Genomic DNA, 59,612 nt, shown 5'->3' with positions numbered 1-59,612 from the left:
AAAAACATTGCTCTTATAAACAGGACAGACATTTATGTGTTTGTCACATTTTGTAACATTTGCGATGTTTATTCTGCTTTTTAATTGTATTTGATAAACCCAGAGCGTTGGCTCGCAGGAGGAGTGTTTGAATGGGATATGTAGAAAGGAGAGTAAAGGGAACATGTTTGCAGTATGCAGTATAAGTACAGCTGTAGCTGTATTTAGAAAAAGAAAAACTCTTAGACAGAAAAGGAAAAGTAAAGCAGTAAGTTTCGTTTTACAAGAAATAAGCGTGAGGGAGTGTTGGTCTACACTCTGCCGAAGTCTGTCAGACAGAAATGGCAGAACATTTTTTTTCTGTTCATAGAAGACAAACATATATAACAGCTTATATTTGGTGGCCCTCTAGAGGTAAGAGGTCAGATAGACTGCTCTTATAAATAGGACAGACATTTATGTCTGTGTTTGTAACATTTATGGCGTTTACAGACGTAGACAAAATTGTTGGCACCCCTCGGTCAATGAAAGAAAACCTCACAATGGTCACAGAAATGACTTTAATCTGACAAAAGTAATAATAAATAAAAATTCTATAAATCTTAACCAATGAAAGTCAGACATTGCTTTTCAACCATGCTTCAAATGAACTATTTTAAAAAATAAATGTATGAAACAGGCCTGGACAAAAATGATGGTACCCACAACTTAATATTTTGTTGCACAACCTTTTGAGGCAATCACTGCAATCAAGTGATTCCTGTAACTGTCAATGAGGCTTCTGCACCTCTCAGCAGGTATTTTGGCCCACTCCTCATGAGCAAACTGCGCCAGTTGTTTCCGGTTTGAAGAGCGCCTTTTCCAGTCAACATGTTTCAGCTCCAAAGATGCTTAATAGGATTGAGGTCAGGGCTCAAAGACGGCCATTTTAAAATAGTCCACTCTTTTCCTCTTAGCCATTCTTGGGTGTTTTTAGCTGTGTGTTTTGGGTCATTGTCCTGTTGACCTGCGACTGAGACCAAGCTTTCTGACACTTCATTAAAAAGCATCTTCACTGTTATCACCCTGTCTAAATCTGTCCCCGTGCTTCTTTCCTCCTGTTTCTGCATGAACACATGTAAAAACTGCCTTCAGTACCTTCACCTCACTTCACTTGGCACAGCTTCTAATAACCCTGGGACTATGTGTGAACAGCATGAGGACAGGGTGTAGTTGTCCTCATGCTGTCTGTCTCTGCTGAAGCAGGCTGCTCTGTGCTTAATCATTTTCAAACCTTCAACACAGTGATGAGTCACATTTTAAGAATCCATTGAGCATTAAACTGCATCAGAGCTGACTGGGGATATGAATTTGGCAACAAACCCTTTCTGATTCTGAATTATCAGATATGTTTTTGTTTGTTCTTCAAACTGTTTTCTTTTCTTTTCTCTTGTTGTTTTCTTCATTTGGTGATAAATTTACTCTCCACATTTAGACTTTCAAGATAGCATTTTTGACTGAACAGTAATATTTATTTTTCTTACTGAGACTAAATAATTTAATTCACGACTCCATGACTTTACTAGTGCAAAAAAACCCCACTTAAACAAGCAGCAGTTTGTTATGTGCATTAAAGCTATATATAAATTTAAAAGTGCAAATGCAAATTCCTGGCTGACAGTTTAACCAAAAGGAATTTCCAGTGGAACTGGGCAGACATGTCCTGAGCATAACCATATATAATATCCACAGAACTTAAAAAGAGGTTATATTCACACGATACGGTAACATTATGTTGAAGAACAGTATGTATTACTACACGAGGCTCCAGCTGTAATGCTACAACAATCCACTTACCGACTTACCAAAGTCGTACTAAAACATTTTTTGAAGGATTTTTGAGCGCCGTGTACCACATAAAATCAGTCCGGGGTCAGTGAGCACAACCAGAATTCATACATAAGGCACACCGGATTATAAGGGGCACTGTCTATTTTTCAGAAAATCAAAGGATTTTAAGAGTGCCTTATTTTCCAAAAAACACGGTAACAACGACGGCCTGCTTGCATGTTCTACAAAAAATTATGCTTTGTTGGGTATCTGACGGACAAAAGCCAAACCATTTCCACATCACTGAAGTTGCAGCATTTTTACAGACCAATTCTGGTTCATCTGTTTCATTCAATGATCCGCTTTCGCCCTTCTCATTCTCCGTTCCTGCCATGCTTTTTCCGCCATGTGCGTATGAAAACAAAGGCACTGCCCATGCGTGTTTTACCCATATTCTATCGCGATAATTCATTTTCTTATCATTGCCTAACATTACACCAGTATTACCATGAACGGAATGATATGGCCCAGCACTAGTCTGAATTAGTCTTCAGTATGGGCGTGACTTTAATTTAATGGAATTCACTGAACACCATTTTTAAACTCAGTGTTTTCGGGTGCTGGTGACAGAGCTCCACCCAGCACCACACATGTCTGAAACATCCAATAAAAGTGGCCCTGACGTGTGTAATGCTTCGTTGTTTATAATTTAATACCTATCAGAAAGGTATGAAGGGCCCATTTGTTAGAGTTGTGCAGACCTTGAAGCACATGGATCAAGTCCACATTCAGCGGGCTGAAGTATGATGTAACAGGAGTGCAGTGATCATGATTAATCAGAGGATGATCCCTGCAGCTCCAGGCGCAGCTCGCACAGAGCAGACAGGTACTCTTCATTGTCCTTGTCACAGTTCAGAGCTTCCTCATAAAACTCAGCAGCTTCCTTCCTGTTGCCCTCAGCTCTGGCCACCTGACCCAGCAGAGCGAGAGCCTCGCCATCACCTGGATTCCTTGACAGACGTTTCTCAGCGATCTGCTTGAGTTTCTGCAGGAAAGATGGAGGAACAAAGAAAGATGAATTTCTGTGGATTTAAAGTAACCGACTTTCATTTTCAGAGACTTTCTCAGACCAGGACTTAAAAAATATTTAATGTCTAAATATTAAATATTTAGACAGCAGCTCCCAACCTTAAACCACAGAACAGGACTGATTCCTGCTGGTTGGCAGGTGAGAGAAAGGACAGCTGTGGAAACGATCCAGACCCCACTCCCTCAGTACTGTGTTGAGACGATGTGTGGAAACGGTGTACACTGAGTCTGCTTAATCAGATTACAGCCAGGGTCTATATGAAGGTCATGGAGAGCCAGTCCCTGTTCAGCAGGTGGGGGTTTCTGCTGAAGTACTCAAAATACGCGCAAATAGCCGGATCTTGTTTGTGTTAGTCAATTTTGACCCTACACAGAGATAAAGGAGTAATCCTTTTATGGACAAACCAAAGATCACATACAAAGTTTTCTGCAAAGGAAGGAGTCTAAAATCATCGTCCACCACCTGGACTGCTGAAAGCTTCCACCTGACAGATTAGCCTCCCTCTGACTTCACGTCCTGCTAATGAAAATGGTCCAGAGGTGCAGCAGACAGGAGACTTGGTCTCAGCACATTTTGACATAAGCCACTGATTAGACTTTAATCACATAACCTTTAGTGCTCACCTTAGCACACAGTTCCTTCTCATATTCCTTCACAGGAATCAGGAGACCCTGCAGACAGGGTAGCTCCACCTTCATCATCCTTTGTCCAGTACTTCCATCAAGACGAGCTACAGCAAGGACTTCATTGGTTTTGCTTATTTGATATAATAACACGTAACTTGTGTGGATTTCAGGGGTCAACCTGTAGTTTTTTCAACTTAGTGCTGTCACAGCTGCAGTGGCAGACGTGTGGTGTGTGTGAGAGAGGACCCAAACGCTGGCACTGGCTTGGATGTGAGCAAGGCAGGAGACTGCAGGCGACGCCGTGGGAGCCGCAGGTGGTGGCGCTGCAGGTGACAAAGGCTGGATGGGCATGCACAGCAGGCACAAGGTCCTGTGGCAGACATGAAGGTAGCTGGAGCCGTGCAGGGCACTGGCTCTGCCCAGGCAGCGATAACACGGTGCAGTCCTCAGTTTGCTTCTTAGCCTCCAGGGGTCCAGAATCAGCTGTGGGCTGAACGCAGCCTCTGGGGAGGCCCTTGAGGGAGTTACTGTCTCTAAGCTAGCCAGTTCCATGAGATCACCTAGGGTTATAATGAGGCTTTCTTCCTGCACAGAATGGATGGGTGAGAATGATGGCTGAAAGGGTGGCTGAGCTACAGACTGAACAGCAGACTCAGCTAGTGGCAACACAGGAGACTGAACTAAAGGATGCTGAGCAGGAGCCTGAGCTAGCGGGGACACTGGAGACTGAGACTGAACTAATAACTGAGATAATGACTGAGCTGATAACTGGGCTGCAACCTGAGCTAAAGGTAGTAGTGAGGGTTGTAAAGCAGGTAGTGGAGTAGAAGACTGAGCTGAAGGCTGGAAAGTTGGCTGAACCGAGGGCAGCTGGACATTGACAAGCAGAGGAGCAGGTTCAACGACAACAGTGTGTGTGACACCGGTTTCAGGTATTGAACCTGCCAGCCATTGGTTCAGGTATGTGGATAACACCTGGGTGAAAATCAAATCTCAGGACATACCACATTTCACAGATCACATTATCTAGGTAGACTGACACATCAAATTCACGTGGGAGGATATGAAAAGTGGCAGGTTAGCCTTCTTAGACTGTGAGATTTCCATCAGTAAAAGCTGACGTGTACTGCAAACCTACTTATACTCAGAATTATATTATGGGAAACCCAGCCCAACCAGCATGTCTCATTTAAGAAAAGGCAGCGTTAGTCTTTAACAACGATTACAGATAGTCTAAAAACTCTGTGGAAGCAAAAATGTACGAAGCTGCACATCTTTCACAGCCTTCTTTGGAGCTGATATAGGGTCAGTGTGCATGCTTTACCATCTTTAAATAAAGGATCTTCGTGGATCTGTGCACTGACTCTTATATTCCATGACCCTGGAAGAATCACATTATCTGTGGCTGCATGAGTAATAAGCATTTACAATATCCAAATTCAGACTTACATGATTACGAAAGTATTTTCCTATGTAGCGGCTGACATGAGGTTTATCAGGATCAGTTTTCAGTGCTTTCTTCAGCAGACACTCAGGCTCTTCGTATTTCTTATAGGCTCCAAGCTTCACGATCTGATTGGTGTACATACCAGTGTGTCCTCGACTCTCTGACAGTAGCTTTGTGACTGTGCAAAGTCTCCAACATGATATTTCAGCCAGGCCATGTCTCCATACGTCACAATGAGCCGCTTCTCACTCTCATCACCGTAACTCTCCCTGATGGTCTCCTCTGATTGGTTTAAAAGTGACAGCGCTTCCTCTCGTTGATCCTGAAGAAACCTGAGGACCAACAGGTCAGCAAAACATGCGTATAATTAAATCAAGTTTTTCTGGAATCATACTTCAGATGTCTACACCTGGCCTGGTCTTCAATAACAGTCCTGCAGCAGGTCTTTATTTGGTTGACATTTAGCTAAGGTTCTAGACCCCATGGGTGTTAAGATGAATACTCTACCTGCATTTCCACCAAAATAATCAGTGCAAACAAGTTTTAGGAGGCAGATTTATATTAAGATTGTACCCACATACAGGATAGGTGGGTACTGTCAGGAAATTCAGCCACAACAACTGACTGATACAATCCATACTGTTTGAGATAAGTTCATGTCATGGATCACCACTTCTACTGTCTCCTGGAGTGCTGACTATCTGTTAGAGAGGTCTCAGTTTGTCTGTTGTGGTGGTTAGTAATACTGGGGCACCAGAGGGGGCGGTCCTATCTCCATTTCTGTTTACCTTGTGCTCCTCAGACGTCCAGTATAACAGTTAAACATGCTGCCTGCAGAAGTTCTCTGATGACACTACAGGGGTTGGGTGTATTATGGAGTACAGGAACTTTGTAAAGCGGTCCATAATAAATCACCTCTCTTTGAATGTCAGCAAGACAAAACAGATGGTGGTTGACTTCCAGAGGGAAAAAAAACTGTGACTAGGTTCATCAACACGATCATCAGTGCCAGAGATGGAGCAGGATCAACAAACTAATCCGCTTTTACTGGAGTATTTTTAACACTAGTACTTCTACCACCTTTGCTAATAGTAGTACATGTATCTGTAGTATTTGTGGTAGTTTTCGAAAGTCGGAAATCAGCTGTGAAGCTAATGCGAACTCACGTCATGTTACAGGAAACAGTCCTCCTCTTCCTCAGAGTACACACCGATGAAGATGAAGAAACGATTATGCGCCGACTGATCGGTCACTGAGTGGTCGTTCAGTGAGAACCGCTGACCTCAGATCAATCATTTACAGATCAATGGCTGATCAGTGATCTTTGGAGACGCTCTCAGCTGAGATGCAGAAACGAAACCTAAGGTCCCCTTGTGGTGCCTTCATGTACCTCTCATATAAAACAGAAAGCCCAGCCTTCTGATCGGAAAGCTTTTCTCCTTTGTGAAATGTGTGCCTTCCGTCTCCTAACATAGTTTATATTTATGGCTATTAAGTTCTCGAGAGGACAGGAGAGGAGAGGATGAGCGATCTGAGCCATCAGCAGATGAATTCTCCCTTTTACCTGTTTTCAGCGAGGCCCTGAAGGCACCACGAGAATAGGTAGGTGTGTGTGGTTTGTGTGACAAAGGTGACAGCTTCACAGATCGGTCCACGAACTCTTCGTGTTCAGTCATCAGTTTGCTGTGTCTAAGGAGGAGGAGGTCTCTGTTTGCTCCAACATGAGGTCAGTTTGCCAAACCTCTGATCAATAATCGATCATTTATCAAAAAGTGAACCACCTGATGGACTTTAAATGCAGCAGTAGTTTAGCTTGCTTGGCGCTCAGGTGCACGCAGAGAGATACAAAGTAACACAGTCTGTCTACCTGTGCATGTAACAGGGGACTGATATCAGAGGAAGAGGAGAAAGTGGAGATTAACAAATTATAAACCTTGTATGTGAAAATAATAACTTGTGCTGCAGCAATCAAATATTTTAGTAATCAAATATTCTATCAGTTATTTAATTGATAAATCAAATAACAAATACTTTTGTCTTATTAATGAGTAATAAATATTTATAATAAACATTTAAAAGAGAAAAACAAAAATGTGTTTTTATAATGAGCTGCTCGTTGGTTTCATATTTTTGAAATGTTAATGTTTGATTAACGGATATATGACATCACTGTTTTTACAGCCACAATAATATGGTCTGTTATCACACACACACACACGCACACACACACACACACACAGAGAGAGCGAGACATTTACATTATATGTGCTGTTTACAGATAATGTTCTGATCAGTATTGATCATAGTTAACTATCAGTAAATTCACACATGAATCAAGCTGCTATTATTGTTCAAAAGTATAATGATGAGTTAGAGACGCCCATCGTTATCTTCTCAAACTCAGACATGAATAAAAAGGTTGATGATGGATCATTTATGTCTTCACACACAAAATCTAAACATTAGAATAAACATTCTCACTACTCAGACTACATGTCTCTGCTAATCTATTGATCAGACTTTTGATTAAGATTAAATTTGATCTACTTACTACACTAATCTCTGGTTTAGCACTCTGACCATCCACACATTTTTAACACATAAGGCTGAGTGTCAAGCTCAGCCGTGACAGATGCAAGAAGCCTTTCACTTCATGAGGGTCTCACAGTGATTTATTAGAAAATATTCCAAGTCTCTCTGCATATTGGGCCAAAAGAAACCTTAATCAGGTTTATCCTTTCTTTGCCTAATTAGCCTTTTTTTTTAATCAGCTCAACTATAAAAGTGGACGTACACTTCTGAGAGGATGAGGCGACTCCCTTGTTACTTGTCAAAGGTTGCACTAAATCTTTAACCTCAGGACTCTCACCCTTCAGTTCTTGTGCAGTCGACCCTTTATTTGTTGTTTCATGATCATGCATAGAGAGTCTGTTCAGTGACTGAACAGTGTCAAGCAAACAATCTCAGTTCCTGGAGAGAAATGCATGGCACTGCACTAAGGAGTGCACAGAGTGCTGCACACTTAGTGCTGCTTGGAATGCACTTCATTCATTCTACTACCAGCCTAAACTTCCCAACCTTCAACATCACTGCAATGTTGAGATTTGTATCATGTGCACATCGATCCTTGGGTATCAAAATCCACACAATTAAGCCCAGTTTGCTCACAACTACCTAGCATGTACGCACAAGTCCATGTTCCTGCTGGCCTTCTTCAGTGCTCACCTCTTCAACAATATTAATTCCAGATCATGAGCACTGGTAACTGAAAAACATGGGCAACTCATGCATCTTACATCAATAACTAGACATTTTAACACTGGAATGTGCTCAAATGAGTTAAACGAGAACAAATTGTGTGGTCTCATATCCAAAAAATATTTTACAGAACAATATCAAAAATATTCCACAAGTACAAACCTGTGTATCACAACAATAGCTCTCCCCTAACACAAACTCCGTGTTTGTGTCTAACTCCATATCTAAGGTTTCTTCTGGTTCCTCAGTGTGAGATTCAAACCACATCACTGATTTCACTGATTGATTGATCACACAAACTGAATTTTCTCAAGGACAGGAGCTGGGAGGTCTGGGTGAGCTGACATGTGCTGGTCGTAGAAACAGGATCCTCAGGTGTGTCAGAGCACTGAGTGAGCCTGACACACCAGTCCAGGTTTGATGCTCTCACTCTGATGGTCCTCACAGCTTTTTCTTTGTGACTCTCTTACAGTGAAGATAGCAGCGCTCTGCTCAGCAGGCTGCAGCAGTTGCAGTGTCACTTCACCTGGGATCTGGACGTGCTGGACGTGGACCTGGAAACCCTGAGCACCCGACTACAGATTGACATAGATTTTCATCAGAGTCAGCATGAGGGAGAGAGTTGCACCTACAGCCTCTTGGCTTATTTCAGGTACAGTTTCTGTAGCTGTCTTATGAAAGAAAAGCTAAAGTGGATTTATTCTGCTCATTCAAATCTCAACATTTTTATTTCTGGGACTCTGCTACAGAAGAGAAGAGCTAACATTAGCCAGACTTAGCAGCAGGATTTATACTTGAATGATAGAGAGATTGTTTTGTTTTCAGGATCAGATCCAACCCTGAGCTGTCTTTCTTCTGCTAATGTTACCTACCAGCAGTGTTCCTGCTGCTAACACAAATGAATTTAATTTCACATTCCAATATTTTGTCGGGAGTAGATATGGCTGCTCATGTTCAACTCACTTCATAAGTTAACAACATGAATGAGCCATCACCAGATTTATCCAGCATAGCAAAGCTACAGCTAGAAGAAAAACATCAGCTTGCTTTAAGTTTACCTCATTATTTCAACCTTAATACAAACATGTAATATGAAGAGAAACATTATTGGAGTATTGGACTAAAGTTTCTGATTCTTTAAGAATCTTGATATAATCTGTTTCCTGAAGCTTGTTTGGACTCTTGTTTTTCTGGTGGAAATGCAGTAATTATCTAACCCTGGAGTCATGAACCTCAGATAAAAACCTTAATGAATCATTAACAAGTGTTAGTTGAACTCTCAGGTCAGTTTCTTGTCAGGTGTTGTAAACACCAGCTGTGGAACATCTGTTGATGACCTGTTGGTCCTCAGGCATCTTCAGGATCAACAAGAGGAAGCGCTGTCACTTTTAAACCAATCAGAGAAGACCATCAGGAAGAGTTATGGTGATGAGAGTGAGAAGCGGCTGATTGTGACGTATGGAGACATGGCCTGGCTGAAATATCATCATGAAGACTTTGCACAGTCACAAAGCTACTGTCAGAGAGTCGAGGACATACTGGTATGTACACCAATCAGATCAAACCTTATGATCACTGCTGTTGAACCTCTGACGCTTCCTTCTCCCTCTGCAGGTGAAGTATGCCACTGGTTCATCAGGAAGTTTCCTTCCAGAGGTGTACGGGGAACAAGCCTGGACCTATTTCAAGGTGTCGAGGTCTTTTCTCTCAGACGCCATCGACTGTTTTCGTAAAGCACTTGAGGTACAGCGTCATGACACCGAGTGGAATGCCGGCTACGCCATCGCTCTCTTTTGCAAAGAACAGGTCAGTTTTATGATAAGAATGAAGAGTATTTGGATATTTCTCTAGACAGCACCAAATGATAAACTTAAGGCTCCTTCAGTGTCAGTATGATTTTTAGAAGTTTCAATGACTAATTTTTTTTATTCAAGCGAAATAAACTGCAGACTAACCAGTTTCTCATCTGCAGTGGTTTGCAGAAAACAAACAGGAAGATGGGGAATCCCAGGCCACCAAACAGCTTCGCTTTGCATTGGAGATCAGCCCAAATAACGCTGCTCTGCAGTCTATGCTGGCTGTGAAGCTGGTGACCTATAAGAAATACGAAGAGGCTGATGATCTGGTGATGAAAGCACAAAAAAATGATCCTGACAACCCTCATGTCATTCGCCACTCAGGAAATTACTTACTTAATCGGGTAAGTCTGCAACCTTGGTCTAATTAATTCTTACTTCTGCTTACTGGGTCTTGGGCCCAGTAGCAGTAGACTAAACCAAAGTCAAGAAATCCATCTGTAGAGACTCATCCTCAGTTGTCTTCCATTTTCTTTGTTAAAGCCATCTTACAATATTTATAGTATGTCAAGGCACCTGCAGTATTTTACTTAGAAATTAATTCATTGTTAACAACTTGGTGACAGTGGGGAGAAGAGACCACCAACAGAAAACCGTCCTTTATGCCACTGGCTTCTGGTTTTACATATAAAAAACGCAGTAACTGAAGGCACATTCAACATCCACTTTAAGACATCCTCAACCATAAAAGCCCTTATAGAGTATCATCAACAGCAGCCAGGTCAACAATGTTTGGTGTTACTTCATCTTGGAACCTTGAGAGGTTTTAGATTGCCTCTGAGAGCGCTGAACATGCTGGTTGGCTTCAGAATTTGACCTTCCTTTTTTTCCCTATTTAATAATCCTGAACTCTCTTTTTATATACCGAAAACAGCTTGAATGTTTTTGCTCTCCTCAATCATTTTGACTGATTCAGGGATAGTAAAAACCAGCCATGAAAAGGTGGACTGAGTTGTTTAACTGCCTCAATAACCTCACGCCCGGTGATGGACAAATTGTTCCCCTCGTCCCCCAGACTCTGTTTCCTGTACTGAAGGTGTGTCAGTTGGATTAAGGAGCTCCTCAAAGTATTACTTCCACTACCCAACAATATCCTCAGTCGAAGCCAGCAGTGCTCTGCTACACTATACACAGTGCAGGTAGAGCACTGCTTTCCATTTTGAGTAGTCTGATGGGCAGGGTGGGACTCAATTAAAAAAATTAATCTAACTAATTAGAGGCTTTGAACTTAATTAATCTTGATTAATCACATTTAATCACACAAGAAAATTTGCCCCAAATTTAAAGACTTTTAGTGAGCTGGGGTCTATCACACCAGGCAAGACCCCAGGTGCAGTCTGTGTAAAGATGCCCCTGAGACAATCCAGCACATAACAGCAGGGTGCAAGATGCTAGCAGGCAAGGCATACATGGAACGCCATAACCAAGTGGCCGGCATGGTATACAGAAACATCTGTGCTGAATATGGCCTGGAAGTCCTGATATCAAATGGGAGACATCCCCTAGGGTGGTGGAGAATGACCGAGCTAAGATCCTGTGGGACTTCCAGATACAGACGGACAAAATGGTGGTGGCTAACCAACCAGACATAGTGATGGTGGACAAACAGAAGAAGACGGCTGTAGTGATCGATGTAGCGGTTCCGAATGACAGCAATATCAGGAAGAAGGAACACGAGAAGCTGGAGAAATACCAAGGGCTCAGAGAAGAGCTCGAGAGGATGTGGAGGATGAAGGTGACGGTGGTCCCAGTGGTAATCGGAGCACTTGGTCCGGTGACTCCCAAGCTAGGCGAGTGGCTCCAGCAGATCCCGGGAACAACATCGGAGATCTCTGTCCAGAAGAGCGCAGTCCTGGGAACAGCTAAGATACTGCGCAGGACCCTCAAGCTCCCAGGCCTCTGGTAGAGGACCCGAGCTGCATTTTGCACCATCTGTAAACCTCTAAAACCTTTCTTTGGTAGCCCAGAAAGGAGAGCGTTACAATAATCAATACGTGAAGACACAAATGCATGGAGACAGACCTCTGCAGTGTTGCTTGATAAATGATGTCTGATTTTGGGTATGTTCCTTAAATGATAAAAGGCAGTCTTTGTTGTCTCTTTTACATGGGACTCAAAGGACACCACCATGTAGAACCACACGCCCAAGTTTTTAACCTTGACATAGTCATCAATTTTCAAGATGAAATTTCGGGACAAGTATGGCTTTGGAACAAAGATTCTAAAGGACAAGGTGGAGTTATTGGACTCTAGCAAGTTTAACAAGTTCATTTATACCAGTGACATCACATCACTCCACCAACAAACGCCTCAGTGGCTTCAAGCGTAGGCTTAGCCTCTCTCCTTATATATTTGTATCTGACTGGTGTTTTTAAATCTGTTCCAGAATCGACTGGATGAGGCTATTGATGTGCTTAAGCAAGGCCTGAGAAGGGGCGATCAATTACCTTCCTTCAACTACCAGATGGCTATGTGTTACAAGCAGAAGAAAATTGCTGAAGAGCGCCGCGGGCCCTGCAGCAACACAGGTACACAGAAATATACTGCATGTTATCCTTTAATCAACACAACTCAAATCACCCTTTAATGCTCCACAGAAGAGGTGGGTAAGTGGAGGCGTTGCTGTATCAGTCACCTTGAAGAATCTGTGAAGATGAAACCATCCTTTGTCCGGGCGTGGGCTGAACTGGCACCGTTGTACGCAGAGGAAGGGGATTTGAGCAGGTACTTGTCTAAACAAAGATGCACGATTTCCTCCTTTGGCTGTAAATTCCTAAACATCTCGTTGTTTCTCAGGGCTGAGGAGACTTTCAAGCACTGCTTGGAGAAGTTACCAGAGTTGAAGGAGAAAAGGGTTTGTCAGATTATCCATCAGCACTACGGTGACTTTCTTCATTATCACAAAAAAAATGAGGCTCAAGCCATCGCTCACTATACCAAGGTAAGTTTCTAGGTGCCAGACTCTGATTGGTCCTCACTGACGAGGAAATGTATGAAAGTGTAAATTATACCAAAGTGAGGCAGCTGCATGTACAGTGTTAGACATGCAGCTGCCTCTTAATGTTCCATGGTTCATCTAAGGATGGACCGATCCAAAATACAGTATTGGTATCAGTGCGATGCTGACCTAAATTACTGGACCAGATATTGGGTAGAAATTAAAAATGTAACCCAATCCATCAAATATCACAAAAGCACCTCACAAAAGTTGTGACATGGTGTAACCCAGGTGGTCCCCTTATCATGTTGGAGCAGTTTGCGTCATGTGATAGAGCGGCTGTTGTGTACAAGACCTGTCGGTGGTCTGGAGTCACTTCACACTGAAAGCATTTGGAGCCTCGTTACGTGCTGACAAACCAGCATTTCATCTCCAAGCAAGCCATCCCAGAAAAATAAAGCAAGTGTGTAAGTTCATCTCTGAATGTTTGTAAAGCATTCCTACATTAAACTTATCAACCTAAATGTGAAGCTGGGACATCTGTCATTGGTAAGTCTGACCGTACAATGGATAGACTCGAGTTTTACTTTGAAAAGAACTGTGTTGCAGGCTAAACAGTTCTGTGGTTCGAAAGAAAAACAACAACAACAAAACAATGAAAACACTTTTTTTCATACGTGTTAAGTTTTGTATAGAAATTGCACAAAATTCAATCTCAGGTTAAATGTGATAGAAACAGCTCACACTGACATCCATCTTGATAAAAGATGAGAGTCATGAAGCCGTGTTTGCATTGATTTGTACTGCTTTCCACTCTGGATGTCTATTTATGTTCAACTTTAAGTATAAAAGGGTCCATTCTACAACCTCTTTTATTTTTTTAAGTTGTTGAATTATTTTGTGCTGATATTGCACTTCTTTTTTTTCAGAACCAAAGATTTGTTGAAATCTACATAAAATTGCATTTTAAATTACTTTTCAATATTACTTTAAATACTTTAAAAATCTGCTAAAAGTTTAAGTAAAAGATCAGTATTGCTGAACTGAAGTATTTTGGGTGCAGTGGGGTTTTTGCATCCAAGTACAATAGAACAACTTTAGTGTTTTGGCTTTTTAAACATGAGTATGAACTTATACAAAATGCAGCAAATATTAAAAAAAACAAACAATTTTATTGATTATAAAATAGACAATATCGGATTCATATCGGTATCAGCAGATTTTCAAATTTATGATATCGGTATCAGACTTAAAACAAGAGGTATCGTGCCATCTCTAGTTTCAACCCAAGAAGAACAATGAAAGAAGATAAACTAACAGGCCTTGTTTGGAGGGTGGAGGTGTCGGGGCAGTAATGTGAAACATTTCAACACTCACATCTACCACATGAACTTAGTATGGATGGATTTATCTTCATGATAGTTTTCTGCTCTTTTCTCTCTGCAGGGGCTGCTGATACCACTGAAAAAATATGAGTGGAGACAGTGTGCTAAGGTGAGCACTAGAGACATAACAAAGGTTATGTGTTATATAAACTCAGTGTTGTTACTAACTCATGGGGTGTGAGCAAAACCTCATATCAAACCTCGCTTGATTTAAATGATTTGTTCAATAGCACCTACTTGTGCACCTGAGGACTGTTTTCAACTTCATATTTGAAAAATACTGGTGACTGCCAGTGGTACTGTCTTTCACTAGGTCATGTGAGGAGATGTAGCATCAGTCCCACTTTGGATGGTGCACCTGTCATTTCTAAAAATCTTGTAAAATTGTAAAACATCGTTTTGTTTTGTTTTGTTTTAAATTAAAGCATAAAGGCCATAATGTTTTCTCCCACTGAAAACGTTACGTCCAGATGAACAGAATCTACTTCTTTGGAACAGAAATTAATATTTCGTTGTTATGTATGTTTGCACTGATTGCCGATCACGCTTCAACTGAGTCGTCCTCGGTCAGAAGGAATGGCACTCCACAGTGATGTAGTTCAAGTAACTTTAATAAGGAGGTGGCAGATGACATCAACAGGATGTACAAGCGTCGGTGGGGAGGCGATTGCATTACTGTATTCAAAAATGCAGGTGAAGGGGTGTGAGTGTGTATATGAGTGTGTGGTCATCTGTCAACAGAAAGAACAAACATTTGTATTAACCCCTATGAATAGCAGGGTACCGCTTATACAGCACTGTGGGTTTCCAGCATAAGGTTATATGATCCGCCCTAACCTCGTGGCCACTAGATGGCACCCTAAGACCATAAATGAATTTCTAGCTGGTATATACATTAGCAAACAGGATCTCTACAGATTACAACGATTCAGATAATAAACACAGTAAATAGTTACATCCACCTCCAACCACAATGCTTGACCGTAGGTCGTATATTAAATGAGATATCAGCTGCAACCAAGGCTGCCTGTAGTAGGCCAACAACGTAGCTTAGCGATAGCAACGGGACTAGCTTCTTACGTAGCAAATTACACAGAGCAGATTACACAGATAAAGTCAAACAATCATCACTCTCATCTTATAATACTCACATGATAAGCACGCACACAGGGTTAACACACACAGGAATGCAAGGAAAAACGTTAATCCTCCGACACCTCCAACACACCTCTCATCTGTGCAGAACTGCGCTGAACACGTTCCCAACCGGAAGTACAGATACCGAGGTGCATCATGGGTAACATAGTCTAAACAGTTAAAGTGACCAAGCGGACTTTTAACAGCCGCCCCTGTATTTGTATGGAAATACACACATGCTAAAGTCCTTCTATTTTGAAACAGTATCATCTGAGTCCTCAGGAACTTTGGGAAGTTCCACCAGCTTAGTTACCAGGCGAACATAGATACTGTCTTTAACCTTGACTCGGCAGCTCGAACAATGCCATCAGTCCCTGGAAAAACTTGGGAAATGGTACCCACAGGCCAAAGGCCTCTAGGCAGATTAGCGTCCACAATCATAACAGCTTGTCCCACGGCCATGTTGTCAGTGGACTTCCTCCATTTCTGTCGGAGTTGCAGTCCTGGGAGGTAGTTCTGTATGAACCGCTTCCAGAAGTGGTCGCTGATGACCTGACTGTGTCTCCATCGTCTGGTTGAAAGAGTGCCTGAGGGGCCGTAAACTGCCTGGGGCAGTGCTGAATCATGCCGCCCCATCAAGAGAAGATTTGGTGTGATGGGATCTGGGTCAGCTATGTCAGCTGATGCATAGCCGAGTGGTTTTGAGTTCAAAATGCCCTCAATCTCTATGAGGGCTGTGAGTAGGACTTCTTCGGCCACAACTTGGTCCTTCAGGACTACTTGCAGAGCTGACTTCACTGCTCTGATTTCCCTTTCCCAGGCTCCTCCGAAATGAGGAGAGTGTGGGGATTGAAGCAGAAGTTGATAGTCTGCTTGGCTAGCTGCTGCTTGAGGTCAGGCTCCATGTTTTCAAAGCGCCGTTTGGAGTTCTCTGTGACCACCTCTGAAATTGGTCCCTCGATCAGACCACATCTCGTATGGCTTTCCTCGGCGATGCGATAAATCGGGCGTAATGACATAAGGAAGGAATCGGTGTCAAGACTAGGGAGGAGATCGAGGTGCACGCATCTGGTTGTAAGACACTTGTAGATAATTCCCCAGCATTTCTCTCTTCTCGACCTATCTTTATAGGTACGGCCCAAAACAGTCTCGCCCGTTGACCAGAGCGGGGGCTTATAGAGTCTCAGCCGTGATGAAGGTAAGTCAGCCATTTGGGTGTAGAAGGTGAGGCGCGCCATCTCCTACAGTCCACACACTGGTGCTGGTGTTTCTTAATGGCTTGAGCGTCCTCTGAGAATCCAATAGGTGCGCCCGTATTTCCATAAACAGCCTCTCTGCACCTGGATGAAGGAGCTGGTCATCATAAGTTTTTATGATGAGCTTCGTCAGGGATGTTCAGCTGCTAATACGATGGGATGAATACTGTCTGGATCTAAGTCTGCGGCTCGACGGAGGCGGCCTCCAACTCTGATGAGACCGGTAAGACTGTCATATTCAGGGGACAGCACGCTAAGGCGGCTGTCCGAGCGGACTGGGTGACTGATCTGGAGGGCTTTGGCCTCCTCTGGGAAGCTGTCAGTCTGAGCCGAGCGAAGCAGCATGGTCTTGGTTTCTAGTTGCTCCGCTGCTGTAATAGAGTGTCGGCTGCCCGTGTAGGGTCCGGTATGTAGCAGCAATCAGCTCATCTAGTGTGGCATACTGTGTTGGATCCGGTAAGGTCGGGGATACAGAAGCGTGCCCACAGAATGCAGTCTTCCTGAGCTCTGCCTCACTGCATGCCGGGAACTCTATTGGCAACTTAGGCCAAGTGTCAGCAGTTTGTGACAGGAAGGGTGGACCATGTGACCAACGATTGGGGACTGTTAGGTCGGCGAGATGTTTCCCTCTGGTGATGTCATCAGCGGGATTGAGGTCAGAGGTCACATACTGCCACTGTTCAGGTGATGTCAGCTCCTGTATTTCACAGATTCTAGTCCCCACAAATACCTTATAGCGACAGGAACTAGACTGGATCCACTGCAGCACCGTCGTAGAATCTGTCCACAGGTAGATCGACTGCAGGAGGATGGTGAGCTCTGTCTGGAGTACTTTGGCCAATTGGGCTCCTGTGAGTGCTGCGCAAAGCTCCAACCGGGGCATTGACACCTGTTTGCGTGGGGCCACTCTGGGCGAGCCATCAGGAATGATGTGGCGATGGGCAGTTGTTGCTCGATTACCGAAGATAAGCCACAGCCCCATAAGCCTTTTCTGATGCGTCGCAGAATATATGAGCCTCATATGTCGCATTGCTGGAGTTGTGAGGAGGAGCGTAGCAGCGGGGAATGGTGACGTGCTGGAGGTGTGACAGTTCACCTTCCCACTCAAGCCAGGACTGAAGTAGATTCTGTTAAGGTTCAAAAATATAGGGAAGGAAACACAGGAGGAATGCAAGTAACCACACTGGTCCAAAAGGTAAAGACGATGATTTTAATGAAATGACACGCGTGGGAGAATGAGCGGACTCTGTAAGCAGACAGCCCCACAATCTCATCCTCCTAACATCAAAATACAGTTTTATATGCATCAGAGTATATTTAGTGACGCCCCTCATTGCGTCATCACATACATCAACTTCAAAACCACAAATGTTCTATTCGACAACTTAAGGCACAATTAAAAGTACACTGGCTTCCATCTTCTCCCGGTGGTTTCCGTAAGCCAGCTCAGCTCTCGCATCGTGCATCTACTGCTTCATCAGTCAACTCTCACCTACACCCTAACAGTGTGTGTGTGTGTGTCTCTCTCTGGCGTGCACAGAGTGTGCATCTGCTCTCTGCACCTTAGTTGACCTCACTTAGGCAACCAGGCTAAGGCCATCCTGTGTTGTGATGATCTTAACTTCTATGTAAAATGTATAAAACAAATATTTCAATCTACTACAACTACTTAAAACTTAATCAAAGCTTAATCAGACGTATAAATGCATAAAAGATGATAATAGCATCATCAAAACTCTGGTTTTGGTTTCACTTTTGCAAAACATGCTCTGCAGACGCATTTCCTGTCAGCCTGCAGTCCGCTTCTCCCCCACTGAAGACTATGTGTAAGAATATAAAAACATTCAGAAACCTTTAAATTATAGATTCAACTGATTATAACTGAACCTGTAATAAAGACTAATATAATACCAATATATTTTGAACATCTGAGTGCATCTATGAAAGCAACATCCCTATTAACATGAAATGTTAATGATGATTATAAAATAGCAGCAAATAATAGCAATAAAATATTTCTATTCCCCACACTCCCACTCTCGACCTCTGGACCACCAGAGGTCGCAATACATTTATGTTGGGTCACTCCTTGGCCCATTCAACTGCTTCCCTGTCCACCCCTGACGTCATGGACATTTAGGATCACTGTTCTTAGCTCTGACCCTCTCTTGGCATCCTGTGACTTAACAAATCAGACAACCTCATGTCATCTAGGTGGTCTTAGTTATAAAATGCCCGCTCCCACTTGAGAACACTTCATGCTTAAGTGGTCTCTGCTCCTCTTCTGGGTCCCACTCTAGTGGAACTCTGGCCACCTGCAAAGGAAACAAAACACTTTCTCCCTAGTACGGCTTCCCTGCCTTATGTCCCTCAGTTGTCTTCTTTATTCAAACCTAATGTTACTCAACCTAATGTTACTCAAAACATGAACCTAATTACGTATTTGGTTTTTGACTTTTATTTTCAAATCTTAATCAACCGTACTCAGCATTTGTAAAACTCTTCAAGCACTGCCTTTAAGAGAATCGAAGGAAGCACGTCTCTGCATGTGCTTCCTCTTTGCTCCTTATCTGATCATCAACATCCTATGCACAAAACTGTCACAGCTCTGGCCTAAAATCACCTTTCACAAGAAAAATCATCATAACCACTTATTCTACACAAGGATCAAAGAAAAACAACCATTTTACTCAGCTAAGTATAAACATATGATCATTAGCTCTAAATAACTTTCATCATAGCTAAAAGCTCCCTAGGAACAACTTCTGTGTGTTGACACTAACTTCATTGTAACACTCACAGTTCCTGTGTTATAACCTGTTTTAATATATCATTTTATTTCAGTTTACTACTCTTAATGTAATGGTACATTCTAATTATATTTTATCAGTCATTATATTTTATCAGTTTTAACCAAAATACATAAGCTTTTTCCCCCCTTGGACCTGGTTTAAAGCAAAAACTTGATCCCTTCAACAAGTATTTGTTATCCTGTAACTGCATTTTATATAAGAGGACTAATTTAGAACTGCATGTGTTATCTCCATATTTTACATGTCACCCAATTTAGTTACAAACGAAACTCCTATTCAGTTAAATGCTAAATGGATTTCAGGCCTTTTGCCTGGAATCAATACTGTCAGGTCTTAATGAGCTCTATATGTCTGTAAGCGTGTCCAATCCTTCAATAACTCAGGTCATTCTCACAGTAGATTGGCTAATCATGACGTTAACTAAAAGTCTGTGACCCTCAAGAGACGATTCTCTGAGCCACAACTCCGTTAAAGGCACAAAATGCAATGTGTATAAAAAATCCTTTCTACATATCTAATCTCCAATATTATTCATTTAAGTCAGCGAGACTTTCAACATCCTCATAAAAGCTCTCCTCTACCCTAGAAATAAATCTATTTACTATCTGTTTCTAAAGCCTACATTATGTCACTGTTACAACTTATCCTAAAAATCAAAAAGAAATCACACTTTTTCTACTCATAAAATCTTCACTATTTTCCCCAAAGCATATCCTTTATTCCCACAGTTTCCCCTTTAAGTTTTGTATACAACTTCTTATTAACACCAGCAATTTATCTTCTAAACAGAATTCAGTTCATTTTACTCCTTTCTTTAGAATTAACAATCTCTGCCTCCGTTTTACCATATCTAAATTATCAAACAACCCCAATCGTTATAAAATCATACTAAAACCCCTTTCAAATTAAACAAATTAAATCTTAAACCCCTCTCTTTTTGACACATCTCATGTGGCAAAAAACTCAAAATGCTCCACCCAAGCCTAACCACTTAAAAGGAAAAAAGGTTAGTCATTTCATTTCTCAGAACAGCTCAGCAATTGTCCTCTCCGGTATTTTGCTCCAGCCCTGAAAACCTGTGTTTAAGGAATAAGATCAATTTAATTATTATGTCAGATCTTCTCAAACTCGTTGCTCCATCGAACTCTGGATCCTTGGAATTTCCTGAAAACAAAACCTGTACTTTACATTTCATACTCTCCCTCTATGATCCAATCTGTGTCATGACAAAAACAAACTTAAACAAAACAGTTATTAATCATGTGTCACCTCAGTTCATGGTAACTTAAGTTACACCAAACAATGTTTCCCTTTTAGCATTTTATAATGTAATAACATAATCCAACCCCAGTAAATAATTTTCTCAAAGCACACATCAATATCCCAAAATCAGCATCCCCAGATTTAAGTCTCCCACTTGTCCTTTCATTTATTTCCCCCTTGGTCCCATCACTCACATTCACTCCCATGCATTCACACATGATATTTTTTGCTGATACTGCAGCCCTCCGCGCACGTCATCAGATGCTCCACATCAGCAAAATGAGCTCAATCATTTGTTGTTTTATTTCCTTTTCCTTTTCAGGAAAATAGTTCTCTATACTTTTGACTGGATTGAATCGATACAATCCATTTTTAGACAGAGACTTGCCGCCAATCAGTCTCTGATTGTAATCAATTATAATTCTGTAAAGCCCACCTGATTTTCGTACTTGGTAATTTTGTCAACGCCGTCCGTTCACTCTCTTCCAGGCCTGCTTAGAACAAAAATGAAAAAAGAGAGCTGATTATTAGCTCATCAAAGTACAAAACAAAATCACCTGACAGGTTTTTTCTCTAAGTGCACTGTTACAAAAACTATGGGCCCTTTTAGACATGTCCATGTTTATCAAAACTCCCTCTCTTGAAATAGAAACAACAGCCTCAAAAATCTAAAACAATCCTAAATTTCACCCATTCAACACACCGAAAACCTCGTCAAAAGATCAAAGACCGTTTTCATTCAGCACAAGATAAAAACCAATTTCAACAACGTATCATCCTTAAATTATAAATTTCCTGTCCAAATCTGCCCCTCTGAACAGACCTGACCACCGTAATCAAATATCCTGATACTTTACCATTATATATTTCTCCCAATACTCTTCAACAGCCACTGCTCTCTCTTGAACTGAACTGAAAGCCTCCGACACACACGCACACAGGAAGTGTCTTTGTCACTCACGCACTCCAGATAATTTGCATAAACCCACAGCTCAACAGCCAACTTAACAAGAGGAATACATGTTTAAACCTTATCACATTATTGAATTATTTTCATTTTCTTTCTATACTAATCACTTACTTTGATAAATCAGTGCAAGAGCACTCCTAAGTAATCACTTCTCTCTTGTTTTTTTTTTTTTTTCCATAACTCACTCCCTTGTCATACAGCTTCGTTTGAGTTATTCCACAACAACTCTATTTTATCCAAGTGTGTTTTAAGTGTATTTTCTTCAACATTCACACCATTTTAACCCTCATGAAATTAGCAGGCTGATTTAATTACGTATGTTTGTGTTCTTAGCCAGGTTTTAAATCATTATCTGTTCATTAATCTTCATGAGCTTGTCTCTGTAAGGTTAGTGCATTTTCTGTTTGTATGTGTGATTCTTATAAATGTTTCTTTATGATCTTTGTGATCTTGTAAATGTTTCTTTTCCAGTGTTCCAAACTCCTTTTGACAGGGTGTGTTTTCTCTCTCTGGTTCATCACTGGTCATTGTGAATGACATTTCCCCTTCGTCTGTGCCCAGTGGCCTTACCTGTTAAATCCCGTCTCCTCCAGTGACTCCAAGGTCACTCCGGGACTTAGGTTCGAGCAATCGTGACTGCGCCTTGCCTTAGGTTGTCCCAGGGTTTCGAGGTGGGATCTTACCCGTCATGGGCTGTCCAGCCTTCCATGCCCGCCTACTACAGGAGCCAACTGGGCAAGGGTGTTATCAGACCTAGGGGACACACTGGTTCTGGAAATTAAAGGAGTGTAAACTGCTTTCTTTATTAAACTTTCCAACCATAATTTCACATGTAACAGTTTGTGTACGTGCATTTTCAATTCATTAATGTAATTGTTAGTTCCTGTATTTATTTCTCTCGGTCTGTCTCTTTTCTAAAACCTGTAATTAATATAATTTTATTACTTTATTACTTTTTCTTAAAACATGCATTCGCTTCAGCTTCTTAGAATTTAACTCTGTCTATTTCTCTGGGTGCTCCCCTGACATCATCAGTCACACACACACACCTTCCTCTCACACACACTTTTAAATAGAGCTCTTTCAAACATCAGAACAACTAACACTTCTCCACGCACAGGACCATTCTTTAGGTCAGTTTTATAGCATCAGTCACACAATAATTTCTTAAGTGGGTTTTCCTAGTGTATATACTTATGTGTTTTTGAACTGAGAGAAAAAGAAACTCAACCTCTCATACCATCACTCATGCATTTCTTGAATTAAAAGCACTTTCAAACTTTAAAACATCCTATTTTACATCACAAAACTCCCTGTATGGGAACCATATTTCACCCCATTATTTCATACACACTTTTAAATGTTCTAACCTCTTTCAGACGCCATGAATCGTCTCACACACTGCCTTTTCTCTCACTCAGAGAACTCCTGCAGAGTCACTCAAATCAAATACTGACAGCATTCACACAGTTAAAATCACACAAAATACGCTTTCATACGAGTATTTTGGACATGCCTTCCATGATCAGAAAGAGCAAGTCAAAAGAAAAAAGAAAAAGAAAACTGAAACCTCTCATCGTCCTCACAGCTTCTCCCCACACACATAACTGAAAATAAACCACACCAACATTTATGGCTCACGAACTATACATCTATCAAAATTCAGTCATTTACTATACATCCACACTAATATATTCACACTGTATTCATACTCTCATAATGCAAAACCAGCCTCTTAATTACAGGCATTTAGCAATATTTGCAAACAATAGTTATGAAGCTCAATACTCTCGAAACCGAAAGCAACACTCTGCATGCGCGTCACCGCTCCTCATTTGCATTTACACACACCATCCGTGCACATCCGGCTGAGCATTGCTGACACAGAGACTAATCTTACTCATAGATCTCATATTTTATATTAAAGACGTCTTATTAATTACAACTGCACAGATTTCTTAGGCCTCTTAAAACACCTACCGAATTTCGACAAATTTAATAATAACCGCCCTGCGGAAAACTCCCTGAGTTTTTTGCGACCAATTTACCATTTATCGGTCCCGGACCGCGGCCTTATCTCTAGTGCCCTAACACAATTTATAAGCATGAACCAACCCAAACTCTGCCTGAAGCTCTATTTTTTGGGCATTTCACATCCCAGGCTTCCCCGAAGTTTTAAGTTAAAGTTACACGCCCGAAACCCGGTTTCTACTGACCAAAAAAGCGCAATGTACTATCCCGGACAGTAAAAAGTGATCCTTAAATCACTTAGCGTATTCTGGGATGCCCCGTCCCCCACAGATTGCCAAACTGGACTAACCCTATTCGTTGATAGGTCAGGGTCAAGCGTCCTTGACCAGGAGAGACCGTCACATCTGAGCCGTGCGCTTCCTAAGACTATCCCATAGTCCCGTCCTAAGATAATTTAATTACTTTGAAAACACCCCATAAAATCACACATGCAATTCTATTGATGCCCAAGCCCGGCTTTATATTCAATTAAGACTTAACTGTCACAAACTCTTCGCCAATAACCTATAACTCTAAATTCACTCTGCAGTCCAACTGCTTTAAATACACTTATTCTCTTTACTCTTTACTTATTTTCTCTTATTCTCTTTACTCTTTACTTATTTTCAACGTTTCATTATCTTTACTTCAACTTATACTTTAGTTCTCATGAGATTTTCACCAAAATCAAAACAGACATATACCAGTAATTTCAGTGAGTAGACTTTAATTTCTCATGTCCAATCTGGCACACTTAGAAATTCAACAGGTGGTGCCTACCTTTTATTATATGCCGGCTTGTCACTCACTTTGACCACTGACCAATGCCTGAGCGCCTGACGCCTCGGACCTTTCTCCGTCCTGTCTCACTTCCCCCCTCGGACGAAGCCCCCAAATGTTAAGGTTCAAAAATATAGGGAAGGAAACACAGGAGGAATGCAAGTAACCACACTGGTCCAAAAGGTAAAGACGATGATTTTAATGAAATGACACGCGTGGGAGAATGAGCGGACTCTGTAAGCAGACAGCCCCACAATCTCATCCTCCTAACATCAAAATACAGTTTTATATGCATCAGAGTATATTTAGTGACGCCCCTCATTGCGTCATCACATACATCAGCTTCAAAACCACAAATGTTCTATTCGACAACTTAAGGCACAATTAAAAGTACACTGGCTTCCATCTTCTCCCGGTGGTTTCCGTAAGCCAGCTCAGCTCTCGCATCGTGCATCTACTGCTTCATCAGTCAACTCTCACCTACACCCTAACAGTGTGTGTGTGTATGTCTCTGCGCGTGCACAGAGTGTGCATCTGCTCTCTGCACCTTAGTTGACCTCACTTAGGCAACCAGGCTAAGGCCATCCTGTGTTGTGATGATCTTAACTTCTATGTAAAATGTATAAAACAAATATTTCAATCTACTACAACTACTTAAAACTTAATCAAAGCTTAATCAGACGTATAAATGCATAAAAGATGATAATAGCATCATCAAAACTCTGGTTTTGGTTTCACTTTTGCAAAACATGCTCTGCAGACGCATTTCCTGTCAGCCTGCAGTCCGCTTCTCCCCCACTGAAGACTATGTGTAAGAATATAAAAACATTCAGAAACCTTTAAATTATAGATTCAACTGATTATAACTGAACCTGTAATAAAGACTAATATAATACCAATATATTTTGAACATCTGAGTGCATCTATGAAAGCAACATCCCTATTAACATGAAATGTTAATGATGATTATAAAATAGCAGCAAATAATAGCAATAAAATATTTCTATTCCCCACAATTCCCTTCGATGGGCTCATCCCACCCTCTCTCGGTGCTCCACAGGGCCTGTACAATCAGCTTGGCCCTTGTAGTATAGGGACAAATGTAACCTAGGGGGTCATACTGGGTAGCTAGTACCTTGTACACATTGCGCAGCGTGACCGTGGAGTAGGTTATAGGGCGGTGCTTATATCCCAGGACATCTGTCGGGCAGTGCCAGCTGAGTCCTAATGTTGACTCTTGTGGGTCGAGACTTTTGAAGTTCAGCCAAAGCTCGCAGCTCTCTGATCTAGCTGAAGCGGGCAGGTGAGCAACTACTTCGGGCACGTTGCTCGCCCACTGTCGTATCTCAAATCCTCCTTGAATAAGTAAATCTCTCATCCGGTCGATGAGCTGCTTTGCCTCTTCTGGGTTGGACAGGGACTGTAAACAGTTATCCACATAGAAGGCTGTGTGGACAGAGTCATGAGATGTCCCTGTGGGTGTCTTTGTGCTCCCTTGCATGTCTCTGTAGGGGCGAAAATAGCACAACAGGGGCTACATGTCGTTCGAAGGGCAAAACTCTCCACTCATATATCGTCTGGGGGCGGTCCGTTTCACAATCCCTCCACAGAAACCGTAGCAGAGGACAGTCCTCTGGGAGCAGCCGAATCTGATGAAATAGTGCTGGGCGATATATCGAGTTTTTTTAAAAATATCGATATATTTTCATACGAGATATAAGATGTGACAATATCGTTTATATCGATATAGTCTATGTTACGTTATAACTATACTTGTGGAGCCGTAAGTTTGCCTCTCTTCCGTCCATTTTTGTCTCTACGCTGCGTTACTGGGCCTTGTCTCTCCTTCAGTGAACAACTCCCCTCCTCCCCAAAGCTTCACCTGCAGACAACGACAAGATGAACACGGCAAATCTCCGTGTTACTGTGGATTGCCCCATGCTTGGGGCTGGACGGCGTCAATGTGTTAGAGAGCTAACCGCGCTAATGAGCTAACCACGCTAACGAGCTAACCACGCTAACGAGCTAACCACGCTAACGCCATGCACGGCCTGAAATCCTTTCATTCTCTCAAAAGTTGACCGCGCGCATTATGTATGAATTCTGGTTGTGCTTGATGACCGCGAACAGTTTTTCATGTGCTAGACGGCGCACAGCAATCTGTCAAAAAATGTTTCAGTACGACTTTGGTGAGCTACGGAGCTGCACCGCTTGATAGATTGTCGGAGCATTACGGCTACCGTAGTGGAGCCTCGCGGAGTGATCGTGCACTGTGCTTCAACGTAATATTACCGTATTTGTGTGTGTATAAGGACCATAAATGGCACCTGTGCAGAGACACGGTTAAGAGGATTTCAAATTGCAGGCTGTCAGTCATGCAGTAGAACTTGGGAGCAGCTGTGAAATCTGTCTCTTTGTTATTATGCTCAGCATCTTTTAGTTTACATTTTGACTGCACAATTGTGAGCTTTTTGTTATGCACAAAAACAACATTGTGTTCTTTTATTTATGGAGCATTATTATTTAATAAACGCTGATAATTTATTAGAGTAAATTCTTCATGTACATCTACGCTGTATGTTAATAAAAGTGCCTGTGTGACATCTAGGACACAGCTTTGACTAAACTCTCTTTTTGTTCTTACCTTATGGCTTAAAGAAAATAAATATCGAGATATATATCGTATATCGCCATCCAGCTAAAAAATATCGAGATATGAATTTTGGGTCATATCGCCCAGCTCTATGATGAAACATGGCTTTGATATCTCCACTCACGGCTACAGGGTGTTGGCGGAAGCGGAGCAATACCCCCAGCAGAGTGGGCCCCAAGGGAGGTCCTGGTAAGAGATAGTGGTTCAGGACGTTCCCCTGAAACTCAAACGAACAGTTGAAGACCACTCTAGCCTTATTGTTGTGATGTACCATGTGGTGGGGTACATACCATGACTCAGAAGAGCTATGTGTCTCATCTGGGCTCAGCTTAACAACATAACCAGAATCTACTAACCTGTGGATCTCCTGGTTGTATGTGAGGGTCAGATCAGGGTTCTTGGCCAGCTTACGTTCAGTAGATCTGAGGAGGCCTTTTACTGCTTCAGGAGGGACACACATGCGTGGAAAGTCTCTTCTTCTCAGCAGCGGAGTGGCGTATCTCTCGACACCATCTACTGGGACTCTGAGGGTCTTTGTTTCCAACATAGCTACTGCCTCTCTGTCCTCCTTCGACCGAGTGACCTCCTTCTCTGTCCTGTAGGGGGAAGCATCTAGTTGCCACAAACGCTTCACATCTTGATGCAGGGCCTCTGCAGGAGAAAGGCACATGTTCAGGCACTGCAGGTCCCCTCAGATGTAGGCATACTACTGGCCGGCCCTGGATGGCCCATCCGAGCTTGGTGCAGATGGCTACTGGCCTTTGGATGACCCCGAAGGACAGGACGGACGGGGTGATGAGATGAGCATTATCTGAGCCAATCAGCACCAAAGGTTGGACCTGGTTGAATCCTTCAATCTGGGCTTTCTGCAAGTGAAGATACTTCTTCTTCAGCTGGTCAGCTGGACATGACTGAGTAGCTAGACTCAGCTGCTCGGCTGTGAAGGCATGTGTTACTTTGTACCTCACTTTGGGCTTAGCCCTTGGTGACACCTGAAATGAGACAAAGCCTCCCTCCATCTGGATTACATCTCGACGGATAGTTCTTAGTGAGAGTGTTGCTCCCTCCTGTTCCAAACCTAGAGATTTAACTGCCGCAGGAAGCACAACAGTCTTCTCTGAGCCGTCATCAAGCACAGCAAATGTGTCCAGAGGTTTGCCACCATGATGTAGTTGAATTGGTACTACCTTAAGCATAACACGACCTGAGTGACTTGAATAGTCTAGGTAAACCATACTAGTACTCACAGTTAGTATGTTAGGGTCCCGCTTCTTGGCCTCAACCAGGTCATGGAGCACCGACAAATGCTGGTCACCACAGGTGCTGCACGGCTTCTTCAGAGTACACTGCTCTGGAGAATGTTTACGCCACAACGCCAGCATTTGGCCTTCTCGGTAATCCAGGTAGCCATAGCTTTGAGGTCTAGCCTTTTGAATCCATCACAGCCATTGAGATAATGCTCTGTCCCTTCACAGTATGGACAATAAGGTTTGAACTTCTGTCTCTTCTTAGGTTGGACTGTCGGATCTGGAGCTGTAGATTCTCCCTCTTGTTTTAGCTTGGCTTGGGCTGGATTTGGGCCGTAGTAGATGGACGCAGATTTGTTGTGTGGCTTGAGCCCTGCTGAGGCTTTGAGTAGGTTCTTCTCTGGACGTGGCCTGTCAGGGGGGCATTTGAGAGGCTTGTCTGGATAGCTGAAGGACTTGGGATTTCCGTTCCAGCCATTCTGAGAAGTCGTACATGTTGTACGTTTGGCTGCTGCCAGTGCGGATGATCCCCCGGGTGATACAGTACTCGATGAAGCTGTCTCTGTAGTTCAGGGGGAGCTTGGTAAGCAGTCTGTCCACATGTGAACCACAATGGAGCTCACTGGCTGCTACTTCATCCATGGTACTGAGAAGCCCGACCAGGCTGGACACAGACAGGGACAGGTCTTCAATAGCTTGAGAGTCTCCGGTTCTAATAGGGGGGCAGTTTAATATAGTGCTAAGCTCACTTTGGACTAACTGCCTTGGCTGTCCATACCTCTGCTCTAGCGCCCTCATTGCACTAGTGTAGGGAGTGCGGTTGTGAATGTAGCGCTTGGCTACCTGTAGGGCGCTGGGATGCTCTAGATGATCTAATAGGACCTGAAACTTGTAATCTTCTCCCAGATGAGAATGTGGCCCTAAGGTGCTGTCCAGCCCTTTCTTTAATAAGGCGAAGTCACTCTCTCTGCCCGACCTGAAGATCACCAGCTTAGGCTTTGGAATGCCATATGAAGACGCTACCATCATCTCCATCAGGTTTGGTAGAGGCGTTCCTGCTGGGTAAGTTGTGGCAACCTGTGGATTATGGTGTTCAGCAGAGGAAGATGATGAATAGTTACTTCCTGAGGGATAAGGAACATAGTATTTGCCAGCTGGATCATGCAAAGCTTCAGGATGCAGTATGTTGGGCACAGGGCAATGAGCTTCTGCCCACTGTGATGGCTGGGTCGCAAGTTCTGGTGGACGTGAAGGTTGGTAGGTAGGATCAGCAGGATGTGGTGGTTGCTGCAAGTACACAGGATTAGCTGGATGTCTGGCTTGGAAGACGGGAGCAGCGGGATGCGACGTCTGCTGCAGACTCACTGGGTCCACAGCCTGTGATAGCTGGTGTACTGAAAGATGAGCAGGTTGTAGTGGCTGATCAGCTGGGGATGCAGGATGTAATAGCTGCACTTGGTCTGGCCTGCTTATAAGGAGCTGATGTTCCGATCGCTGATATGAGAAGGGTTCAGCAGTGCATCGTTCAGGTCTCCTGAGTGGCGTCGATGCGGCTACATAAGTGGCAGGGTGCAGCACGGGCTGAGTGTGAAGGCGCACTACGAGGAGGTGATGGAGCGGATGTTTCCACTGGCGTCAGCATGTTCACAGGTGTTGTGGTGTCCTGCTCTGAGGGTATTACTGGCACAGTTACTGGCTCTGTGGTGTGATGTAACACCTCACTGCTAGGTTGTAGTGGTGCAACTTCTGTTATGGAGGAACTAGGTTGGAGTTGTTCTAACGCTCCTGTTTCTGGGGGGAGAGGACTGCCAGGTTTAGAAGCCTGCTCCAAACGCTCCACCCGCTTTAGTAATGTCCCACGAGTTTCCTCCATAGATACTTGCAATTGAGTCATGTGTTGGAGGACACTGTTCCAGACTGATTCCATCTTCTGCCATCTCTCCTCCTCTTCATTATCGGAGCTGCTTGAACTACTTGGAGCTCTAGATGGCTCGGATGGCTCAGTTAGGTTGTGCTCATAGTCCACCAGATGTCCCGGAAGTTTCTTCTCCCGCTTTGGACGGGGGCTAGCCGTGTTTGCATTGATTTGTACTGCTTTCCACTCTGGATGTCTATTTATGTTCAACTTTAAGTATAAAAGGGTCCATTCTACAACCTCTTTTATTTTTTTAAGTTGTTGAATTATTTTGTGCTGATATTGCACTTCTTTTTTTTCAGAACCAAAGATTTGTTGAAATCTACATAAAATTGCATTTTAAATTACTTTTCAATATTACTTTAAATACTTTAAAAATCTGCTAAAAGTTTAAGTAAAAAGATCAGTATTGCTGAACTGAAGTATTTTGGGTGCAGTGGGGGTTTTTTGCATCCAAGTACAATAGAACAGCTTTAGTGTTTTGGCTTTTTAAACATGAGTATGAACTTATACAAAATGCAGCAAATATTAAAAAAAACAAACAATTTTATTGATTATAAAATAGACAATATCGGATTCATATCGGTATCAGCAGATTTTCAAATTTATGATATCGGTATCAGACTTAAAACAAGAGGTATCGTGCCATCTCTAGTTTCAACCCAAGAAGAACAATGAAAGAAGATAAACTAACAGGCCTTGTTTGGAGGGTGGAGGTGTCGGGGCAGTAATGTGAAACATTTCAACACTCACATCTACCACATGAACTTAGTATGGATGGATTTATCTTCATGATAGTTTTCTGCTCTTTTCTCTCTGCAGGGGCTGCTGATACCACTGAAAAAATATGAGTGGAGACAGTGTGCTAAGGTGAGCACTAGAGACATAACAAAGGTTATGTGTTATATAAACTCAGTGTTGTTACTAACTCATGGGGTGTGAGCAAAACCTCATATCAAACCTCGCTTGATTTAAATGATTTGTTCAATAGCACCTACTTGTGCACCTGAGGACTGTTTTCAACTTCATATTTGAAAATACTGGTGACTGCCAGTGGTACTGTCTTTCACTAGGTCATGTGAGGAGATGTAGCATCAGTCCCACTTTGGATGGTGCACCTGTCATTTCTAAAAATCTTGTAAAATTGTAAAACATCGTTTTGTTTTGTTTTGTTTTAAATTAAAGCATAAAGGCCATAATGTTTTCTCCCACTGAAAACGTTACGTCCAGATGAACAGAATCTACTTCTTTGGAACAGAAATTAATATTTCGTTGTTATGTATGTTTGCACTGATTGCCGATCACGCTTCAACTGAGTCGTCCTCGGTCAGAAGGAATGGCACTCCACAGTGATGTAGTTCAAGTAACTTTAATAAGGAGGTGGCAGATGACATCAACAGGATGTACAGCGTCGGTGGGGAGGCGATTGCATTACTGTATTCAAAAATGCAGGTGAAGGGAGTGTGAGTGTGTATATGAGTGTGTGGTCATCTGTCAACAGAAAGAACAAACATTTGTATTAACCCCTATGAATAGCAGGGTACCGCTTATACAGCACTGTGGGTTTCCAGCATAAGGTTATATGATCCGCCCTAACCTCGTGGCCACTAGATGGCACCCTAAGACCATAAATGAATTTCTAGCTGGTATATACATTAGCAAACAGGATCTCTACAGATTACAACGATTCAGATAATAAACACAGTAAATAGTTACATCCACCTCCAACCACAATGCTTGACCGTAGGTCGTATATTAAATGAGATATCAGCTGCAACCAAGGCTGCCTGTAGTAGGCCAACAACGTAGCTTAGCGATAGCAACGGGACTAGCTTCTTACGTAGCAAATTACACAGAGCAGATTACACAGATAAAGTCAAACAATCATCACTCTCATCTTATAATACTCACATGATAAGCACACACACAGGAATGCAAGGAAAAACGTTAATCCTCCGACACCTCCAACACACCTCTCATCTGTGCAGAACTGCGCTGAACACGTTCCCAACCGGAAGTACAGATACCGAGGTGCATCATGGGTAACGTAGTCTAAACAGTTAAAGTGACCAAGCGGACTTTTAACATTCGTTGTTCCTTTATTTTTCCTGCAGAGACTGAAGCAGATCGCTGAGAGACGTCTGGCAAAGAATCCAGGTGATGGTGAAGCTCTCGCTCTGCTGGGTCAGGTGGCCAGAGCTGAGGGCGACAGCAAGGAAGCTGCTGAAGTTTTATGAAGAAGCTCTGAACTATGACAAGGACAATGAAGAGTACCTGTCTGCTCTGTGTGAGCTGCGCCTGGAGCTGCAGGGATCATCCTCTGATTAATCAGGATCAATGCAAAAACTGGTATAACTAACTCTTACAAGCTTACAAGGAGCCAAAAAGTATTTGTGATCTTGTTTAGAGAGTGATACACTCAGAGAGAGCAGGATGGAATTAATTTTTTACAATATGTATTTTATCTCTTAGCTTTTAAATCCTAAAATGAGTTATTTAATTGCATATTAAGTTAATCGATATCACCAAGACACTGAGATGATGCACTTGTGAATGCTTGTCGGTCCCTCTGTGTAGTACCGCGCCTCTCGCCTTATGGCAGCTGTGATAAACCCTGAACTGGAAAAGCAGAGGATGGAGGGACATTTAAATTAGTATTTCTTTCTTCTTTTGCAGTTTCATGTGATCAATGCTCAAATAAAGGTTGTTGTATATATGCTTTAATTCATGTAGTGTAAATGCTTTGTCTTGGTTTAATATAAAAAAATCCTTCAATAACATTCTTGCTCAGTTGCTCTTGTTTTAAGATATTTTCCCTTAAAGTGAGAAAGAAGTAGAGACATTTTGAGTTTATTTGACATAATTTCTGATGAATTCTCACTTCATTAAATGCAAGACGTTGGAAGTAATGATGTACAAATACTTAGTGTCACAGTGTTTATGCATATTAAACAGTGACATGTGTACTTCCATACTCTCTCACACAGTTTTCCTCCTACTGATTAAAAAATGCAGTAATCTGTATTTTCCCATGGTGCAACTTTGATATGTTTATATGATCACAGAACAAATTTCTGGGGAGTTTTGGATGATGTGTGGAGCTGTAAAGTTGTGGATTCTGCTGTGATTTTGAGCTACAGATTTAATTAAAAACATGTCAGTATAACAGACAGTGAGTTGTCTGTGTGAACCTTATAACTGATGTTAGATTTAAATAATTGAAAATAAAGTTCATGATATCTAAAACATGATCAGCTGGTGCTCATTGAGTGTGCTGTTAGGGGCTGAACTTCTCCAACATTTCTACTTCAGACTTTGTTGTTTTTCTGCTCTTCAGTTTGAGCTGAACCACTTTGACCCTGTTGCTGTGTCCATGTATTATCTGGATAAATTTGTAGTTGGCACAGATTTCCATTCAAAGTGCTGACTGCCAAATTTTTATCCGTGCCTGGTTTTTATCCGGAGGAAAAGTGTTCCCAACTGTTCCTACCGTCCTCTGTCACTGTGACTCCTTCACTTTCAGTCAGAGGTTAGCCACTTTCAGTGGAATGTGGAAAACACAGATAAGACAAGAAAGACAATAAAATGGAAGAAGTTAAATACGGAGTGAAACATTTGTGGTTCTGTTACACCAAACAAAGAATTTCCTCTTTAAGAAGACTTAACGTGTTATGAAGAGAATCAAGGTGAACTCCATTTAATTCAGCTGCTGACTGTTTACTGACCAACAGGAACAGTGCCTCACTTCACTTGTGCTTGCCTTCACCTCTGTATGCAGTAAAAGATAATGCACATGTTATTTTTATTTTTTTGGTTAAATATCTTGGGTTTGGTTTTTGGTTAAAATACCAAGTGTTGCACAGTTTTTAATAAAACTGTATTTAAAAAACAAAAACGACATGGTCTGATATCACACAGGTAGAACTGGGCACATCAGGGGGTAAAACAGCTGGTGATAATTTACTGTCAAAGTTCAAAAGGATGCACATAAGAAAAAGGAACGTTAGGAAAACTCAAATTAAAGTTTAAGTGTAGAAATTAATAGACAACACTTTCTTTTTATATTCTAAACATGTTTTTGCTGTAGAATATAATTAATGTTGATTAATTTATGAGAATAAGAGAATAAAATGTCCACATTTCAACTACAGCCAGGAGGTGGCAGCACATCTCCTTTATCCTCACTTTCTACTACATGTACCACTGATCTTATCTCAGTCTACAAGGACTGGAGTGATTATAATGTAGAGGACAGAGTGTGTACAGTGACCCACAGCCATAAAGATAAATGGAGCGACTTGTTCTGCAAGTCTTTTATATGTCAGCCCTTCATAACTCCTGTTGACTGCAGGCTATTTACCAATAAAAGTAAAGATATTAGGCTTAAAAACACACAGAAAACTGCAACACATCATTATTGTGCTATTGTACACAAACAGGAATCCATATACAACACTGAACACAAGCAAGAACAACATTCTAATAACCACAAAATTACTGAGACTTTTACTTTTCACTCACAGCTGTAAAGTCACTCTACACAATGCTCCTCGTTCTCTTTTTGTTTTTCTATGCTGATATTATTATACAGGCTATACTAACAAAACAATGGCTACACATCATACTTATACTTGTATTCAGAGGTTTTATTTTTCTCTCTGTGTCACTCTTCAAACACTGTGAAAAATAAAGAAAACACAAAAGTTAAGAACGTGTGGACATGTTAGTGACGGTGCCAGGCCACAGCAATGGTTTCTGCTCAAGCAGCATTGACCCCGCCCACTGGGTGGACGTTGAGGGTTCTCAGGAGGGGCCGTGCTGACACCCGCTGCTCTCTGGTACAAAGCACCATGCCCCTCCCGTGTTCTAAATGCACTCAGAACAACACCAACCAGCAACACCACATATGAGTGGGCGGAGAGAGGTATAGGGTATAGTTCTCTGTTTGCCATTGGGGTGGGGCTGCTGGTTGACCTCATGTCTAGGGCTCTCCTCAGCTCTTTCCAGGAGGGTGGTGTGGCTGCCCCTCCGGTCGTCCTCCTTGGGCTCTTGCGCTCTGTGGGCCTCTGGATCTCCTCCATGCCTGCTTCATGCCTCTGGTGGGCAGGGCTATGACTCCCCACACATACTATCAGACACTTACATGGAGAAACCTTATAAATACTCTCTCACACACACAGGTTTAAAAGCAGATACTCACAGACACACACATTGGTTGGCTGCTGCCTCTAAACATATCATGCGTTGTCGGTTTTGTGTGCTACTCAGTGAGATTTAGTATTTATTATTTTCTCTTACCTGTGCTTATGTTGTTTGTTGCTGTAGTTTTCCTGCTGTGCTCTTTTCTTTTTGCTTGTTTGTTTTTCAGTAGTGGATGAAGCAGATTTTTACTGTCTTTTCTCTCTATCTCTCATCCTTCTGTTGTTCTTTCTCTCTCCTTCTGTTTACTTTACTGCCAACTTTTCTTTTCTACTTATTTCTCTTTCCCATCCCGACTCCTGTCCGTTCTGATTGTAATAACCTGAAATAAAAATAAACAATAAAGCTGAGTGGCTCACTATAGCAAAAGGTCCACTTGAGGAAAAAACAAGAAAAAAACCTCGCCCTGTAACTTTGATTGGTGAGGCTGATTCAACGCATTTATGAACACAGCAGCAGGGCCAGGAATCCAAAATAAATTAAATAATTCATTAAATGTATAATTAATTAATTAATTAATTAAATGTCTATGCAATTAATTATAACTGGAAAGAAATAATTTATTGCATGTTTTTAATAAAATGAATCAGCATTTAATTGTTTATCTATTTATTTCATTAATTAATTACAATTTCAATTAATTATGTCTTATTTAATTCAATCATTTTGGAACTCCGGGACCCCTGTTTTACCTTTCCTAAAACTATTTTCAGTTGAGTAAGAAGTTGAATCCATACTTCAGCTTTTACTTGAGTATTTTTAACACTAATATTTTTACTTCTACTGAACTACAGAATGTCTGTACTTTTGCCAACCCTGTTAGTGGTATATCTGTGTTATTTGTGGTGGTTTTCAGAAACCATAAAGTTGCTATGAAGCTAATGTGGACTCACGTCATGTTACAAGAAACAGCCCCTCTCTTTATCAGTGTACACACCGATGAAGATGAATAAGCGATTATGTGCCAACCAATCAGTGAGAAACCCTGAACTCAGATCAGTTATATACAGAGCAATGGCTGATCAGTGATCTTTGGAGACTCTCAGCTGAGATGCAGAAGCGAAACTTAACGTCCCCTCGTGCTGCTTTCAAAGACCCCTCCTGAGGTCAGGTGAAACAGAAAGCCCAGCATTCTCTTCGGAAGGCTTTCCTGTCTCAAATATGCACGTCTCGTCTCCTAACATAGTTTATATGTATGGCCATTAAATTGACGAGAGGAGAGGATGGGCGACCAGAGACATGAGCAGATGAATTCTCCCTTTCACCTGTTTCCAGTGGTGCCATGAAAGCACCACGAGAAAAGGTGGGGATGTGTGTGGTTGGTGTAACTGAGTCATCAGTTTGCTGAGTCTGAGGAGGAGAAGGTATCTTTTTGCTCCAACATGAGGTAAGTCTGCCAAATCTCTGATTATTAATCGATCATGAGTAATGATAAATATTTAAAAGAGAAAAACAAAAATATGTTTTTATAATGAGCTGCTCATTGGTTTCATTTTAGAAATGTTAATGTTTGATTAACTGATACTGTATACGACATCACTGTTTTTACAACCATATTAATATGATCACACACACACACACACACACACAATATACAAGCCGTAAGTCAGGGGTGTCCAAACTTTTTTCGCTGAGGGCCACAAACATAAAAATATAGGAGGGGCTGGGCCACTTACTAGAAATTAGGTATATAACCTTTACTTCACTGTTTTAAAAATCACTTTAAAATGGTCAAATGTGTTATATTGTTGAATATAATTAAAGACAAAACTGCCTTCATCACAGCTTTCCATAAATGGATCTTTATTGATTTATTCAGAAAAAGCTTTGGTAGCTCATTCTCAGAACAGCAGCCTCAGATTTCTTGTTAGACAGAAGATCTACAGTACAGAGAAAAACAATAAAGGGGAAAATGGGACGGGTACATTTCAAGTTTGTTATTTAAGTTATTAGGCTTAGCAAAACATCTATTAACGTTCGTTTGAAACGATTATCAACATTAACAGACTGAACTGGACTTACAGTTTTTTCTGAATGCTTAAACCCTAACTGTGATTCTTATAGCACAATTTCTAAAACTATTAATACTTATAGCAAAACCACTCACTGAGTTTGCAAAACTAAAAGCACAAACACTGCTTTGCACTCAGTTTGCCATTTTGTAACACACACTTTGCAAAACTGTAGGCACAATGCACTGCTTACACTCAATTACCAAATTTCCAACACACTCCTAGCAAAACTATACACATTTATGGCCATTATTTATGCTATTTTGCCAACTGTCTGGCACACTTTCACATGTGAAAACTGTCTTAGATAATTAGTTCCCTTTGCAATCAGCCTAAGCACTGTAATACAGGTTAGCTCTGTGTGTGGAGTACAGTGGAGGGAGCAGGAAGAGTGAGAAGTAGAGGAGGCCGAGGAAGAGGACGTGGAGGTGAAGAAGTAGGATGAAGAGGACAACAAGGACAAGGAGGAGCAAGAGGAGGATGGGGGAGGACGTGGAGGGGAGAGGAAGGGTAAGAAGAGTAAGAAATAGAATTGCTGATGACATCAGAGCTACAATAGTGGACCATGTAATCAACCATGGAGTGACCCTGAGGGAAGCTGGCCAACGGGTTCAGCCTAACTTGAGCCGTTACACTGTAGCAAGCATCATAAGGACATTTTGAAATGAGAGGCGGTTAGTACAGTCACTTTGCACTAAGATTTGTAGCACTGCCATGCTAATGAGAAACACAACAGTACCATAGATGTAAAAATACTGAAATTGTTACTTTACAGAATTGCTAGACGACCAGATGCTGGGGGCAGAGGAAGCATGTTCACTGCAGACCAAGAAACCCATATAGTCAATATGGCGATTGCAAATAATCCTATACTTGGAAATAAACACTTGTGTTTGTTTTGATGTGTGTGAATAAACACCAGTACTTGAAGTTTGGATCCCTCTGTGCTTACGGATCTATGACAAAAGTATGAGCTCAAACTAACATGGCCTACCTTGTGCACAGAGAAAGCAAAAGCCAGATGTGTTTTGTATTCATACCATCAGTGTGTAGTTGGCGCATTGTGTGCTTAGTAGATGATGGCTTGTGTGTACTGTTTGATACGAAAACACAATTTTTACGAAGGTGTGAAGAGTTAATCTTGCTGTGTTCGCTTTTGCAAGAGAACTACAATGTTTTGATAATTGGGTGACAGGTTTTCTTATTTGTGTGTAGAGTTTTGCAAAAATAGCCAATAGTTACAAAAAATGTGCTTAAGCAATCAGAAAAAACTGTAATAACAGGAGTGCATATAATTTTAGTCAATTATTCTGGTGAGTATCAGCTGCGCTGGGTATGTAAGTCGGGCCATCCAGCTGTGGTGCTGAGCCGACGCCACTCGTGCCAAAAATCCGGACAAATGTCACCTGACCAAGGAGCAGATCTGCATCAGATGAGATCAGCTGACTTTGCGTGTGCATGTGCTGTGCACAGCGGTGTGCACTCTGTTAACAAGAAAAATGCATATAAGAAAGTGGTGAGCAAAAGCTGCACATTAACACACGGGTACTGTGGAATATATTTTTTACTCACCTAAAGCACTCGTGCTCTCGTCCAATCCCGGCAAAAAATTAGCAGCTGTGCAGCGTCTGTGGCATCGATGCTCTCATCGCATGCGATGGAGTAAAAATCAAGAGCACAGCTTTATCAAACAGCTGCAGTTTAATGTTGGCTGACGACTCTTCAATGCGTTGCACAACTGGATTTCTGGACATGCTGACGTTGTTGAAGTCCTGCACTTTTCCCGGGCACATTATTTCGGTGACTTTAACGAGGCCATGTTTTATGAGGTCTCCATCCCGACCTCATAGCTGGCTATTGGAGCCTTTTCCTGGACAATTTGAGCACGAAAAAAATACTGTTGCTGACCCTGCAGGAGAGCTACCATTTGCTTTAATTTCTGCTCTCGCTCAGCACCAGTGTAGGATGCATAGGCCTGATGTTTGGTTTCATAATGACGTCGTACATTATACTCTTTCATAACTGCCACAGTTTCAGTGCAAATCAAACAGATACACTTCCCCTTGAATTCTTTGAAGAAATATTCACTCTCCCACCTTGTCTGAAATTTTCTGCATTCACTTTCTACCTTTCGCTTCTTTGGGTCTGCCATTTTTAGTAACTTGGGGGTAAATTTCTTCTGTGATTGTCCTTTTTGGTGAAGCAACTGCCTTGATCAACAGCAGCTCCCCCTGGTGTTAAAACTAAGAAGTGCAATACACTTAAGCAAAAGTTGAAGTGCGGGCCATATTCTATTCAATTTATAAAATTACTTGCGGGCCCCAATTGGCCCGCGGGCCGGACTTTGGACACGCCTGCCGTAAGTAATATGTAATAAATAGTGTTATGTATGTACAGTTGAGTTATTGCACATAGGATTGGTATAAATAGTGTTGGACCATAGAGGAGGTGGGAAGTGGGGGGCTGTGTTATCGGTGCATGTGTGAGTTCAGGGTGGTTATCGCTTTGGGGAAGAAACTGTTTTTGAGTCTGTGGGTTTTTGTGTTGATGCACCTGTAGCGCTTCCCTGAGGGAAGCAGGCTGAACATGTTGAAACCAGGGTGGGAGCTGTCCTTGATAATGTTTGCTGCTCTGCTGAGGCAGCGGGAGGAATAAATGTCCATCAGGGAGGGGAGAGTGCAGCCGATGATCTTTTGTGCTGTCTTGACCACACTCTGAAGCCTCACTCTATCTGCCTTGGTGCAGCTGCCGTACCATACTGTGATGCAGTAGGTTAGCAGGCTCTCAATGGACGAGCGGTAGAAGGTCAGCAGAGTGTTGGAGTTCAGCTTGTACTTCCTGAGGACTCTCACGAAGTGCAGCCGCTGTTGGGCCTTCTTGACGACCGCTGAGATGTTTTCCGTCCAGGAGATGTCAGCAGAGATGAGGACCCAAGGAACCGGAAGGTGTGGACCCTCTCCACACACTCCCTGTTGATGTAGAGGGGGGCCAAGTCAGTGCTGTGTCTCCTGAAGTCAACAATGAGCTCTTTGGTTTTCTTAGTGTTCAGTGCCAGGTTGTTTTCTGAACACCATGCTGCCAGCTTCAGGACTTCCTCTCTGTACTCTGCCTCGTCTCCCTTTGAGATGAGTCCGACTACCGTGGTGTCATCAGCAAACTTGATGATGAGAGTGTTGTTGTGGGTCGGACTGCAGTCGTGGGTGTAGAGAGAATACAGGAGGGGGCTCAGCACACAGCCCTGTGGGGAGCCGGTGCTCAGTGTGCGAGTGGAGGAGAGATGAGGGCCGAGTCTCACAGTCTGGGGCCGGTTTGTGAGGAAATCCTTTATCCAGGCACATGTGAGAGGAGGGAGGCCAGGAGTGACCAGTTTGTTGATGAGGATGTCCGGGATGATTGTATTAAAGGCTGAGCTGTAGTCCACAAAGAGCATTTGGACGTAGCTCTGCCACTGCTTTAGGTGACTCAGCACAGCGTGGAGGGCTGTGGCGATGGCGTCTTCTGTGGATCTGTTTGCACGGTATGCAAACTGGTGGGGGTTGAATTCTGGGGGGAGGTAATCCTTGATGTGCTGAAGGACTAGTCTCTCAAAGCATTTCATGATTACCGGTGTGGGGGCCACAGGGCGGTAATCATTCAGGCTGGAGATGGGAGACTTCTTCGGCACTGGGATGATTGTGGCTGATTTTAGACAGGATGGGATGGCTGCCTGATCCAGTGAGAGGAGCTGGGAGGTCTGACATGTGATCCACTGGTTCATCAGGAAACAGGATCCTCAGGTGTGTCAGAGCACTGAGTGAGCCTGACACACCAGTCCAGGTTTGATGCTCTCACTCTGATGGTCCTCACAGCTTTTTCTTTGTGACTCTCTTACAGTGAAGATAGCAGCGCTCTGCTCAGCAGGCTGCAGCAGTTGCAGTGTCACTTCACCTGGGATCTGAGGGACGTGGACCCGAAAATACTGATCACCCGACTAAAGACTGACATTGATTTTCATTGGAGTCATTGTGAGGGAGGGAGTTGCTTCTACAGCCTCTTGGCTTATGTCAGGTACAGTTTCTGGAGCTGTCTGATGAAAGAAAAGCTAAAGTGGATTTATTCTGCTCATTCAAATCTCAAAACATTTATTTCTGGGACTCTGCAACAGAAGAGCAGAGCTAACATTAGCCAGAAGAAAGTTTTTTCCACTGAAGTCCGTCTGACCAAAGGGAAATTTGACTGTCAAATTAAACTGTGGTCAGCATCAGCAGGATTTATACTAAAATGATAGAGAGATAGTTTTGTTTTCAGGATCAGATCCATCCCTGAGCTGTCTTTCTTCTGGATAATGTTACCTATCAGCAGCATTCCTGCTGGTAACACTGACTAATTTTAAATGATTTCATGTAAAAGGTTATGTCTGGAGTAGATTTGTCTGCATGACTGTGAGCCATCACCAGATTCATGCGGCATAACAAAGCTACAGCTAGCAGAGAAAACTTTAGCTTGTTTTATATTTAGCTCATTATTTCTACTTTAATAGAAACATAGAATATGAAGAGAAAAATTATTGGAGTTTTGGACTAGAGTTTCTCATTATTTATGAAGCTGGCACTATCTTAAAAATTAATCTGCCTCCTGAAGCTTGTTTGGACTCTTGTTGTTTTGACTCTGGTGGAAATGCAGTAATTATCTAACCCTGGAGTCAAGAACCTCAGATAAAAACCTTAATGAATCATCAACAAGTGTTTGTTGAACTCTCAAGTAATTTTCTTGTCAGGTGTTGTAAATGCCTCGTAGTTAAATACCAGATGTGGAACAGCTGTTGATGACCTGTTGGTCCTCAGGTATCTTCAGGATCAACGTGAGGAAGCGTTGAAACTTTTAAACCAATCAGAGGAGACTATCAGGGAGAGATACGGTGATGAGAGTGAGAGGCGACTCATTGTGACATATGGAGACATGGCCTGGCTGAAATACCATGATGGAGACTTTGCACAGTCACAAAGCAACTGTCAGAGAGTCGAGGACATACTGGTATGTACACCAATCAGATCAAACATTATGATCACTGCTGTTAAACCTCTGACGCTTCCTTCTCCCTCTGCAGGTGAAGTATCCCACTGGTTCATCAGGAAGTCTCCTTCCAGAGGTGTACGGGGAACAAGGCTGGACCTATTTCAAGGTGTCATGGTCTTCTCTCTCCAAAGCCATCGAGTGTTTTCGTAAAGCACTTGAGGTACAAACTCGTGACACGGAGTGGAACGCCGGCTACGCCATCGCCCTCTTTTGTAGAGAACAGGTCAGTTTTATGATAAGAATGAAGAGTGCATTAGCTTATATGGGTATATTCCTTAAGACAGCACCAAATGATCAGAGAAAACTTTAGGGCTCTGTCAGTGGCGACAGAAACTGTAAACTAATCAGTTTGTCGTCTGCAGTGGGTTTTTGAAAATTTACAGGAAGGGGAGGAATCCCAAGTCACCAAACAGCTTCGCCTTGCATTGGAGATCAATCCAAATAACGCTGCTCTGCAGTGCATGCTGGCTGTGAAGCTGGTGGCCTATAAGAAATATCAAGAGGCTGATGGTCTGGTGGAGATGGCACTAGAAAATGATCCTGACAACCCTCATGTCATCCGCCACTCAGGAAAATACTTTCGTAATCGGGTAAGTCTGCAGCCTTGGCTTTATTGCATCTATTTGGAAGAGTGAGTGTAAACACAAAAAAATATTTTATTTTATGTGCGGAAATGTGCAGAAAATAGGTTTAAATGTTAAACAAATTTCTTCCAGTCAGAGAATGTTGCATATAATTACGTTTTTTCTTGATGCATAAAGTTAAAAGATTTAAAGTTTAAAGTTTTAAAAAGAGACTTTTCCATTTGATTACATTTTGTATGATGGATTATGCAGAAAAAGTAGAATTGGGCTGAAAGATCTATCGCTTTATCACCTATTCAGGTTGTAAATCGTGTTTTTAAAAAGTAACTAAGTAACTAAGTAATTAATTACTTTTGAAAATAAGTAATCAGTAAAGTAACAGGATTACTTTTGGGGGGAAGTAATCAGTAATTAGTAACTGATTACTTTTTTCAAGTAACTTGACCAACACTGGTTAGTAGTTTTCATTCATAATCTCATCGACATTCGGATTAAGTGTTATTCCTAAGTATTTCATCCTTTTTTCTAACACATTGAAATTAAAAGGTGATAATGAATTAGCAATACATGTTTGAGATAGGGCAGCACGGTGGTTAGCACTGTTGCCGCACAGCAAGAAGGTCTTGAGTTCAATTCCAACATCAGGCCGGGGTCTTTCTGTGTGGAGTTTGCATGTTCTCCCCATGTTTGCGTGGGTTCCCCTCTGGGTACTCCGGCTTCCTCCCACCGTCCAAAGACATGCAGTTTGAGGGGATAGGTTAATTGGATAATCCAAATTACCACTAGGTGTGAATGTGTGAGTGAATGTGAGCGCGAATGGTTGTCTGTCCCTGTGTGTTGGCCCTGCGACAGACTGGCGACCCTGAAAAGGATAAGCGGAAGCGAATGGATGGATGTTTGACATATTGGCATTGCCTCCGACTTATGCTAGTTAATTTTGTAGCCTGATATCTTAGAGAATTCACCAATAACATTTAGCAATTTATTTATAGAATTAGTAGGGTTTTCCTGACACACCACCAAAATATCGTCTGCATATAAAAATAATTCCAAAAAGATAGAGAACAAGAGTGGGCTAAGACTACAACCCTGACGGGTAGACCTGGAAATATATATATAAAAAAAAGGGAACATCTGTCCATTGGTGAGAACAGAGGCTTTGGGCCTCTGTAGAGTGTCTTAACCCATCTACAAAAATTATCACCAATTCCAGTGCGGTAAATAAAAAACTCCATTCAACCCTGTCAAAAGCTTTCTGTCCATCAAGCGAAATTATTACTACCGGTTTTGGGTTATTTTTATTGGCCCACATAAGATGTAATAGTCTCCTCATATTATCAGCTGATGATCGATGCTTAATAAACCCCACTTGGTCTTTGTGAACAATCCGTGGCAACACCGTCTCCAATCTTGCTACCAAGATCTTTGACAGTATTTTACAATCCACATTTATTAAACTAATAGGTCTAAAATTGGTTGACTCAGTTAAATCTTTATCATCTTTTGACAAGAGAGTTATAATAGCTTGATTGAAACACTTTAGTTAAAAATGGGGCAAGTATCTCTGTAAACTCTGTAAACCGATAATATTCGGCTGTAAAGCCATCTACACCCGGTGAATCCTGATAATAATTTATTACTTCCAGCCTGGAAGTAATAAATGCATGAACTAGTTTTTCAGTGTCACTCTGAAACAGCTTATTTCTCATTTTAGAGATATTGAGCAAAGACATACTCTGGTCAAAAAAGATTCCTCACAATGTTACTGGAGGCCAAGGTAATGGCATCCAGAGTAAGAATCTGGTTAGAATTATATTTCTAAGAATTTTAGGACCAAATAAAATAACCTCATTTTTATCTTACATTAGAAGCGGGAAGTTAAGAGGTCATCAAGAGCTTTATATCTTTCTTTTTTTTTTGCCTGTCCCTTGGTTCTTTAGCTGTTCAACAAGAGCTTTATATCTTTAAGACATTCCTGCCATTAAATAATTGTTGTTTGTCATCTGGCTTTATGGATAGATAAAATGGTAAATGGCCTGTATTTGTATAGCGCTTTTCTAGTCCCTAAGGCACCCAATGCGCTTTACACATTCAGTCATCCACCCATTCACACACCGGTGATGGTAAGCTACATTGTAGCCACAGATGCCCTGGGGCACACTGACAGAGTCGAGGCTGCCAGACACTGGCACCTGCGGGCCCTCTGACCACCACCAGTTGGCAACAGGTGAAGTGTCTTGCCCAAGGACAAACAACCAAGACTGTCTGAGCCGGGGCTCGGACCGACAACCTTCCGATTACAAGACGAACTGCCAACTCTTGAGCCACGATAAAGCTGTGTGTCATCAGCATAGCAGTGAAAATGTATATTATGTCTTCTAAGGATACTGCCTAAGGGAAGCATGTATAATGTAAACAGAATTGGTTCTAGCACTGAACCCTGTGGAACACCATAGTTAACCTAAATGTGTGAAGAGGACTCTCCATTTCAATTCAATTCAATTCAATTTTATTTATATAGCGCCAAATCACAACAAAAGTCGCCTCAAGGCGCTTTATATTGTACAGTAGATAGCACAATAATAAATACATTTACATGAACAAATTCAAATTTGAGTCTATTGGAGAGATATGATACAAACCACTGCAGCGCAGTAACTGTAATACCTGCAGCGTGCTCTAATCACTCTAAAAAAATATGGTCAACGGCGTTGAGGTCTAGCAGGACAAGCACAAAGATGAGTCCACTGTCAGAGGCTATAACAAGATCATTTGCACCAACAGGTTAATGTTGCCTCTCTGAAACGACTGTAACCTCTGAGCTTGGAGTCTGGGTTTGTCTGGGGGATTTCCTATCTCCTGTTTTTTGTTTCTTTCACTAATTGTTCCAGGACAAGGTTTTTTTTTTATTTTTTGTAGATTTTCGTATATTTATATAAGTTGCTGGTGTGCAGAGGAGAGAATTTCCTTTGAACATTCATCACTTTTCCAGTGTATTTACAGCCGTTAAGAGAGTTTGAACAATGTTTTTTTCTTTTATTTAACCTCAAATTGATCTGAATATTTGTATCTGATTAGTGTTTTAAAATGTGCTTCAGAATCGACTGGATGAGGCTATTGATATGTTTAAGCGAGGCCTGAGAAGGGATGATGAATCAGATTATTTTCACCACCAGCTGGCTCTGTGCTACAAGCAGAAGAAAATTGCTGAGCAATTCCGCAGGCCCTTCAGCAACAGAGGTACACAGAAATATACTGCATGTTATCCTTAAATCAACACAACTCAAATCACCCTTTAATGCTCCACAGAAGAGGTGTGTAAGTGGAGGCGTATTTGTATCAGTCACCTTGAAGATGCTGTGCAGATAAAACCATCCTTTTTCCTGGCATGGGCTGAACTGGCACTGCTGTATGCAGAGGAAGGGGATTTGAGCAGGTACCCGTCTAAACAAAGATGCAGGGCTTCCTTCTTTCTTTCCTCTGGCTGTAGATTCCTCATCATCTCTTTGTTTCTCAGGGCTGAGGAGACTTTCCAGCACTGTTTGGAGAAGTTACCAGAGTTGGAGGAAACGCTTTGTCAGACTATCCATCAGTACTGCGGTGACTTTCATCTTTATCACAAAAGCAATGAGGCTCAAGCCATCGCTCACTATACCAAGGTAAGTTTCTAGGTGCCAGACTCTGATTGGTCCTATCTGAAGAGAAAATGAAGGTGACATTTAGCTGATTTTTCAGAGGGCAAATTATACCAAGATGAGGCAGCTGATGTCCAGTGTTAGACATGCAGCTGCCCTTTAATGTTTCATGTTTCAACCCAAGAATAACAATGAAAGACGAAAAACTAAAATGTTTAGGTGGAGGTGTCGGGGCTTTAATGTGAAACATGTTACCGCTCACATCTACCACATGAACTTAGTATGGATGGATTTATCTTCCTGATAGTTTTCTGCTGTTTTCTCTCTGCAGGGGCTGCTGATACCACTGAAAAATTATAATTGGAACCTGTGTGTTAAGGTGAGCACTAGAGACATAACAAAGGTTACGTGTGATATAAACTCAGTGTTGTTACTAACTCATGGGGTGTGAGCAGAATGTTCTGAGGCCGAGTCTGTGAATATAAAACCTCGCTTGAATTAAATGTTTTGTTCAGTATCACCTACTTGTGCACCTGAGGACTGTTTTCAACTTTGTTTTCATTTATGAAAAATACAGCAGTACTGTCTTTTACTACGTCTTGTTAGGATAGATGGCATCTGTCCCACCTCTTATTTCTTTCTGTCATTGAGCACAAACCACCTTGAGGCACCTAATGATCAGGAGAGTTGGGGAGTGGCTGCAGTCACAGCTTTGTAAGATGCTGTAAGATGCAATCACAGCATCTTACGATGTCCTGATTGCATCCATTCCCCATCGCTCTGTGAATTGTACGGATGGTCATTTATCAATGTTCAATGAACAGGTGAGACAAATGTTACCATCTATGTGCTAAAATCTACAAAGACGTGGATCCAACAGAGACTTACAATGCTTCTAGATGAGAATACTCTTAAAAGGGTGTTAGAGTTCACTTAGAAGGCTTGTCTAGCACAACATGAAAAGCCTAATACCAGGCAACAAAGAAAGTTTGACTTACTAGTTGTGAGTTGTAAACACCAGCATAATACGGAGAGTGTCCTCAAACGGTGGATGAGTGAAGGATGCTGCACCGAGGATGTGGACAAGTGGGTGAAAAATTTGTCTGACAGACAGCTCACCCAAGTAGAGAGAAAAATCCTTGCAAAAGGGTTGAACTTTGCTGTGACACCAAGACAAATCCCACTAGTGGAACTGATCACAGCCACAGAAACAGCAATTCGAAACAACAACATTACACATGTGGAAGCAGAGTAACTACAGACGAAAGTTTAGGGCCTGCCTCAGCAATACAAAGCCCCCAGCATCCAACATCACCATGGAGGAGAGGAAGGCACTCGCATCACTTAGTGATGACAAAAACATTATCATCCAGGACACCTTGGATTTTGTTGAGAAGGTGAGAGATGTCATTATGGGGGAAGATATGAAAAGTGGCAGGTTGGCCTTCTTAGACTGTGAGATTTCCATCAGTAATGGGGGACATCTAAAAGCAGACGTGTACCGTAAACCTATGCATATGGATCAGTATCTAAGGGTTGACTCTCATCATCCACGGGAGCACAAACTGGGTGTCATCAGGACGCTACAACACAGAGCGAACACCATCCCCACTGACACAGCGGCCAGGGAGGCAGAAGAACAGCACATCAAGAAGGCCCTGAGTAAATGTGGAAATTTGTCAAAGCTGGGAAGGCACCTAAAGAAAGCTCCAGGCATCAATCATTTTCATAATAATGATCAAGAAACTAACAGCCCGTTGTTCCTTCAGTGGGCTGGTTTCATTCATTATGCAAATGTACTGTTTATAAGATTTGGGGAAACCTGCAGTCAGCTGAGACTGAAGAAGTCACTTGGATGAGTGACGAAACGTTTCTCCCACAAAACGCTACGTCCAGATGAACAGAATCAACTTCTTTAGAACATGAATTAATATTTCACTGTTCTTCTATTTTTTCCTGCAGAAACTGAAGCAGATCGCTGAGAGACGTCTGACAAAGGATCCAGGTGATGGTGAAGCTCTTGCTCTGCTGGGTCAGGTGGCCAGAGCTGAGGGCGACAGCAAGAAAGCTGCTGAGTTTTATGAAGAAGCTCTGAACTATGACAAAGACAATGCAGAGTACCTGTCTGTTCTGTGTGAGCTGCGCCTGGAGCTGCAGGGATCATCCTCTGATTAAGTCCAGAGTGCCTCACTTCACTTGTGCTTGCCAGCTTCTCTGTATGTAGCAAAATATACTGCATATGTAATTTTTTTGTTTTGTTTATATATCTTGGAGAAAAACTTTTAAGCGTTGCACAATTTTTAAGAGAACAGTATTCAAAAACAAAAAATGACATGTTCTGATATCCCAGAGTTAGAAGTGGGGACATCAGAGGGTAAAAACAGCTGGTGATAACTTACTGTCAAAGTTCAAGAGGAGACACATAAAAAACTAACCTTGATAATAAAAAGGAAAGTTAGGAAAACTCAAATAAAAGTGAATAAAATCTAAATTAGAGAAAATATTTTCTATTTATAGTCTAAACACATGTTTTTTTGTAGAATATAATTAATGTTGATTAATTTATGAGAATAAGAGAATAAAATGTCCAGCTTTCAACTACAGCCAGGAGGTGGCAGCACACCTCCTTTATCTTCACCTTTCCTTTCTGCATCACTGCTCTTCTCTCACTCTACAAGGACTGGATTGATTATAATGTAGAGGACAAAGTGTGTACAGTAACACAGTTATAAAGATAAATGGAATGACTTGTTCTGCAAGTATTTCAAATGTAACCCATTCATAACTCCTGTTGACTGCATGCTATTTACCAATACAAGACATTAACCATAAAAACACGCATGAACCTGAAACACATCATTATTGTGTTATTGTTCACAAACATGAATCCATATACAACACTGAACACAAAAATGCAAAAATAAAGGATATTACTGAAAATCTCCTTTTATTGCCAATGTCAAAGCATGTATAAACATTATATACAATATACATAAAAATCATTACTGTGTGCGCCTCTTGGACCACATGCAGAATAACATTACTTTCAGCTGTATCTGTAGCTCTGTGTTCGTGCTAGTCCTGACACACCATGGTTGTGCTCTCAGCTAAACTCGGGTCACGAGACCATCAAACTGTACCTCAAACAGCACTTTATATTTTATGCCACTTTTATTTTTTTAATCACATATTTTAGGCAAGTTCCTAATAAATGCTACACTTTTTTATTATCTTATTTAATACATTTTTAACCCTTTTCAAGAAATATATGAACTAAAATTAACATGAATCTGTCACAGAAACATAAAAACACCTTTATTGAACTGTCTCTGGGACAGTTACAGGTTGGCTTGATGGGCCACTGAACACCAGGAGTGAGGAGCAGACGTAGTAAGAAAACAGACTGACCTTATGACTAAATCAGGTTTAAAACCCTTTTGTCCCCTATGATTTTGACATCATTTTTAACTTTCTAACAGTCACTTAAGACAAAAGATAAAAGAATAAAAACATCTTTATTAAAACAATCACAGCAAAACATAAAAAGTCTGTACATTATCACCCCTCAAACATGCAAACATACAGATGCTACAATCATTATAGCTTAATTCATGATACATTACATTGTGACACACAACTCTAATCTTACATATCATTTGATCATGTGTTTTTGCATTTGAACTGTCAAATGCAAAAACACATGATTGTGGGATTTTTATAAAATATCTACATACATCATATAAATGCTGGCACTGTGGCGGACCACCAGATGGCTCCACTCACACCCAAGTTGAAGGGAAGAGCTGGGTGGAGATTTTGGCGCTTACTGTATCTTAAGTTCTGAGAGACAGTGTGTGAATAAACAGTTGGAGTGAGACACAGGGACCTCTCGTGTCGTTATTTCTTACCTCCACATTGGTGACCCCAGTAGCGAACACGCTAAGGCTCGACGACGAAGCCAGCTCCGGCCTGGAAGCATCGGCTGCCGCCGGATTTGCACCTCCGCCGATGGCTGCGTTTGCTGTGGCGCTTAAATTGCCGGATTTTTGGCTTCACGATCCCCTTCATGGTTCGTGTAACGTAGAAGCTCAGTTAGCTCTTCGTGGAGTTTCAGCCGACGATACTAAATACCACCATGTGGTGGCTTCTCTTGACCCGCTGTCAACCCCCGCGTGATGACTCTCCTCCGGGACCCTCCAGCCCAAGGCAAGTACACCGCCTCAAGGCGCTGCTGCTGCGGCATTACTCCCTCTCTGATGCTGAGCGAGCCGAGAAACTCCTTTCCCTCGCGGGCCTGGGCGACGGCACCGCCCTCGAGCTCATGGAGAGCATGCTGTCCTTGCTGGGCGCGGATGATGGAGGATTTCTCTTCACCCACCTCTTTCTCCGACAGTTGCCGGCTCCAGTGCGCGCTGGCCTTGCCAACTCCCCGCTATTGGCCACGAAGGATTACCGCTCTCTGGCGGAAGAGGCAGATCGCATCCTCCTTGCTACCAGGAGTTTCGCGCGTCAGGCGGTTGTTCAGGACTCACCAGCGTTTTCCCCTGCCTCCTCACCGATGCTCCAGGGACCCTCCGACTCGTCCACGGTGGCCGGAATCGCTGCGCGGCAGCACCGCGGAAAAGGGCTTTGCTTTTATCACCAGCGTTTTGGAGCGAAGGCCCGGCGCTGTCTCCCGCCTTGCAGTTTCCAGACCCAGGGAAACGGGCATGTCAGCGCTCGGTAGCAGCCGCGACCGCTGGCAACAAGGAAAGGCTGCTTTTCTTAGAGGACTCACGCCGGGAGGCGTTTCCTGGTGGACTCCGGCTCACAGAAGAGCCTTCTTCCCCCGGCTGGCTCGGACAGGCTAGCTGAGGGCTGCGGGCCATTGCTAACAGCGGCTAATGGCTCTCCCATCAAAACCTTCGGTGAAAGGTTGGTGACTGTTTGCTTTCATGACCGTGACTTTCAGTGGAACTTTGTTGTTGCTGCTAGCTCTGTGCCTATAATAGGCGCTGATTTTCTTTGTGCTCACGGACTGCTGGTTGATGTTGCTAACAGACGTTTAATTGATGCTGTGTCATTTTCCTCATTACCCTGTTTTACTCGGGGTGCTCAGCCCGTGGTGCATGCTAACTCAGTGGATTCGGGTGGCGTTTTCAATGTTTGCTTTCTGAGTTTCCCTCACTCACTGTCCCCACTTTCTCGAGCACTGTGACGAAGCATGGGGTGGAGCATTACATAACTACAGTAGGGCCCCGTTTTTCGCCGCGTCGCCTCGACCCTGCTAAACTGGCTGTCGCTCAGGAAGAATTTGCCACCATGGAGCGCCTGGGCATCGTGCAGCGTTCGAATAGTGCCTGGGCTTCTCCTTTACACATGGTGCCTAAATCTGATGGTCGGGTGGCGACCTTGTGGGGATTTCCGCCGTCTTAATAACGTCACGGAGAACGACCGTTATCCCATTCCCCACATCCAAGATTTTTCCGCCCATCTTGCAGGGACCTCGGTTTTTTCGAAGATCGATTTGGTACGGGGATATCATCAGGTTCGAGTTTCTGCGCATGCCTTTTGGCCTGAAAGGTGCCGCCCAAACCTTCCAGCGGTTGATGGACTCTGTCTTCGCGGGCGGGCTGCCCTTGTTTTTGTATATCTTGATGATATACTGGTAGCCAGCAGCTCGAATGAGCAGCACCTGTCCCATCTGCGCCAGGTTTTCAGCGTTTGACGGAGCATGGACTGATTATTAATCCGTCTAAATGCCAGTTTGGGTTGCCCGTTCTCGATTTTCTTGGGCACCGCATTTCCGCTGAGGGCGCGGTTCCGTTGCCTGACAAAGTCCGAGCTGTTTCGAATTTCCGCGTCCTGCAAACGTTAAAGCACTGCAGGAATTTTTGGGGATGGTGAATTTTACAATCGTTTTCTCCCCAGGGCGGCACATCTGCTGAAGCCCCTTTACGGGCGTTAAAGGTAAGAAGGCTAATGACGCCGTCGACTGGTGTCCAGAAAGCATCCAAGCGTTTTCTGATGCTAAGTCAGTGTTAGCTAATGCTGCCCTTCTGGCCCACCCGTCCCCTCAGCGCCGATTGCGTTGACCACCGATGCGTCGGACATAGCGGTGGGTGCGGTGCTGGAACAGCGAATCTCGGTGTCTGGCAACCGCTCGCTTTTTTCAGCCGTGACGCTGCGTGACAGCGAACGCAATTACAGCGTTTTTGACAGGAGCTACTCGCGCTCCACCTGGCGACTCGCCATTTCCGTTTTTTCTCGAGGGTCGTCACTTTACCGCATCGTGGACCACAAACCCTTGACGTTTGCCATGTCCAAGGTTTCTGATCCATGGAGTGCATGCCAGCAGCGCCAGTTGGCAGCCATTTCTGAGTTCACAACAGACATTCGCACGTGGCTGGTAAATCCAATCATGTGGCTGACTGTTTGTCCCGTGCGCTGGTTTCTCCTGTCTTTCTCGGCATAGACTACTCCGCCATGGCTGCCGATCAGAGCGGTGACCCGGACATCCTCGAGCTTAAATCCACCCAGACGGGCCTCATACTGGAGGACAGACCCATGCAGGACGGTGGTCCTTTCCTGGTCTGTGACGTTTCCACCGCCGCCCTCGCCCAGTGGTTCCCGTTTCCTGGCGTCGTCGGGTTTTTGACTCGGTACATGCTCTCTCTCATCCGGGGTCCGGGCCTCTGTTAAACTGGTCAGCTCTAAATTTGTTTGGCCAGGCCTTCGCAAATCAGTTAAGGAATGGGCGTCGGCGTGCATTCCCTGCCAGCGTCGCGAAGGTTCATAAACACATCAAGGCGCCTCTGGAGCAGTTCTTTATACCCGCAAACGTTTCGATCATGTGCATGTCGATCTGGTGGGTCCTCTGCCGCCGTCACAAGGTTTTACGCACCTTTTGACAGTTGTTGACCGGACCACCAGGTGGCGGAGGCAGTCCCCTGGCATCCACTACTGCAGCAGTGGTGGCCAGGGCATTTTGTCAACCTGGGTCTCGCGTTTCGCCCGCCCGCGCGGACATTACGTCAGACAGAGGCCCCAGTTCATTTCCGAGCTTTGGTCGGCCATGGCTGATGGACTGGGGCTAAAGTCCACCGCACAACCGCATACAACCCGCAAGCTAATGGGATGTGTGAACGGTTCCACCGGTCGCTAAGGCTGCTTTTCGTGCCTCCTTACAAGGTGGCAATTGGGTTGACCGCCTCCCGTGGGTTTTGCTTGGGCTGCGCTGTGCGGTTAAGGAGGATCTCGGCGCTTCCCCAGCTGAGCTCGTGTTTGGTCAGCCCCTCCGGCGTGCCTGGAGAATTCTTGCCTGAGAACCCTCCCCTGCTTCTATCCATCAGTGCTATCGCTCAACCCACTTTTGCGCCGCTCGGGTTCCTGGTCCTGTGCACCATTGCGTGCCTGACACTTTTGTTCCAAAGACTTTAGAGACTGCTAAGTTTGTTTTTGTCAGGCACGATGCCCACAAGACACCGCGCTGTGCCGCTGTATGACGGCCCATTCAGGGTTATCGAACCGGGCCAGAAACATTTTGTTTTGGATTTTGGGGGTCGAAGGGAGACTGTGTGTGTTGACAGACTTAAGCCTGCACATGTTCTTCCGGACAGTAATGTAGTGCCGGCCCAGGCCCCTCGCCGTGGCCGCCCTCCTTCAATGGGGTTGACAGACTCTGGTTTCCCCCGCAGGACTACCCCCGGACCACCGACGTTTGAGCCTCCTTCTGCCTTTCCTGCTCGCCTTCACCAGCCTCGTTCACAGGATGGACCTTCCTCTGCCTGTTCTCTCCCTCCCAGGTTCAGTCGTTCGGGTCGTTTGCTTAGGCCCAGGGTCCTGGACTGAATAGAGACCTAACTGTGTGTTCAAGGGGGGGTATGTGTGGCGGACCACCAGATGGCTCCACTCACACCCAAGTTGAAGGGAAGAGCTGGGTGGAGATTTTGGCGCTTACTGTATCTTAAGTTCTGAGAGACAGTGTGTGAATAAACAGTTGGAGTGAGACACAGGGACCTCTCGTGTCGTTATTTCTTACCTCCACAGCACTTTTAATTCGATATTTGTCAGGAGGGTTGTTGGGCAAATGTGGTTCGCAATGTCCTGACAAACAAACAAACCACTGACTAACAAAGAAGTGGAATAACAATGCAATGAAACATACAGTACAAACCACTGATTTTGCCGTATTCAGGTAACTTCAGGGTTTTCTGTACTAAACGTGGTTTTCTTCTTACTGGGGTAAATCGTCATGGTAACTTATGTTGTGTGAAATGAACAGCTATAAACATCGCAGCCTACTGACTAATCAATTCTCTGAAAAAATGGCATCATAATTCATGGAAGATCCCTCGAACATCTGTAGTGAGAGTAGGAGGGTCTAAATTTAAATTTCTAAACTCAACTTTACTCGTTGATCTTCTTTTCGTTTTTGCAGCAAACAATTTTATCCCTATTTGATTGTTCTAAACAATCAAAAACAGGACACCTGCACTGCACTTGCTGGCTTCATATCAAATTTGAATTTGAATTTTGTTGTTATATTTAAAATGCAGCTGAAAGGATAAAAATAAACTGTCAGGAGGAGATTATGTTCTGTGTTTCAGCTTCAAATCATCTACAGTTTGTGCTCCATTCACTGGATTTAGTAAAGTCATGCTTAACCTGCTCCTGACAGTTTTAGTTTTTATTCTTTCAGCTGTTTAAGTGTTTGAGAGTAAAGATTAAAATCACACCTTTTCAAACACATTCACATCTTTATGGATCAGCAGGACCTCCAATCATTCAGCAGTACACAGACCTCAGGCATTTTACATCAGCTGTTTAACATTTGCTGTTAGCTGCAGATAATTTCTATGCTGTTTTCTGTGGCTATGTATGCAAATAACTAATTATTATAAAGAAAATAAAAACCAAAGAAGTATTATGAAAGGAAGCAACTTATCCCTGTCTCTTCCATCCTTGTCTCCTCCATCCTTGGTGTCTTCATCTATGAAACCTGCAGAGTAGAAACAGGTGTGAGGAGTCCAACCACCAAGTATGCTGAAAATATTTCATGTTTCACTTTTTCAAACTGTTATATAGCTGCTGGGAGTAATGCAGAACAATCAGAATAATACATATTGATTGCATCTGCTGATTTTTGGCTATCAACTGTTGTGTAGAGCTGCTGTGGTCATGGTTGACAGTTTTACAGCATATTCAGCAGCTAACAGGAGCAAAGAACAGCATCCAGCAGCAAAAGACTACACTGGCTGCAGAAAGTCTTCTTTTTTCATGTTCTCTCTCAAACTGCTGCAGATGCATTTATTATCGACTGACACGACATGATTCAAAACAAAAAGCTACTTCCATTTCACACAACTTGCTCCAGTTTCCAGCTTTAAACTCTTCATCCTATCTGACTCTCTTTCACCTCCCACATGTGACGGCAGCTAAGGTGAATTTATTTTGTTCTTCTTCTGAGTCGCTTACAAATATTTATTTTGATGATTTTAATGACTTACAATCATGTCCTTGGATTACCTTTGAACTTCTTTATTAACAATTGTCCCTACTCCATTTCTCTTTCTGACAACACCACAGTAGAAAAGTTTGAATCCACCTGCGATGTGCCTGGCCTTGCTTTCCTTTCACCTGGTCTCCTACCCACACAGTATATCTACCGTCCTTCCCTCCATCATATTACCCTACTCTCTATCGTTACCTGTCATAGTCCCTACTTTGAAGGTGTCCACACTCTTGCCTTTCCTTCTCTCTCACTGCCTCCTAAACACACCATCCCCTCATCTCTTCCTTTGTCTTTGACCAACAATTGCACAGTTTCACCCTTTTGGTCAACAGCACCAGGGGCAGTCAGTGTTAACCCAGACTGATTCAGTGTGGTAAGCTCATTTGTGATGATTAACATGTTTGATTTGTCAAATATTGTATGTCTGATTCCTGACACAACCCTCCCCATGTATCTGAGCTTGACACTGGCACTAGAAGTACACTGGACTGTGTCCTCCCCATGTCTACGTTCACCATGCAGAATCTAATAAGCCACAAGTTATCAGACAGAGCTGGTGCAATAAGTTTAAATGACCTTGTGGTTTGCTGTGCAGTTTCCCACCATCAAGAGGCTAAGATAGGGAGAAGTTCACTGCTGACACCCTAACAAACAAACACAGAATCACACACAGATCGGACACTGTAAGTCAAACATCTATCTACAAACTCACCTGAGGTTGTGACTGTGAGGTTGACCGAGTGCTTAGTCTCAGTTATGACACCTTCTTTGTTCCTGGTTGTAATCTCACACTCGTATGTTCCTGTATCGCTGGTGCTGACATTCTTCAGAATCACTGAAACGTCTCCATCCTTCATGGATGGATCTCTCAGCTCCACTCGGCCTTTGAAGAACTCATGCTGGTAGTTTTCATATGGACGCTGGTTTCGGAAGAAGAAAACATAGGTGTCTGACTTGAGATCAGATCTTCTCCACTCCAACAGGATGATGACGTCACCTCTGGGACTCTGACACTGAAGAATGGAATCTTCTCCAGGCCTCACTTTGAGCTCTGTGGGATATAAACACAAAGAGAACAGAAAAAAACAAACATCAGTAACGTGTTACTGCACATTTATGTACTGTGTGGATCAAAGTGTTAATATACTGGCTTAATTGTGAAAGCTTTGTTTCCTGACTGAAATATTTCTGTTTACCTTTGATGTTTGAAACCCTCTGCTATTGCTAGCTATACTGCTTTAGTCTTTTGAACATGACAGCTCTCCTCCACTTATTCTGTCAATAATGCTTTCTCCTGAAAGCCACTCAAACCTGCAACCGTATGTAAAAAGAAGCAACTCTGTCAAAGACTTTAATGATTAATGTACGAAGAAAGCCAAGTAAGAATGTGCATGTTGCTCTAAACACTAAGCTTTAAGTTTAGTGAAACTTTTCTAGTTTTAAGAAAGTTTTCACTTTTTAAGGAGATTCTTTTTTGCTGATAGGGGAGGGTACAAATTAGAGGTTTATATTATGACTATTTTTGCTATATTAAAATAGTGGTGGTGGCGTTAGCATCTACACTTTTATGGTTTGGATACATTTTAAAACAAATATATCAAAAAACAAGAGAAAAAAAATCCATTTAAACTATAATACAGGGAGTGCAGAATTATTAGGCAAATGAGTATTTTGTCCACATCATCCTCTTCATGCATGTTGTCTCACTCCAAGCTGTATAGGCTCGAAGGCCTACTACCAATTAAGCATATTAGGTGATGTGCATCTCTGTAATGAGAAGGGGTGTGGTCTAATGACATCAACACCCTATATCAGGTGTGCATAATTATTAGGCAACCTCCTTTCCTTTGGCAAAATGGGTCAAAAGAAGGACTTGACAGGCTCAGAAAAGTCAAAAATAGTGAGATATCTTGCAGAGGGATGCAGCAGTCTTAAAATTGCAAAGCTTCTGAAGCGTGATCATCGAACAATCAAGCGTTTCATTCAAAATAGTCAACAGGGTGCGTGTGGAAAAACCAAGGCGCAAAATAACTGCCCATGAACTGAGAAAAGTCAAGCGTGCAGCTGCCAAGATGCCACTTGCCACCAGTTTGGCCATATTTCAGAGCTGCAACATCACTGGAGTGCCCAAAAGCACAAGGTGTGCAATACTCAGAGACATGGCCAAGGTAAGAAAGGCTGAAAGACGACCACCACTGAACAAGACACACAAACTGAAACGTCAAGACTGGGCCAAGAAATATCTCAAGACTGATTTTTCTAAGGTTTTATGGACTGATGAAATGAGAGTGAGTCTTGATGGGCCAGATGGATGGGCCCGTGGCTGGATTGGTAAAGGGCAGAGAGCTCCAGTCCCACTCAGACGCCAGCAAGGTGGAGGTGGAGTACTGGTTTGGGTTGGTATCATCAAAGATGAGCTTGTGGGGCCTTTTCGGGTTGAGGATGGAGTCAAGCTCAACTCCCAGTCCTACTGCCAGTTTCTGGAAGACACCTTCTTCAAGCAGTGGTACAGGAAGAAGTCTGCATCCTTCAAGAAAAACATGATTTTCATGCAGGACAATGCTCCATCACACGCAGCGTCCAAGTACTCCACAGCGTGGCTGGCAAGAAAGGGTATAAAAGAAGAAAAACTAATGACATGGCCTCCTTGTTCACCTGATCTGAACCCCATTGAGAACCTGTGGTCCATCATCAAATGTGAGATTTACAAGGAGGGAAAACAGTACACCTCTCTGAACAGTGTCTGGGAGGCTGTGGTTGCTGCTGCACGCAATGTTGATGGTGAACAGATCAAAACACTGACAGAATCCATGGATGGCAGGCTTTTGAGTGTCCTTGCAAAGAAAGGTGGCTATATTGGTCGCTGATTTGTTTTTGTTTTGTTTTTGAATGTCAGAAATGTATATTTGTGAATGTGGAGATGTTATATTGGTTTCACTGGTAAAATAAGTAATTGAAATGGGTATATATTTGTTTTTGTTAAGTTGCCTAATAATTATGCACAGTAATAGTCACCTGCACACACAGATATCCCCTAAAATAGCTAAAACTAAAACAAACTAAAACTACTTCCAAAAACATTCAGCTTTGATATTAATGAGTTTTTTGGGTTCATTGAGAACATGGTTGTTGTTCAATAATAAAATTATTCCTCAAAAATACAACTTGCCTAATAATTCTGCACTCCCTGTATTCCTTATTT

General features: G+C 42.7%; 3 protein-coding genes and 2 long non-coding RNA genes across 6 annotated transcripts; 3 read left to right on the top strand and 2 right to left on the bottom strand.

Annotated features, from left to right (window-relative positions):
* Positions 1-525: 525 nt before the first annotated feature.
* Positions 526-6,319, bottom strand: LOC120436346 (interferon-induced protein with tetratricopeptide repeats 5-like). 2 transcript variants are annotated; one of them, XM_039607226.1, is made up of 3 exons: positions 6,118-6,319; positions 4,954-5,283; positions 526-2,833 (listed from the first exon to the last, which is right to left on the bottom strand). In XM_039607226.1, the coding sequence occupies exons 2-3, from the start codon at positions 5,089-5,091 to the stop codon at positions 2,621-2,623; spliced, it is 351 nt and encodes a 116-aa protein (XP_039463160.1). In that variant the 5' UTR covers positions 5,092-5,283; positions 6,118-6,319; the 3' UTR covers positions 526-2,620. The 2 variants fall into 2 exon arrangements, with proteins under 2 accessions (XP_039463160.1, XP_039463156.1); XM_039607222.1 differs by having other exon boundaries at positions 5,094-5,283; positions 6,118-6,316.
* A 252-nt stretch (positions 6,320-6,571) lies between these two features.
* Positions 6,572-33,615, top strand: LOC120436335 (interferon-induced protein with tetratricopeptide repeats 1-like). The gene is made up of 11 exons (XM_039607203.1): positions 6,572-6,677; positions 8,682-8,861; positions 9,561-9,750; positions 9,824-10,015; positions 10,182-10,409; positions 12,452-12,593; positions 12,663-12,789; positions 12,862-13,006; positions 14,450-14,497; positions 31,255-31,302; positions 32,547-33,615. The coding sequence occupies exons 1-11, from the start codon at positions 6,673-6,675 to the stop codon at positions 32,667-32,669; spliced, it is 1,428 nt and encodes a 475-aa protein (XP_039463137.1). The 5' UTR covers positions 6,572-6,672; the 3' UTR covers positions 32,670-33,615.
* LOC120436349 lies at positions 31,786-32,509 on the bottom strand. Its single transcript, XR_005610338.1, has 2 exons — positions 32,344-32,509; positions 31,786-31,923 (listed from the first exon to the last, which is right to left on the bottom strand). It is a non-coding gene; the product is annotated as an uncharacterized LOC120436349 (long non-coding RNA).
* A 3,311-nt stretch (positions 33,616-36,926) lies between the features above and the next one.
* Positions 36,927-50,802, top strand: LOC120436333 (interferon-induced protein with tetratricopeptide repeats 1-like). The gene is made up of 10 exons (XM_039607199.1): positions 36,927-37,018; positions 41,517-41,690; positions 42,467-42,656; positions 42,730-42,921; positions 43,061-43,288; positions 46,381-46,522; positions 46,592-46,718; positions 46,800-46,941; positions 47,249-47,296; positions 48,880-50,802. The coding sequence occupies exons 1-10, from the start codon at positions 37,014-37,016 to the stop codon at positions 49,090-49,092; spliced, it is 1,461 nt and encodes a 486-aa protein (XP_039463133.1). The 5' UTR covers positions 36,927-37,013; the 3' UTR covers positions 49,093-50,802.
* Positions 50,803-51,701: 899 nt separating this feature from the next.
* On the top strand, positions 51,702-54,914 carry LOC120436347. The gene is made up of 2 exons (XR_005610335.1): positions 51,702-51,831; positions 54,594-54,914. It is a non-coding gene; the product is annotated as an uncharacterized LOC120436347 (long non-coding RNA).
* Positions 54,915-59,612: the final 4,698 nt, after the last annotated feature.

Source organism: Oreochromis aureus, linkage group 3 (assembly GCF_013358895.1).
Source record: "Oreochromis aureus strain Israel breed Guangdong linkage group 3, ZZ_aureus, whole genome shotgun sequence".
Classification (NCBI taxonomy): domain Eukaryota; kingdom Metazoa; phylum Chordata; class Actinopteri; order Cichliformes; family Cichlidae; genus Oreochromis; species Oreochromis aureus.
This window is presented reverse-complemented; position numbering and strand designations above follow the sequence as displayed.

Bases quoted from the DNA above. Each gene is read 5' to 3' on its own strand.
- LOC120436346 (XM_039607222.1), bottom strand. The intron at 2,834-5,093 runs GTATGTACACCA...TCTTTCCTGCAG, and splicing joins AGAGAGTCGAGGACACACTG to AAACTCAAGCAGATCGCTGA.
- LOC120436335 (XM_039607203.1), top strand. The intron at 10,016-10,181 runs GTCAGTTTTATG...TCTCATCTGCAG, and splicing joins CTCTCTTTTGCAAAGAACAG to TGGTTTGCAGAAAACAAACA. The intron at 12,594-12,662 runs GTACACAGAAAT...AATGCTCCACAG, and splicing joins CGGGCCCTGCAGCAACACAG to AAGAGGTGGGTAAGTGGAGG.
- LOC120436333 (XM_039607199.1), top strand. The intron at 46,523-46,591 runs GTACACAGAAAT...AATGCTCCACAG, and splicing joins CAGGCCCTTCAGCAACAGAG to AAGAGGTGTGTAAGTGGAGG. The intron at 46,942-47,248 runs GTAAGTTTCTAG...TTCTCTCTGCAG, and splicing joins CCATCGCTCACTATACCAAG to GGGCTGCTGATACCACTGAA.